Below are 52423 nucleotides of genomic sequence, written 5' to 3'. Positions count from 1 at the left end.
AAGGTATGCCCCACCAGCTCTGACCAGTGCCAGACTTTAAATGGTGCAATTATTGACGACTTTAATTCCATATGTGTTATATTTCGAAACTTTACCAGCTCCATCTTGAGCAATTTCACATTTTAATGGTTAGCGTTGAAGTCATTCTGGTTTTGTCCTCAGGCTTAGATTTTGTAGCTGCATGACACTCACTTTAAAAGTGTCTCACAACTCTGCCGTTTCCAAGGCAGAATGAAAATCGAGGTGGACGACAGTTCAAGGTGATGACATTAGACCAGGGCGTCGTTAATAGGATTGAATGTGAGATTATGTTTGCAGTTTCAGAGCCTGTGATATGCGATTAACAAGTGAAGCCCAAGATCCACTCACGGGTGCACTCTCTTCAAAGTGCAAACGCAGACGGATCTTTCACATGGAGAATATAATACAAAAATGGGATGCCTTGTGTGGGTATAGGAAAAGTAGTGTTACTTCTGCAATTCTAATTACTTATACAAAGTAAATGAACTCACACCAGTGTGTAATTGTTTTAGCCAAGAGCTGAGTCAACAAGAATGGAAACTATGTGGAGAAAATACATAATTGTTTTTGTATTGGCTAAAATTGTATGCAAGAATGAAACGTGACTGCAAAACAATGTAGATATTACAGGCGAACAGATAAGATGATGTGAGGGGAGGAAGTTAAGCTAGATACGCCTGTACAAACAGTAGGTATAAACATCTGTTTTCCACTTTTACAGAAACACAGGAACAAACCCCAGTTAAAAGGGTCATAAGGATCAGTATGGTAGGCAAAGGTACAGATGGAGGGAGTAGATAATGGTGAAGAAAGAATATGCCTAACAATGACCCACAGTGGGATGAGGTCAAACGGCCTTGTGAGGCCAGAAATAAACATTTTGTCACAGACAAGGCTGGATAAGGCAAGAGATAAACAGGAGTAATGGTCTTAGGGAAGTGGAAGATGTAAACAGGGGAGGAGCAATGAAAAAAAAAGAAACCAAATTATATAAATATCGTGTATTAATTGAATTTGGTGTGTGTGTCCCTTGCCTTGTAGACACTGGACATCACACCCTCTTGCAAGAGTAAAATAAAGGACACTACTGATTCAGATTTTGTCTCACGGACTGCAATTATTGAAGTGTGTGAGCTTTGTTTCTCACACTTGTCTTAATAGAAATGCAATGATTGCCAGCACCACCATCTAGATTGAACTGAAACTGACACCAGAAAATGGATTTACCTACAGCAGCTAGTAGGCTTCATTCATCAGACCATGTGGAATAAAACTATTTTACTTGTCTTGGATTCTGAGAAGGGTAGCTGCTGCTTCTCTCCTGCTGAAATGACAAATCACCTGCCTTGCCAATGCCAAATAGCAGATTCAATGTTCCAACTTAAGGCTCTAAAACAATGTTGTTCGTAATTTATTTGTTTTTTTCCTTCTATCCAGTTCTTATAATTCCAAAAATGGGCCAATTAAAGTCTGGCATTCAATTCCATCTACAGCATCTCACCACAATACCAATATTTTGGCACTGAATATTTACTTCAAGTGGAACCAGACATTCAAAGATTGAGCAAATTACTGTTCAGCCAGTGCAGCTCTCACTCAATATCTGCATATAGAGTCATAGAGATGTACAATATGGAAACAGACCCTTCAGTCTAACCCATCCATGCCGATCAGATATCCCAACCCAATCTAGTCCCACCTGCCAGCAACCGGCCCATATCCCTCCAAACCCTTCCTATTCATATACCCATCCAAATGCCTTTTAAATGTTGCAATTGTACCAGCCTCCACCACTTGTCCTGGCAGCTCATTCCATGCACGTACCACCCTCTGTGTGAAAATGTTGCCCCTTAGGTACCTTTTATATCTTTCCTCTCTCACCATAAACCTATGCCCTCCAGTTCTGGACTCCCTGACCCCAGGGAAAAGATTTTGTCTATTTATCCTATCCATGCCCCTCATAATTCTGTAAACCTCTATAAGGTCACCCCTCAGCCTCTGACGCTACAGGGAAAACATCCCCAGCCTGTTCAGCCTCTCCCTATAGCTCAAATCCTCCAACCCTGGCAACTTGTAAATCTTTTCTGAACCCTTTCAGGTTTCACAACATCTTTGCGATAGGAAGACCAGAATTGCATGCAATATTCCAACAGTGGCCCAACCAATGACCTCCCAAATCCGGTACTCAATACTCTGACCAATGAAAGAAAGCATACCAAGCGCCTTCTTCACTATCCTATCTACCTGCGACTCCGCTTTCAAGGAGGTATGAACCTGCACTCCAAGGTCTCTTTGTTCAGCAACACTCTCTTGGACCTTACCGTTAAGTGTATAAGTCCTGCTAAGATTTGCTTTCCCAAAATGCAGCACCTTGCGTTTAGTCTATATCTTCCATATCCTTTTCCACAGTAAATACTGATGCAAAATACTCGTTTAGTGTCTCCCCCATTTTCTGCGGCTCCACACAAAGGCTGCCTTGCTGATCTTTGAGGGGCCCTATTCTTTCCCTAGTTACACTTTTGTCCTTAATGTATTTGTAAAAGCTCTTTGGATTCTCCTTAATACTATTTGCCAAATCTACCTCATGTCCCCTTTTTGCCCTCCTGATTTCCCTCTTAAGTATACTTCTACTTCCTTTATACCCTTCGAAGGATTCACTCGATCTATCCTGTCTATATCTTACATAGGCTTCCTTTTTCTTACCCAAACCCTCAATTTGTTTGGTCATCCAGCATTCCCTATACCGACCAGCCTTTCCTTTCACCCTGACAGGAATATACTTTCTTTGGATTCTCGTTATCTCATTTCTGAAGGCTTCCCATTTTCCAGCTGTCCCTTTACCTGCGAACATCTGTCCCCAGTCAGCTTTTGAAAGTTCTTGCCTAATACCGTCAAAATTGGCCTTTCTCCAATTTAGAACTTCAACTTTCAGATCTGGTCTATCCTTTTCCATCACTATTTTAAATCTAATAGAATTATGGTCGCTGACCCCAAAGTGCTCCCCAACTGACACCTCAGTCACCTGTCCTGTCTTATTTCCCAAGATTAGGTCAAGTTTTGCACCTTCTTTAGTAGGTACAACCACATACCAAATCAGAACAAATTCCTCTCCATCGAAACCCTGAACAGTATGGCAGTCCCAGTCTATGTTTGGAAAGTTAAAATCCCCGACCATAATCACCCTATTATTCTTACAGATAGCTGAGATCTCCTGACAAGTTTGTTTCTCAATTTCCCTCTGACTGTTGGGGGGCCTATAATACAATCCCAATAAGGTGATCATCCCTTTCTTATTTCTCAGTTCCACCCAAATAACTTCCTTGGATGTATTTCCAGGAATATCCTCCCTCAGCACAGCTGTAATTCTATCCCTTATCAGAAACACCACTCCCCCTCCTCCATGCTGTACATCTCTATGACTCTCTGACTCTTGCCTTCCTTTCTATCCTTCTTGAAGCATTTGTATCCGGAACATCAAGCTGCCAGTCTTGCCCATCCCTGAGCCATGTTTCTGTAATTGCTATGATATCCCAGTCCCATGTTCCTAACCATGCCTTCCCTGTTAGGCCCCTTGCATTGAAATAAAAGTAGTTTAATTTATTAGTCCTACCTTGTATCTGCCTGCCCTGACTGTTTGACTCACTTCAGGACAATCACCTGATGAAGGAGCGTCGCTCCGAAAGCTCGTGTGCTTCCAATTTAACCTGTTGGACTATAACCTGGTGTTGTGTGATTTTTAACTTTGTACACCCCAGTCCAACACCGGCATCTCCGAATCAGTCTCAGATTGATCTCTTTCCTCACTATCTCTCTGGGTCCCACCGCCACCCCTCCCCCACCTTACTAGTTTAAATCCTCCCGAGCAGCTCTAGCACATCTCCCTGCCAATATATATAGGCCCCTTCCAATCTAGGTGCACACCGTCCTTCTTGTCCCTTTTGCCCCAAAAGAGATTCCAATAATTATTTGTTAAAATCAGTTTATGTACTTTTATAAGATTTATTTCACATCGTAAAACTGATAAACCAATGATTTTTTTCTTGCCTTTCTCATAGTCAAAATTTCAGTTCAGTGGCAACAATTGCTCTCTCAAGTACCCCAAATATCTTACTTTTACTTTCTTTTATTTGCTTGAAAATAGTATAATCCAAATGTATAAAAATGAAAGGTCACTGGACCTGAAACATTAACTCTGATTTTTCTCCACCAATGCTGCCAGACCTGCAGAGATTTTGTAGGAATTTCTGTTTTTGTTTTTGTATAAAAATGACATCCATTTTGTTACTTGAACAGAACACTGATGTTTTTCGATTATATAGTTCTTTCATCTTCGAAGGTAGTTCGAAGGTATATACATCACTTGGTGAGAGAAGGCCGGACGAAAATAGCTTTACTGTTTTAATTCATGGAAAACTGAACATATGGAACACCAGGTTTGATCCGACTCAGATAACTTGATCAGTACATCTTCGTATTGTGTAATAATGCAAAATAAAGAACATGCCATGCAAGATGATGCTAACTTCCAACAAAATCATCCTTTTGGGTTCATCAAAAAATCTTGTAACTATCTCTTTTAGAAACCTGTTTGACTTCAATCTCTGATTTTTAAAATCCCTTTGTTCATGGCAATCAAGGAATCAAAAGCTTTCTAAGATGTGTAGGCCTCACTTTACAACTGTCAAGTATGTGAAAATAAGATATTTACTATCTACAGGAAGCTTAAGATGTCATCCACTTGAACTTGTTCCAAAATTCAATTCAGTTATGTTAACATTATTGAAATGAAGAATACTACCAAATGCTAGAAATTTGAATAGAAACAAAAAATGCTTGCAATATTCAGCAAGGTTCAAATGCAAGTATTATACCCATGCCCATGCATACCCAGAAACTGGCTATGCATACCTATTTTTACTTCCATAACAAAAACAGCCCTGAATGTGGTGGGACATTCTCTCATTAGCACCATACCTGAGTGTTGTGTTGTTAGTACGATTGAGAGGTGCTGGTGTTGGGGTGGGCAAAGTTAAAAATCATACAACAACAGGTGTTAGTCCATCAGCTTATTTGGAAGTACTAGCTTTTGAAGCAGTGCCTCTTCAGGTTTTTCTTCAGGCCTCTTCTGCGATTTACAGAATCTTACGTGGATTTATGCAGTTTTTGAGCAAAATAAAGTGTAATTCTGCAAGAACAAATTCACACCACAAACCTACATGTGTTTGTGTGCAGGGGAGACTGAGTGAGTGTGCGCTTGTGGGAGTGTGTGTGTCTGTGAGAAAGTGTGAGTGTAATGGGGTATAAGTCTGTGAGAGGATGCGTGTGTGGGTGTGAGTATGGGGGGTATATGTGTGAGCATATGAAAGAGCTTGAGAGAGGGTCTACATGAGTGTGTGGGTCTATAGGAGTGCATATATGTGTGTGAGGTATGTGCATTTCTATGCTTGTGTGTGAGAGTGCAGTGGAGTCACCTGTAGTGTGACATGAACCCAAAGTCCCAGTTGAGGCTATTTCCATGGATACTGAACTTGGCGATCAGCCTCTGCTCAGCCACGTTGCGTTGTTGTCTGTCCCAAAGTCCACATTTGGCCTCAGACCTTTGGGTGACCATCCTCCTTCGGGACAGGCAACAATGCAAAGTGGCCGAGCAGAGGCTGATAGTCAAGTTTGGTACCCATGGGGATGGCCTGAATTGGGCCTTTGGGTTCATGTCACACTACAGGTGACCCCACTGCACTGTACGCTCTCACACAAGCAGACACATGCACTCACACTCAAGCAGACCTTTTCTCACACACAAACTCTCTCTCATATGTTCACACATATACCCCTCACACCCACACATGCACACTCTCATAGACTTATAACCTATTACACATACACACTCTCAGACACACTGACATGCACACTCACTCGGTCTCCCCTGCAGACACACACACACACATATGAGCTTGTGGGATGAATTTGTCCTTGCAGAATGAAAGTTTAATTTACTCAAAAACTGCATAAATACATGCAAGATTCTGTAGAGTCATAGAGATGTACAGCATGGAAACAGACCCTTCGGTCCAACCTGTCCATGCTGACCAGATATCCTAACCCAATCCAGTCCCACCTGCCAGCAACTAGCCCATATCCCTCCAAACCTTTCCTATTCATATACCCATCCAGATGCCTTTTAAATGTTGCAATTGTACTAGCCTCCACCACTTTCGCTGGCAGCTCATTCCATACATGCATCACCCTCTGCGTGAAAACGTTGCCTCTTAGGTCTCTTTTATATCTTACCCCTCTCACCATATACCTATGCCCTCTAGTTCTGGCCTCCCCCACCCCAGGGAAAAGACTTTGTCTATTTATCCTATCCATTCCCCTCATAATTTTGTAAACCTCTATAAGGTCACCCCTCAGCCTCCGACGCTACAGGGAAAATAGCCCTAGTCTGTTCAGCCTCTCCCTATAGCTCAAATCCTCCAACCCTGGCAACATCCTTGTAAATCTTTTCTGAACCCTTTCAAGTTTCACAACATCTTTCCGATAGGAAGAAGACAAGAATTGCATGCAATATTCCAACAGTGGCCTAACCAATGTCCTGTTCAGCCGCAACATGACCTCCCAACTCCTGTACTCAATATTCTGACTAATAAAGGAAAGCATACCAAATGCCTTCTTCACTAACTTATCTACCTGTGACTCCACTTTTAAGGAGCTATGAACCTACACTCCAAGGTCTCTTTGTTCAGCAACACTCCCTGTAAACCCCACTTTAGAAATAGAATCAGTCTGACCTAACATTGGGACACAGACAGACTTTAACCTCACACTTTAATGCATTAGCTGAGCTGAGATGGCATCTATTGTTAAAGCTGTCTTGAGAATGTAACTTTAAAAACGTTTTGAGATTTACATATGAAGGAACTGAAACTAACATGGTCATTCTAAAAGATGAAAGACTTAAGCTATATTTGTTTATTATTAAGTTCCATGACACTGCAATCCTGTTGCTATAAATTCTGTGTCTTATGATTCTGCTCCGCAACCACCTGATGAAGAATCAGTGCTTCGAAAGCTAGTGCTTCCAAATAAACCTGTTGGACTATAACCTGGTGTTGCGTGATTTTTTTTTACTTTGTGCTGATAATAGATTGACTCAGTATGCTTTGATCAGCTTTGCTTCTACACTTGCCATACCTGTTGCTAATAAAAGATTTTCTAATTTTTGTCAGTTGCATGCGTGAATTCTTGCAAGATGAGGAGCGATCGTCAAAGAGGCAATGCGTCTTCCACGAGCAAAAACACTGAGGGAAAGCTTACTGCTCCTATCCATTAGATTAGATTAGATTAGATTAGATTAGATTAGATTACAGTGTGGAAACAGGCCCTTCGGCCCAACAAGTCCACACCGACCCGCCGAAGCGAAACCCACCCCATACCCCTACATTTACCCCTTACCTAACACTATGGGCAATTTAGTATGGCCAATTCACCTGACCCTGCACATCTTTGGACTGTGGGAGGAAACCGGAGCACCTGGAGGAAACCCACGCAGACACGGGGAGAACGTGCAAACTCCACACAGTCAGTCGCCTGAGGTGGGAACTGAACCCGGGTCTCTGGCGCTGTGAAGCAGCAGTGCTAACCACTGTGACACCGTGCCGCCCATTAGTGCAAGCAGTGAGGTAAAAATTGTCCAACGGTAGAAGAAATGAATTCTGAAAACATGCACTTGACTATATCAATGAGGAGGAAAAGGAGGAATCCAAAATATGACAGCGTTGTTAGAATACTGGAAGAGCTTAGACTGACCCTCTAAGATGTGAGAGGAAGAAGTATTTACTGAAATGCAGTGGATAGAGAGCCTGCCAGCATTAACAAGAAAGGACTGTTGCTGGCATGTGGGAAACCCAGCTCTCCAATGTGTATTTCTATCAACAAGATGACTGTGGTATTTAATAAATTACCCATAAAGAATCAAGAAGTTATTTTTCCCCAGCACTGACATCTAATCTTAGCCTGCTGGACAAACTTTCCTCATTCCTGAAGAAGGGCTTATGCCCGAAACGTCGATTCTCCTGTTCCCTGGATGCTGCCTGACCTGCTGCGCTTTTCCAGCAACACATTTCCAGCTCTGATCTCCAGCATCTGCAGACCTCACTTTCTCCTCACTGACATCTAACACTCAAGTGAGAAAAATACAAAGTAAATATATTTTAAAAAGTATTTTAAAAATTGTATTTAATGTGCAAATAGCAATAAATATAAGTGCAACTGTTAAGTATATTACAAAAACATTTTAAAAACTTCACATTTTTCAATTTGGAAACAAAATGTAAAAAAGAGATTATTCACATTAGGTAAACAGTTGTAAAATTTTCTACGAACATTATATTTTGAAATAAGTGCCACAAAGGCAACTGTTTTATGAAATGTCTTTCAAAAAAATTTAAAAATCAGACAAGTTTGCATTAAAATCTAATGCAAATATATGCTGTTGTTGTTACAACTTATACTGTGCTCTCCTTGTCCAATGTATTTATTTGATCTTCAGTGATGCTGTTCATATATTGCTTCATTTGTTCCTCTGAATGTATTTGAATTGTGTAATGATTTGCAAAATTTGGCTCTGTATAGGGACAAAAACAAATAGTTTTAATTTCGAAATTGCAAAACTTAACTCACATTTAACAATTATGAAAATGTCAACACTCATCACTCTTATCAAGCATTTCTATGTAGACATTTGCAAGTTCCCAAATTTAGTGCGGTGCTTTTACCAAACATATTGAGAATATTGATACATATAAACAAAAACCTCTTAGAATCGTTCCAGTCCATCAATAATATTGATGAGAAAGTTGAGAAATTTATTTGAGATGACTAACAAAGAGCTTCCTGATGTAAAGAGCAAAATGTCCTATTTCCAAACAAGTGTTGAATAGTGAATGAGATTCTTGCAAGTGTGCAGTGAAAGGGCTATTTGCATGAATACTGTCGTGTGATGGTGCTGCACCTTTAACAAGATTATGTTGTCCATAGTCTTCTTTTCAGGAGGTCATAAAAACACAGGTTCTGAAGAGTCTGGGTTTCAGTGGGTTTTAGGGACAACTTGATTATAGCTAACAGATACTGCCTGAAACAAAAGGCTTTTCAGTTAAAAAAAAACACTTGTACAATGAAAGGGAAGTGGCCAGTTCTTCCAGCTCAGCTTTTCTCTGGTTTGATTTAGTTTTGGCTATTCACTGAAAGCAGTCAGGCAGTTAGATTAGATTAGATTCCCTACAGTGAGGAAACAGGCCCTTTGGCCCAATAGTCCACACCGACCCTCTGACTAATGCACCTAACACTAAAGGCAATTTAGCATGGCCAATTCACCTGACCTGCACATCTTTGGATTGTGGGATGAAACCAGAGCAGCCGAAGGAAACCCACGCAGACATGGGGAGAATGTGCAAACTCCACACAGACAGTCAACCAAGGCTGGAATCAACCCTGGGACCCTGGTGCTGTGAGGCAGCAGTTATGAAGTTGCTGGATTCAAAGAAGCAGATCCATGCCGATCCTCTCTCTGATTTCTTTCTAGTTACACCCTGTTTGATTTTACCTTTTGTGCCAAGGGGTATTTGGGGGGATTATTGCAAGTATTTGGAACAGCATAAATAAGTTGGTTTAATCTGTTGGGTTTCAGATAGGCTATTCTGTGTTCTGTTCTCTTTTGTTTGTATTTCATTCAGTAATCTTGTAAATAAATTCAGTTGTATTTAAAACTAAGTGGTTTGACCAGCTGCATCCTTCCTGGAATATTCGCTTTACACCAGTTTAAAACAACTAGCAAAGCTAGGGTCTGGGCTACTTTCTTGAAATGTTTTGAGGAGATCTGGCCTGGTCCATAACAGTAGAATCCTCATTACTGCATCATCACACCTTACTAGTGTGTAGTTTCCAATTCTCTCAACCACTAGAAAGAAACTCGGTGACAATTCCCAACATGAAAGAGCGGTAACCTGACAAGTCCAGTTGCACTTTTATTTAAATTGCTATTCTGGACCTCCTGTCAGTCACCTTCACCTCAGGGCACACCCATGGACAGCATCCATACACATCATCTGTTCACCAGGATCTACAGGTCTCTGTTGGGAAAGTGAGATATCAATATCCCCCTCTCTGCTATGTCTGGGGGAAATTGACAGGAACCAGCCAGGGCAATTTTAAACTACCAGCACTTGACCAGGTGCATATCTAGGTTTTAAACATTGCACTGGTTACAGGAATGTTTTGCAGTGACAAGTATTGCTGCCTTTGGCTAATAGGTGCACGGTGCCTAGATAATGAAACAAGTCTGGGAACATAGTGCAAAGAAAGTTATCAGAAGAGAAACCCTCCATGACGTTTGCCAAAATTTACAACGTGATAGATTCTGCTAAGATTCAGACCCTCAATTTAGGCCTTCAAGCTTTAATATTGTGGTACTCCTCATGATAATTTTAATTCAACATTTCAGCTTGGCTCCATTACTATCATTGTGCCAGTTCTCAAATTACTGCAATATTGCAAACTCAAGAAGCTGTCTTTGGAAACACACAATGTTTAAAACTGCAATGTTTGACAAATCCACCAATCAGTTTTGTTGACAAACTGTTCAGCACAAAACAGAGAAATAGTAATAGTTGAAAAAATTCAAACTGAAATGCTTTCCTGTGAAAGTTGGTGACTTGAACAAATAGAACATAGAACAGCACAGCACAGGAATAGAAGTCCTTTCATTTAAAGGTTGTAGGGAATAAGGCTTTGAAATTTCACTTGTGTCCCAACGCCATTAGTAAAGATAATTACAAATACAAAATTGTATTTGGAGAAACACAAGTGAAATTTCTATAAGTTGAGAAGGAATCTGGATGTGGATGAGAAATTTATTACAAGCTGGGAAATAATTGTCTAGAGGAATGACAATTGTAATCTGTTCATTTACACCACAAATACAGTTGTGATTAGTCTTGCAAAAGTAATTCATAAAGATGGGAAGCACCACTTCTGAAATTACTTTTTAGATGGAAGTACTCAAAGTAACAAATAACTAATACCATTTACAACTTTCATTGTCTATCAATTTTGAAGATTTGTTTTTAATCAAACTGGTTAAGAGATGTTATTCCACAGCTCTGGAACAGTTGGGAACCTTGATCTTCTGGCTCAGAGGTAGGGTCACTACAAATTGACTTCAGTTTTCCTCAATACAAATAAAGCTGATTCTGACTTAGTTCAGGATTTGAAATTTATGGAAATTTTCTTAATTGTGTGTGCATGTTATGTTCCAGTATTTACATACTGAAATATATTGACTGTATCAGGTGACTAGAAACCCTCAAAGATGATAAGTCTCGCTCTTATTTCCTTTCCCTTGCTATCTCTCCTTATTGTCTACTAACCAATGTTATATTTGCTGAAATTCAGGCCTTGGCTTTCATCTCTTCATCATCAAGTCACTGTTCCTTGTCTTTGCTTTTTAATACCTTTCAAATCTTGGTGATGTTTCATACTATAGGCTTTGATTTTCTTCCTATTCCATCAATTTAAAAATAATTAAATGTGAATTAAACAAATCTAAGCTTTTTTTATTACTAATTTCTGAAGAATTTCAAAGCATCATGATTCAGAACAAGAGAGTTCATTCATAGTATTTATGTAATAAATTCCAAATTGTATTACATTTGAAATGCTATCAAAATTCTCAGGCGATAATTTTACTAACTTACCTCGATTATTATTTTCAGTTCGTACATTTTCTTCATTACTTGATCTATTTGATTTGTTACTTTCCACTGTCAAATCAGAGTCATCTTTTTCTGAAAAAAAGTGAAAAAAGTTGTAATCAGTGACAGTCTTTAGTGTTATTTTTGTATCACCATGCATTAGTCCTGAAAGAGTAAATTCATCTGTACTCTGATTGGGGATCACATTTGAAAAAGAAGAGGGAGTAAAAGCTGCAGAAGTGCAGAATTTTAGGCCCTTTGAATATGATTCCCTACTATCAGTGCAGGATCTGTAAATCTGTTCATATAAATTATATTTAGCTTTGACAGTGAACTCAGCAGTTGGAGAGTTTGCCATCCTCATTGTCAAAGTTCACACCTGCATAATCAGAGCCTGCCTGAGGAATTAGAGGCAACTGAAGGTTGATTTGTTTTTCAGTAAGTAAGTCAGTACTTTTGAGAGTGGGGACCAACAATAAACTTAAAAGATTAAACATTTATAAAAAGCATACTTACGTTTCCTCCACTTTAAGTGCTCCTTTCTTATTTTTAGCACAAATAGTTGGAACACAATGAGTAAACCACAGATCAGGAAAGCTATGAGTATCAGTAATAGGGCACTACTCTGTTTCATTCGTAGCTTCTCTGGCTTTTCATTATTTTCTACTGTAATGGATACAAACAAGATATAAGTTAACAATGTCTAGTTGCAAGTAGAAGATGTACAGACATCTATTTTGCCTGATGTTTTGGCTATGAACATTACAGTAAAGGATTCAATAATCCAACATAGGGCTATTTTATCCTTTTGTGAGCATAAAGGCAATAGATTTGTATTCAGGCAGCTGTATGAAATTATTTTTAAAACAATTCAGACACTATATTACCAAAAAAAATTAGATTAAAAATTCTGTTTTGTTTGCACAGTTGGATTTCATTTAGAACTATACTTGATTCATTTGGCAAATAGTTACAAGCATGTTCTTGTACAGAGCAAAACACATAATAGTTGAGAAAAAGCAAGGTATCCAGCTGATCTAGCAACATTAACCATTTTCTTTTCAAACTTTGCCACGAATTTCTTTTAACTTTCAGTTTGGTGAGGATTTTCCCGGAAGCATTTACCTAAGTTTTATTAGTGCTCATGACCCTGTATTTTTCAGCATTGTTGACAAAAAATGAAATTTAATTGTGGTGGACAAGACTCCCACAAATGTTCTTTCTCTGATTGATCAAGGATGTTCTCCATGAAAGACTGCAAGACTTTTTTTTCACACAGAATGTAATCAACGTGAGAAAGGGAATTCTAAACAAAGTAGGCCAGACCAAAAATATACTGTTTTATATATTGCATTCATCGTGGTAGATATGTTGCTGCTAACAACTAGCTGAGTCAGACAGTCATATTGGGATTGACAGACTTGGCACTTCCTTAAAATTAATGGAAAAGGAACTTCAGCTACAGTTGAACAGTGTGTTGTGAATATTTTATGTGTTTGTATTAAACAATTGTTCATTTTTGGAATTAATAATTAACTGGAAAATGTGATAAATGTAACTGAAAAAAAATCCTACTTAAAAATTTGGATTCATGTTGAGTAAAAAGGTTACTCATAATTATTTAACATGATCAGAAGAGATTTTTCTTGTTTGGGGGTTAGAGCTAAATTAGCTTAAAAGCATTTAGTGAACTCTGAAATGCAGTTAAATTCAATAGCTCAGAGGTGACACTGTCATTCAGAGAGCTGAATCTTCATCAGGTTCTTTGTTTCAGTGGATCCGTGAGTTTGTTTGGACAAATTGATTGCAGCTTGAAGCTGGCAGAATACTGCTTTTCGCAGCCACCAGACAATTAGGGCAGAAGATACTGGATGCTATTGATAGTTCAGTGTAGCTGACAATGGGGTGCAGGAAGCCCATAAGCAGTATTTGCTTGATGAAGCTGAGAAAGAATAGAGCTTAGAGAAATTAAATGGCATCTTAATGAAAGTTGGTTTTTGCTAAAAACTGAAATTGCACTATTTCTAGTCCTTGGGAGCACTCAGTCTTGGGAGAAGAGGCTGAATTACCAAGCCATCACCAGTTGTTGAGACAGTTTATGTTGACAGGCTAAGATGGCTAGATCTTTATTTTTCTTCAGAATTTAAATGAGATATGGTGACTACCAGTGTCACTAATGTTTGGATGGGATATGTCTTGACCACACTGACCACTTAAAATGCAGTCCCTGGGGTGCTAACCATAGTTTAAATGTAGCTCGTACTTATGCTAACCCTGAATGTTAGAATATAAATTTTATGTAGTAGATTGTTTCACTTTTAATCTTTGTATAATAAAGTTTAATTTGTTTGTTGAATATTGTGGCAGCTTGTGTCTTTTCTGTCAGTAAGTACATGGGATCTCAAATGTTGTCTATTCAAAAAGGTTATGGGCACTACTAGACTGGAACATAGATTTTGTGGTCTTCTCCAGAGTCGTAATATCTGTTGTGAGAAGATTTTTTCGGATGGAAAAGTTAAGATGTGCTGAAAAGCTTTACTTCCCAAATCCATCCAGTGAACTAGTGAATCCAGGCTTTGCCTTGGAGACTTTGTGAGCTGTGCTGAAAGTCAAGACTGAATGAGGACAAAGTTAGTCATGGATGGTAGCAAGTAAACAGTATGTTTATATCTCAATTTTGTTAAAGTCAATGGAAAAGAAAATTGCACCGGCTGTAAAACAGATGGCTGACAATATGTTGTGCATTTTGTGCTATCAACTAAATCCAATGCAACACTCAGTATTACTTGAGGATACTACTGTAACTTTAAACTCCTTAGAAAATAGAATTCCTATCTGTTTGTAGAGACAATGTACTGTTCCAAGTATTATTCATTGTAATTAATAGTTCTTTATTGATTATTTCTTACTTGCAGTACGGCTTTGCCAATTTCACACTCAGGATTGGACATTTTATAATTATTTTTAAAAATAGTTTGCAGATTGACTTACTGATTTGATTATTTTCACATTTTACTGTGGCATTTGGATTTTCTTGTTCTAATGATGAATTTGTTGTTAAATTCCACACAGTCGTAGAGTTGATGGCCCATTCTGAAAAATAAATGCAGCATATACTTTTCATTAATAAAGACAACAAAATAAGAGAACTATTGAATGAAAGGTAATTAGAATAGTTATGGAGGGACTCTGCTGAGTCAGAAGTATTCATGTTATATGCAATCATGATCTGGTATGCAAGATTAAACTATCACTCCAGAAAGGTTTCCATAAATACAACTTTTAAAAATTTCTTTTATGCTACAGTCTCTATTAGTTAATTTAGTGTTCTTTGGTTTTGTCAGTTATCCATAAGTTTGAATGATTTTGAATTTATAAACCAGCACAGGAGGCACATTTGCAAAATTTTGGTTTGGGTAAAAGATTTTTTAATTAAAGAAATTCAAGTTTTACGAGTAAAATTAAATGTGTTACATCAAATTGTCAGGCAATTTTTATATAACATGCAACAGCCAATATATGATTCTTGCAAATGTGACTTCTTACTCTCGATTTCCTGATGGTTAGCAGTTAATTATCAGTAAATTTCAGTAGATAAAGTTAAGAATTTTTCTGAAACAAACTGAAACTCTTAAAATTTTATCGCTGATTATTTAAGGAATCAGTCTGTTCAAAGCCAGATACAATAAAACCTTATGTAATAGTTTTCAAAGTTTTGTGTGTGTAAGATTCCGTGAAAATTTGACACACTATTAATCTGTGCAAGATAATATCAGCTACTCAAAGAAAGACAGTAAAATCTTTGCAGAAAAGGTACCAATCTCGGACCAGAAGTTGGAATACAAGGACGACTTGCACATTCATCTTGATCCCGAAGCAATTCATAATGGTGTAATCAGAGAAAAATGTTTGCAGAAACAAAGATTGGGAGAAGCTGGCCAAAGAAGTGAGTTTTTGAAAGGTATTTAACCTTTACCTCTTTGGTTCCTTTGAAGGAAGGGAATTATAGAACATAGGACTTAATTGATTGAACATTTGTCAGTGATGGAGCTGAAAGAGTGAGTAATTTAGTACACAAGGGTTCAGTCAGAGAACAAGCAGATTTATAAGAGAGGCAAGACATGATAGAATAAAGCTTTAGATTGTAATAGGGTGAGGAAGGAGTGAATGGATAACCATGTTGGTCATTCACTGACAGGGATGGTGAATGTATGGATTGTTGTGTGAGATCAACAAAAGCAGCAGAGTGGAAAATGAAAATTTGACAAGGAAAACTGTAAAATAATTGAATTTGCTTCTGCCTTCAACAGAAAGATCCATCTAGCTGAGGGGGTGTTGCACTGGGCACAAGAGCATCTGGGCTTTTCCCAGAAGATCTGGAGGAAGCAGATTGGATGCTGATTTTCTGTGAAAATTCTGAAATAAGACTAGAAGAATTCTGTAGAATTTCAAAACCAACATACACATTTTAGTTTCCTTTGTTAATCCATATGGCTGTTAATTTTCACCTTGATTATTGTTTTAAAAATCTTCCCGACCATTAACATTAAACTGGGTTGGCCTATGTTTGCCAGTTTAGATTTCTTCAGTTTTTTAAAACATTGTATGTAAAATTTGCAGCTCCTCAGTCTCTGATATGACCCTTGTATCTAAGGAGGATTGAAGATTGTGGTCTGCGCTTCTGCAATTTCTACCACATCTTTCAGTAACCTAGTGCAGATGCTATCCAGCCGGGGTGACTTAACCAATTCATGAACTGGAAGCTGTTTTAATGCTTTTTTTCATCTAATATTATTATTACCCCAATCTCCTCATTTGTCAAACTCCTCTTCCTTGAATACAAAGTTCTCATCTAGTACCTCAATCTGCTGCAGCCAAGCTCGAATATGGTGCACAGTCCTGACATTGCACTTTAGGAACAATTTGAAGGTTTTGGAGAGGATACAGAAGAAATTTATTACAGTGGTTCCAGGGATAAAGGTTGAAAGACAAATGAAAGTTGGAAATGAGTTTGACAGCTTTCCTTCAAGCAGAGAAGTAAGGCTAAAAGGAGTTTTCATACATTTGCATATAAGCATGAAGGGTTTATATACTATAGATAAGGATGCATTGATTCTGATGATTGAAAAGTCAGCATAGAGAGGGCACAGTTTGAAGCAACAGCTTGAAATGTTATCATGCCTAGGTGGGAATGTGGAATTGAGGTTACAACCAAATCCACCATGATCCTATTGAATAGCAGAGGAGACCTTTTGAGAGGCTGAATGGCTGACTGAGGCTCTTCATTCACATGGTCACATATTAGATGTTTAAAAGGCAATTAAGTTTAGAGTCATGTAACATTCAAAATTAGATTGAGGTACTTATTCACAGCTATGAACATAGACAAAATATATTTTAACAACATACCATTTGCCTCTGTGTTGTTTTCACTTGAATTGTAGGGGTTGCTGTAACTTGCTGAAAAATGTGAAAATTCAATTAAGCTATGATCATAAAATTATACATTTAACAATTTTTCTATATAAACAGATAACGTACAATTGAATAAGTCTACTTTATCTTGGGAGATGTTCTGTTCACTCTCCGTGACAGATAATTCCATGCTGGGTGTTGTGGTCAGGCTTGATTCTATCTCACTTACTGCTGGTGGGGGAAATGAAAAAACAAGGTTCATTTCAAAAAGAAGTAGGACATATCATTTTTAATAAATCATTCAGAGAATAAGTGTTGTAGATTCACACCTGATATCAGGTTTTAGCTCATATAACTCATGTAACATCCTCTGGGGTGTTAAACCTAATATTTGTCTGATAAGATTGACTTAAGAGGTCCTATTGCACTTTTCCAAAAAAGAGTATGACTCCTTCTTGTAGGCCATCTAATACTAAGCCCTAAGTCAACGCTAAGAACAGATTGTTTGCCATTCATTTAATTTATTATGTGTTAACTGGATTTTGACTAAACAACAGCATCTACATTTCAAATGTCATTAATTGTCCATTGGACTATTCTGGGTCTCTTAAAGATTAGATTACATTACAGTGTGGAAACAGGCCCTTCGGCCCAACAAGTCCACACTGACCCGCTGAAGCACAACCCACCCATTCCCCTACATTTATCCCTTTACCTAACACTACGGGCAATTTAGCATGGCCAATTCACCTGACCTACACATTTTTGGACTGTGGGAGGAAACCGGAGCACCCGAAGGAAACCCACACAGGCACGGGGAGAATGTGCAAACTCCACACAGTCAGTCGCCTGAGGCGGGAATTGAACCCGGGTCTCCGGCGCTGTGAGGCAGCAGTGCTAACCACTGTGCCACCGTGCCGCCCATAATATGCGATACTATATAAATGCGAACATTTCTTGCCCATATTTTTGTTGATTCTTCAATGCATTGCTGAGGAAATATTGCAATGTTGGAACTACTGTCCTTTGGACCAGATAACCATTATTCTGGAAATTCTGGGTGGGGGCTGTTAAGATCTCATTTTCTCTTCAAAACTATGCATACTATTTTTACAGCATTCATCCTTCAACCAACAGCACCAAAAAAAACAGATATATTTGAGTTTTTCTCATTAATATTCATGAACCATCCTTGTGCAAAATGGCCTACATAATAAGAATTGTCATATTCCAAAAGGGTTTGAATGTGCAAAATGACTTGAGGTGTTTAAGTAGAAATGTAAACATTATTATTGTGTAACAATATTAAATTGTTTTTGTTCCAGCGACAATCCAATACAATGAAAAGAGGCATTCCATGATACTGCTAACTGGAACACTACATCACTAATTCATTACTTTGACAGAAGAAGTGCATTGAATGGATAAATACAACACTGAACAGCTACAAGCAAATACAAACTAAGATGATTATCACCGAAGAAATAAACAGCTAGACATCTCCTTCTAACCTCAAACAAATCTCCTACTTCACAACTAGTAAATTCCTGGAATAATTGAAAGAAAAAGCAGTTTTTTTTACAACAGGGAATGAAATGGTCGTTGTGTTTCTTTCATGGAGATAACATGAAGAAATATGTTATTCTGCATTTAAGATTTAAGCTTTCTGTGTAGGTCATTATAACTTGGACATTCCTAGAGTTTGCAAATGATACAAATTGTACCATATGCTGGCTGACATGAACTCCAGCTTAGACATGAAGACTGTAATCAAACAGGAACAAATAAATTACAGTCTCTGCACTTCGAATGTCATATGTATTTCAATATGTCTAGGAGTATTGTAGCATAGTGATTATGTTACAGTGCTAGTAAACTGGAAGATTGGACTAACTAACTAGAGACATAAATTTAAACCACTCAAGCTGGGCAGTTTAAATCCAGTTAATTAAATCTGGAATAAAAACCATTAATAGTTAATAATAAATTGAAAGTACTGAATAGCTATTGTCTTTGTAAGTTGGAAACCTGCTACCTTACCATCAGAAATGTGGCTGATTCTTAATTGCCTTTTGAAAAAGTCTAGCAAGTCACTGAGTCGTAACAAACTATTGCTAAAGAAAGCTTCTTGCAATGAATCATGATGGTAGCTCACCATCACCTTCTTGAAAGAAATTAAGTGACACACACAAGACTGAATAAAACGTTTAATTCATTCTGTATTTTATAACTTGTTACTAATTAAATGGTAATTTAACGAAAATCAATGTAAAAACACTTTCATTCTGGAACCTGAATGAGAATTATTCTACAGAAATAAATCTTGTTCTTCTTTTAATTGTTTTACATACGAGATAAAATGACACATCTGGTATTGATACTGACACATCTGATATTGATATTGGTTTGATTTATGTATGACTGATGTCACAGCTTTCTTGATTCAGTCAGAATCATTTGATAGCTGTATCACTTTAAGTGAATTTTCCACTCTAAGTATAATTCAATCCACACATACACTTTATCATTAATGAGAGTTTAGGAATCAATTTCGGATTATCAGAACTGTTTTAAAATGATCAGAAGATGGTACAATGCCACATTGCAATGAGGCATGGTGTGTACCCTTATCTTTTTTCACATAGTAATTCACTTGCTGTCAGGAAGAGGCAGTATGAAAAATTCAGTAGCCTTTGCAAATAGCAATAATGGAAGGGTAGTCACTACTCATGCACCACCTAGTGGTAAGTTGTTGAGTAGAACTTTTGTAACGGGTTGACTCTTTCTGCCAATGGAATGGGTCAGAAAATAAACAAAACAAGCATTAAAGGGACACTGGCAGCAATGATACAAAATTAGCTAAGAGAAAGCAGAGAGCTTTCTTATCAGTACTTATCAGACCAGATGCCCTTAGCGGCACTATTTATGGCCACTGCTATTTATGATCTACACTATCAAGCAAAAAACTTCAAAGTTTGTGGATAACTCAAACCTGGAAATTTAGTAAATAATGAGGAGAATTGTAGTAGACTTCCTCAGACATATAGAAAATTGTCAAATGGGCAGACATGTGACAAACAACTTTAACACAAGAAATGATACACTTTGGAAGTGAAAATATAGGAGAGACAATATCAATTAGATGGTGCAATTTTAAAAGGCTCTTTAAATAGAGGTACATTGCAGTACAAAGTACAAAAAACAAGGAATTTATGGAGAGAAAAATAGTTAGGTATGAGAGATTAACGGTTTTGGAGAGCATGAAGTTTGGGATTGTTATTTGAGTCCAGAAAATAGGGGGATGATTTAAAAGAGATGCTCTAAAGTCTGATATGCCTTGACAAAGTAGACAAGGAGAAACTGTTGTAAAATAACTGGTTAAATTTTGTGTGCAAAGACATTGAGTTTATTTTACAATCTGGAATGTGCTGCCTGAAAGGGTAGTGGAAACAGATTCAGTTATAACTTACAAAAAGAATTTGACATATGCTTGAAAATGAGAAGTTTACAGGGCTGCATCGTGAAAGAACTGGCACAGGCAGGTGAGCTGAATAGCCACTATCTGCTGCATTGTTTCAGAAATTCATTAAACTCTAATGGAACATCAATTGTGAGCATTTCCTCTACTCAATTTTAAATCTGTGATTCATGTTTCTCACAAATACTCAAGAGAATAATAAATTTATTGAATATACATTCTAATAATAAAACTTTAGTAAATATGTTTTTGGAATATTTCTACAGATCTTGATTACATAGTTTCAGGCAAATGTATCTATTTCTGGACAATGTCAACTGAGTTTGGATTGATCCATTTTCTTTGAGTCTATTCAAGTATTGGTCTTTATCTTGACAAGAGTAGGCTCCCCACTGAATACATCAGTTAGTGTTTTCTTTTATCGTGTTGCATTTCAGAGATATTTGCATTATTGATTTCTGATCAGTGTCACAGAGTTGCTGGTGTCACCTCTACTGGTTCACTTACAGTTGGTTTAGTTCATGCCAATGTAGGAGTAGCAGAGTTAATGGAAAACCAGTGGGAGATGTAGTGCAGGTTATTTACAGTTCAAGTCACTGTCTTTTATAGTTGCTTTTTATAACCTGCACACAGTGTGTATATGTGTTCCACAGTAATAACAAATACATTAATAACAGAATCTGATGCAGACTACTCCAACCACAAGGGATGAACTCGGATTTCACCAGTTTCCTCATTTCCCCTCCCCCCACCTTGTCTCAGTCAAATCCATCGAATTCAGCACCGCCTTCCTAACCTGCAATCTTCTTCCTGACCTCTCCGCCCCCACCCCAGTCTGACCTATCACCCTCACCTTGACATCCTCTCCGCCCCTCCCCCAAGTCCCTCCTCCCTACCTTTTATCTTAGCCTGCTGGACAAACTTTCCTCATTCCTGAAGAAGGGCTTGTGCCCGAAACGTCGATTCTCCTGTTCCCTGGATGCTGCCTGACCTGCTGCGCTTTTCCAGCAACACATTTTCAGCTACTATTGAATAACACCAACTAAGAACAGAGTGGATAAAGATATGACTTTCCATGTATAAAATCTATTTTATGTGATACTTCTGTTTTACTAAGATTTTTCAGATGTCAGGAAAGCAATGCACTCACCTCTGAGCTCAAGGAAAACTGCCCATAAAAATCTAGCAATCTACGTGTTTAATCTTTCCCAAGGTTTATTTTGTTCTGATATAGGGGATTTCTTGTATCTGGCAACTGTGATGCTATCAAGCATGTTAAACAGGCAATATTAGTCAAGAATTCTCACAATCAGCAAGCCAAGACATTAAAATATGCTGATTGGCTTTCAGTTTTTAAATTATTTGACAGACAATGAAGAAAAGATTACAACAAACACATGGAATTAAAGAAGAAGGTAACAGATAAACAAACTTTAAAGTAAAATTGAAAACCAAGGGCATTCTTTTACATTATAGAATATAAACTTAGTTTTTCAGGACCTGGGTAGATTTACAGCAGTAATAAAGTTATTAATATGCTGTTAATGTTCAATAATAGTCTGTGTTTGTTATTATTGTGAAGCACATATACACAATGTGTGCAGGTTATATAAAGCATCTATTGAAGACAATGGTTTGAACTATAAATAACCTGCACTAAATCTACTGGTTTTCCATTAACTCTGCCACTCTTACATTGGCATGGACAGCATCAATTTTAAGTAGAGATGACAGCTGTGACTGATCAGAGTGACACCTTATTCAACAAGGCATAGCTTCTTTAAGGATTTTCAGTGAATGAAGTTCACATCAAGCCATGTGATTTCAGAAGGCTTCCATTTGCATGACTTCTAAAATGCACCTTGCAGAGAAGCAGAGAACAACTGACAACAACTGATGGATTTCTGCATTTAACTGAGGTGCAGATTTGGGAAATTGCTGTCAGTTTCATAATTTTAATGATAGTGAATGTAGACAAGGTATAGTTTCACCATTATTGCAATGACAACATGTGGGCTAATGTTTTCCAAAGGAGAACTGGAGTTCTGTTTTCCTTGATAGTACGGTTAGGAGATTTTTATATAATGAGTTCATGTGCTTTAAGATATGCAAGTTTCATTTAATCATACAAAGGCACCCTACAATCAGTATTGGGAGTCTAGAGATGTGTCATTACAGTGAGCTTGCTAATTCTTTGAATTGTCATTGATATAATGGGTAAGCTCTTACATTGCAGAGGAATCCATTATGACCCAAATCTGTGTATTAAAAATAAGAGGACAAGAGAAACACAAAGAGGCCATATTTTTTCCAGATAGAATAACTCATGCTAAATAAAAGCAAAAAGATGTAACAGTCTTAGATGAATACAAATGCTAAAGCAACAGCTCAATAGAAATGGGTGAACATAATGGTTATTTCTATAAATAATATATTTAACAGGTACACATTTAAGTGGAGATGACTGACTAAGTAGATGTTAAATTTTCTGTTACCAAGATGCTAAAACCTAAGAACATGTTACTTAGATTGTGTTAGATTCAGCAGCCTTTCCAAAACAAAAATGCTTTGCCTTGTTAAAAAGAACAGGAGAGCATGTTTTGTTAACATGAAGATCCAAGGAATGACATAACATCTCATTCTCTATGGTACTTTCAATCCAATTGTGGGGATTGATTTTATCAAAGATGTTTTTAAAAATCAGAACAAGGTGACATCAGAGTATTGAACCAATTGTATTTGTGCAAACTCCACACAGTCAGTCGCCTGAGGTGGGAATTGAACCCAGGTCTCTGGTGCTGTGAGGCAGCAGTGCTAACCACTGTGCCACTGTGCCATCAATCCCCACAATTGGTACTTTCAATCCAATTGTGGGGATTGATTTTATCAAAGATGTTTTTAAAAATCAGAATAAGGTGACATCAGAGTATTGAACCAATTGTATTTCTTCCCAAACAAAATATTTTTTACTTACAAGTAGATGACTCTTCTTTAATCTGGAAAGTGCTTTGTCCTGTCGTTGTTATTAGTATTTCTGTGCTGGATGTTGAATTTAGACTGGACTCTGTTCCTGTTGATGGAAAAAAATTCGGTGTTAGAAGTCAATTAAAAGAAACTTACATTCTTTTAACAAATAATAACCTTATTTTGTACAAACATCTTATCTAGTCGCTTGGCTTAGTTGCTAGCTCTCATAACTCTTGATCTGAAAGTTGCAGTTTGATGCTTGGTTTCTAGTCTAACAGTCCTTTGCTGGAATCAGTCAGTCCTTCATTGTCAGAGGAATTAATTTTCAAATGAACTATGAAAGTGAGGTCCTGCCTTTTAGTTCAGATAAATGCTAAATACTGATTGGCATGGTTTGAAAAGCAGCAGCGTTTTCAAGCAGCAAACCTTTGTTCCTTTAATTAAAGATTTCAATCAGTCTAAACTGTTACTTCATCTAAACTGTTAGGAAACAGGATGAAAGGATATTCATCTCTGCCAGTTTGTGTAATTTTGCAAGAGCTGAGTTATTTTATCAATTTATGCAGTATGTTGAGTCATTTGACATAATAAGATTGGATATAAATACAGTTGTTGGGCCAGACCTTCTGAGGAGTGACATTTCCATGCAGATTGACCCCCTGGTCATTCTTAGTTATGAAAGGAGAGAGCGCTCCACATTTCTGAATCAGGTCACCTTCAGAAATACTGAATTGCACCTGCATTCTGACAGTTTCTTCAGAATACAGAACTGTTACGGGAAGGCAAACATTATTCCTTTCCCACAGCTGCCTTATTTTGAAATGTAAAGGTTGCAAAGGCCCTTTAAACAACTGCTGTCACATGGTGTGTACACATGATAAGTGTGATTTTGGGGTTCCAGGAGGGTAGTGTACCAGATAGATAGGGTGCCCAATAATTAGGGCATCAGGTGAGTGGAGTGCCAGTTGAGTAGGGATAGGATGCCTACAGTGGGTACAGTGCAAAGTGACAAATGGACTTTGTAAGTGATGAAGTGTTTGTGGTAGATCAAGGTTGAAATCAGGTTCTGGAGGAGTTTAGGTGCGGGTTGAGGAAAGCTGGTGTTGGGTCTGAGTAGTGCAAATGCAGAGTCCAGTGATACGAGAAAAGGGTATCAGGTCCCTTGGCTGGGTCAGGTTATGGGGACCGTGTGGTGGTCTGAATGAGTTGGAGTTGGGAGTGTGTGTGAATTGAAGATTGTGTCAGTTGAATAGTTACTCAGGAGTGAGGACTTGCATTTAATAGTATAACTCTTCCTGAACAATTAATTAATTAATTAAAAAAATTTCCTCTGCATTCTCCAATTTAAATGAATACTTTTGGAGCATTCCAATGATATGGAGGAATTGTCCAATGGAATCTTTAATTTGCTGTGCAACTCCCTCCAAGCCTGCAACAATGGGGATTCTGCAATCACCCCAGTGCAACTCCTGTCTATGCTGGAATAATAACCACTTGGCCACTGGAAAATCTGGCCAACTGTCCATAATCAAACAGAAAAGAAAATAGTTAATAATTTGCAAGATAAACTAATTTTCAAAAAATCCCTTTGATCAAATAAGGTTTATATAAACAAAGAAATATTAAGATCAATTTAAATTCCATTTTACAATAATTCCATTTTATGAAATAGGTTTGTAAAATTATATTTGCAGAACTCATAGGATGAAACAATTTTTTATAAGTGATTTTTTTTGCAATTTTTTTTGCATTTAACTTAAATGTACACCATACTTTAGACTGAATATTAAGTTCAGACCAAAAGCAAATTAATATAATTTATACTGAATTTCAGCATTTTAGGAAGATGGCACACCAGCACTTTCTCAAAGGCAATTAGGGTTGAATAATGGACAATTTCAGTGATGCTCACATCCCTTGAAGATATTAGAGAGAAAATACCATATTATAATATTAAAACAGAGAGGTTATTTTCACAGAATATTTAGAATGATATAAATGTCGTGAAAATTCTGAAACTGTCCATGTTCAAATGCAACAAGATCTGGACAATATCCAGACTTTGGCTGACAAGTGATGAGTAACATTTGTGCCACACAAATGCCAGGTAATGACCAACTCCAAAAACAGTCAACCTAACTACTGCCCCTTAACATTCAGTGGTGTTACCATCACTATCCCCCACTATCAACACCTTTGGGATTACCATTAACTAGAATTGGCACATTAACACAACGGCTACAAGAGCAGGTCAGTTCTAAGAATACTGCAGCAAGTAACTCACCTCCTGGCTCCCCAGAGCATGTCCACAATCTACAAGGTACAAGTCAGGAGTGTGATTGAATACTCCCCATTTGCCTGATGGGCGCAGCTCCAATAACACTCAAATAGTATGACTATCCAGGCCAAACCAGCCCCCTTGAGTGGCATCAATCCACAGTACCTACTCCCTCCACCACCGATGCTCAGTAGCAGTAGTATGTACTATCTATGAGATGTAGAAATTCTCCAAAGCTCATTAGACAAACCTTCCAAACTCATGAGCACTTCATCTTAAAAGGACAAGGACAGCAGATATCTAGAGACACCACTACCTGCAGGTTCCCCTTCAGGCCACTCACCATCCTGATTTGGAAACATATTGCCAACCCTCACTGTCGCTGGGTCAAAATGCTGGAATTCTATCCCCAAGTGCATTGTGGGTCAACCTACAGCATGTAGACTGCACCTGTTCAAGGAGGCAGCTCACCACTGCCTTCTCAATGACAGCTAAGGATGAGTAATAAATGCTGGACAGCCAGCGAACCCACATCCCACAGGTGAATAAGAAATAATTAAATGAATGTTTTGATAGAAATGGTTTTTATTTAATTATGTTAGTTATAAAGCATCTTTTGGACTTAACATTCACTTCTAAGTCAAATTTAGGATTGTATAATTTAGAATAAGTTCAGACAAAAATAAGCCCACTAAAAATTGAATCATGTTTCTCATGATTTTAGAAGACTTGTTGAATAAAAATAGTTTCTGACACCATGAACAATTAGCTGCCATGTTGTGGGCTACCATTCAATGAGATCAAGGATGATCTGTGACCTCACTCCACCAGGCAACATTTTACATTGCTGGTTTGGATCTGAGGCCATACAAGCTAATCCCTCTTTAGTGTGGAAAGAATAAATAATCAAGATAAATACAGGCACTGAAGTAACTTTCCCAGGCTTCTTTGACAAAAGTCTCCAAACCCTTGGCCTCTATCACCTTGAAGAAGCCCGAGGACACAAGGGAATGACACCGTATGTTTCCATCCAAGTCACAAACAAAACTATCCCACGCAGAAATGTATTGCTGTTACTTAATTATTGCTGGGTCAAAATCTCAAAACTCCTAACTTAATAGTGGTGTACATACAGTACAAGAGCTGCAATGGTTCAAGAAGACAGTTCATCAGCACCTCCTGAAGGGCAGTAAGGGGTGAGCTAAACCTTGCTGGTGATGCTTATATTCTATGAAAGAAAGAAATATTCTTAACTGGAAATATTTTTAAAAATTTTCCATACACAATGACTACTAACTGCTTAAACTTAAAAAAATTACCATTTGTAAACAGCATTGAATCATCTGTTGATGTGAGGAAATCATCTGTTAAATTAAAGAAAATAAATTAATAAGCTCACATAGTTCTTCAACAAATGTCTATTTCTGCTTAAATTTTGTATTACATATTAGACATGCACTTTATGCTTCCTTTTACAAGCAAGTCGTGAAATTTATATATTTCACATTTATTCATGTGTGTATTCCTTTTCGGATTGTATAATTGTTGTTACTCTTGCCCTGACCATGATCCCGTTATCAATGAACTGATTTCAAATAATTTGACTTGTCAAAGTACATAAATGTTAAATGCACTTGTGTGACAAAAGGAAAAATTTACAGTGAATCAAATCTGCTTTTGTGAATTATGTTCAAGCCTCAAGAACAGAATTCTTGAACTTGCCGACACTCAAACAACATATTCATAAAATTATTTATACATACATACAGTGGCACACTGCTTAAAACGGGTGTTAGCAAATTTTTTCCATTTTTTTCTATATACAGGTAAACCAGTTGCTAAATGATTTCCATTTAGTAACTGCCTTTCCAAGTTGTTAGTAGTTACAATCTCATGTCCAAGATAGTCATAATATAAAGAGGTGCAAATAGCTAATACTGGTCAGAGGCTTATTAAACCTGAAATTAACAGAGCTTTTCAAATTATTAAATATAAGTAAGTATGTTTTCAATTGGTCCAAATAATTTAATGTGCTCAATACATAAAATTACATCAAATTGTCTGGAACTGTCATTTGTCCATTGGGTCCATGAAAATGCTCCTCACAACCTTCCATCATTTCATTCTTTCTCAACTCATCAGCAAATCATACTTCTGCTTCATGTACCAATCTCACACCTGTTAAAAGCATTTTCATGTGATCACACATTGTTCATCCATGTCGACGCTATGGTCAAGAAAGCATACCAAAGCCTCTACGTGGCATGACAACAAAGACTTTTAGCAATTTTTATTGACGCACCATAGAAAGCATCTTTAGGTTGTAACTTTGCTTGCTGAGCTGGTAGTTTGTTCTGAGATGTTTTGTCACTGTGCTAGGTGAGTCTCCATTGAAGCGCTGGTGTTCAGTCCTGCTGTCCATTTATGTGTCTTGGTCTGTTAAGATAGGTGATATAATTTCTGGTTCTTTTTCTCAGAGGTTGGTAATTGGGGTCCAAATCAATGTGTTTATTGATGGAGTTCTGGTTTGAATGCCAGGCCTTTGGAAATTCCTGTGCATGTCTCTGTTTAGCCTGTCCTAGGATGGATGTGTTGTCCCAGTCAAAGTGATATCCTTCTTCGTCTAAATGTAAGGATACTAGGGATAGCTAGTCATGTTTTTGGTGACTACTTGGTGCTTATGTAGTCCTGGCGGCTAGTTTTCTGCCTGTCTGTCTGATATAGTGTTTGTTACAGTCCTTGCATGGTATTTTGTAAATTACATTCATTTTGCTGGTTGTTGGTTCAGGGTCCTTTATGTTCATCAGTAGCTGTTTCAGTGTGTTGGTAGGTTTATGGGCTACCACGATGCCAAGGGATCAGAGTAGTCTGGTAGTCATCTCTGAGATGTCTTTGATGTATGGTAGTGTGGCTGGAGTCTCTGGGCTTGTTGCATCTCTTGTTTGGGTTTGTTATTTAAGAATCAGTGGACTGTGTTTATCAGGTACCTGTTGTTATTGAATACACTGTATATGTATTTATCTTCTGCTGCTCATAGTTCCTGGTTGCTGTAGTGTGTTGTGGCCTGTTTAAATAATGTTTTGATGTAGCGCCGTTTTTGGGTGTTGGGATGATTGCTCCTGTAGTTGAGTATCTCGTCTGTGTGTTGTTGCTTTCCTGTAGGCGCTGGTCTGCAGTTCTCCATTGACTGATCGTTCAACACGCTGCAGCACCCAGTTGCCTGATAAACACAGTCCGCTGATTCTTAGACAATGGCTTGGCAATGAATGGGCAGGAAGTTGATGGTTCTTTCTTGTCATAACTGTCATGATGGTGCTTAAATCAGTTTGACCACTAGGTGGAGCACCTTAGGAGCAGCATTGACTTCAGTTCAGGTAAATGTAGTTTTGGTGGGTGAGAACGAAACTTCATTTCCTGTGGGTGTAGGACATCTTGTTTTACCTACGTCACTCTTGCAAACAGTAAGAAGTCCAGAGTGGGATGTGTGCTATAGAAATGAGAATACAGGACCCATTAACTCTGTACCCAAGGAATGGCCAGGGCGACTTGCAATGCAGCCACATTGACACAATGGAAAATATGTGCTTTTTTAAAAAAAAGTGATATTAGTCATTCAGTCAGTCCAAGGAAATACTTTGCAGCGGAAGTGTCATAATTTTGTTTAATGATAATCATGTAACTATATTCACAACTAAACCAGTGACGTTTTCAACCACCTGCTCGTTTATAAAGAAATACAAATGTCTGAAGGAAAAGGTGATGATATCAAATTGCACATCGAAACAGATTGAATCTGATCTCCCATTGCTTTTAGCAAGCATCAGATGGTACCAAATTTTTCATGCCTCAGCCGTGAGGTGGAATATGTGAGGCAAATGTCTCAACTCAAAATGTGACAACGGTAGCTAAGCAACTGTGTGTTTATTTATGCTGAGACTCGGAGCAGGCTTTGCCATTCTCTCATTTTCTGAGCAGAAAGGATGATAATCACTAGGTTGCTGCCATGATAGAATATTTTTGCAAAGATGAGATACAGTATTGTTTTCTGCACTATTTCTGATACTGGCTTTGGTAGCAATGGACTAAATTGTATTGCTAGATAGCTGGATTTACAGATTAGTTCTCTTTCTATTTTAATACAGTATGCAGAAAAGCTGTCAGTCCATGTTCATTAACAAGTTTCAAATGAGACAATGAAATAATATGGCAATTGTAAAATCAAAAGCAAGACAGTAATACTTGCATCAACATTTTTAAAAAGAAGAATGTCTGTCCCTTTTACTACTTTTTGTGAATTTTATATTCAAAGTGACACCAGTAACCTGGGACAATTTCCACTTTGTTATCATGCATCAGTTTTAAGCATGTCATAGAGTCATACAGCATAGAAGGGCTGACCTATCTACACAAATCAAGCTTTCCTGCTCTTGGCCATAGTCTTGAATTTTATGATACTTCATCTACACCCTTTTAAAACGGTTATAAGGTTTCCCACCTCTACTAACCTTCCAGGCACTGCATGCCAATTTATTCCATCATCTCTGGGTGATCTTTTTCCCCTTAAAACCTCTCTAAACCTCCTGCCATTCAGCTTAAAATTATGTCCCTGCTTTGTTGTTCCTTCAACTAAGGGGAATAGCTATTTCTATCCATCCTGCCCATGGCCCTCATAAACTTGTACACCGTATGCAGAAAGGTCAGATGGAAGTAAACGTCTCTGAGTGAGGTTGCCATTGATGCCAAGTAAGGTATAAGACCATAAGACACAGGACCAGAAATTAGGCCATTCAACCCATTGAGTCTGCTTTGCCATTCTATCATGGCTGAAAAGTTTCTTAACCCCATTCTCCCACTTTCTCCCCGTAAACCTTGATCGCCTTTACAATCAAGAACTATCCACCTCTGTCTTAGATATACTCAATGACCTGGCCTGTACAGCCTTCTGTGGCACTGAATTCCATAGATTCACCACTCTCTGACTGAAGACGTTTCTCCTGGTGCCATATCCATTGGGAACTCAAGTCAAACTATCCACTCTAAATTTGCTTTTACAAAACTGGGAACTCACAGTTAACTGTAGAAATATTTTCTGTGCTGTTTTCCAGAGTGACTGATTCAAACAATTCACTGGTGGTTGCTGATTCTGTTGTGGAGGTTGGGTTAATTTCTGATCACAAAAGCAAAATGGAAAGAGAAGAAATTAATGTAAAGATTTCCATCACGAAAGTTAAGTGTAACCAGAAAGTAAAACCTGGAGAAACAAAATACACCAACATAATATTCTATTCCTTTAACTTAACTGATGAACATAATAGCTAAACTGTTGGAATTATATATTTTATGAAACATTTTGCCATCTTTATTGCAAAAGAATAAACAAAATAAGTGTAAACTACATGACCATACTTTTTAAATTTATGCTGAAGATATATTGTGCTTAGATTTAGTACTTCTTGATTCCTGTCAGGTCTGGCATAGTTTGTTTTGAGCTGAATAAAATATAGCACATTGTTACGATTTCATACTCATTATCATTAAATCACTTAGATACCTCTTAAGTGTTAGTCTTAAGTAGTTATCCTAAATTTCTCCTTCCTCTACCACCACCAGTGATGGGTCCAAAATACTATAGTTTAAAAGGACATGGATCTACATATTCCACTGGCCTTTGAAGTACACAACAGAAAGGCAGCATATTTGCACTTTGATAGAAGGAAAGTAGAGTAGATGCTGAAAATGTGAAATAAAAACAGAAAATGTTGGAGAAACCCAGCAGGCCCTGCAACATCTGTGCAGACAGAAATAGAACAGACGTTTGGAATCATCACATTGGACTTGAAAAGCTAACTCTATTTCTCTCTCCATGCTTGTTGCTGGGTTGGATCTGGGATAAAGTGGGTGGCCGCCTCCACCGCCAAATCCAAGCCACCCAACAACTGGAGGAAGAGCACCTTATCTTCCACCTTGAGACCCTCCACACGGAATCAATGTTGATTTCACCATTTACCTTCTCTCCCCTCCCCCCACCTTATCCCAGATCCAACCCTCCAACTCGATACCACCCTCTTGAACTGTCTACCTGTCCGTCTTCCTCCCTACCTATCTGCTCCACCTACACTCCAACCTATCAACATCACCCCCCAACTTCATCTACCTGTCACATTCCTAGCTTTGTCCCAGCCCCACCCCGCTCCCATTTATCTGTCAGCCCTCTTGGGCACCCACCCCCACATTCCTGATGAAGGGCTTATGCCTGAAACGTTGACTCTCCTGCTCCTCGGATGCTGCCTGACCAGTTGTGCTTTTCCAGCGCCACACTTTTGACTAACAAGTTTGACTTTAGTCCTGTACTACATTGTATTATCTTTCATCTCTTTCATCTCTTTCATCCATGGGATAACACATTTCTTCTGTTGCTTTAAACACATTAGCTTGACTCTTATCAACCAAGAAACCTCGCTATATGGGATGTGGGGTGAGGTGAATCATCACCATGCCAGTCCCATTCTATGCCTTTATACTGCTGAATATCAGCACAGTTTTCAAAGATCAAGCATTTCATTTTCATTGATTTCCCTTTTGGGAATAGTTTTGAAATCATAACCTCCTGAAGTGGAATGCTACGAATTTCACATGCTTCCACAATGTGATTTATTCAGTCCCCTAAGGGTGACTAGGGATTGGCAATAGGCCAGTGCTGCCCATAACCAAGGAACAAATTGGGGGAAAACTGGTGCCGGTAGGACAAGCTGAGTGAAGTAACTAAGATACTTGGAACACAACAGAAACTGAAGCACATGCAATGTCATTAAGTAGGCTTAAGTGCTTAGATTCGTGGTGCTGGAAGAGCATAGCAGTTCAGGCAGCATCCAAGGAGCAGCAAAATCAACGTTTCGGGCAAAAGCCCTTCATCAGGAATAAAGGCAGTAAGCCTGAAGTGTGGAGAGATAAGCTAGAGGAGGGTGGCTTATCTCTCCACGCTTCAGGCTTACTGCCTTTATTCCTGATGAAGGGCTTTTGCCCGAAACGTTGATTTCGCTGCTCCTTGGATGCTGCCTGAACTGCTGTGCTCTTCCAGCACCACTAATCCAGAATCTGGTTTCCAGCAACTGCAGTCATTGTTCTTACTTCTTAAGTGCTTAGATGTTCTTTAGTGCAAATTAAATCCAGAAGATCTGGAGAATTCAGGTTATATTGCAAATTGTGTCCCAGTTTTCCCTGCTGTCAGATTTTCTGTTCCAAGAATTATATTCATATGCTTCATGCTAGCACAATCAAAATTTAACAATACAGAAACAATACAAAAAATCACCTATTCCTCTCTCAAACAGATGTACCTTTTTTTTAAGATTAGATTACTTACATTGTGGAAACAGACCCTTCGGCCCAACAAGTCCACACCAACCCACCGAAGCGTAACCCATCCAGCCCCATTCTCCTACATTTACCCCTTCACCTAACACTACAGGCAATTTAGCATGGCCAATTCACCTAACCTGCACATTTTTGGATTGTGGGAGGAAACCGGAGCACCCGGAGGAAACCCACGCAGACACAGGGAGAATGTGCAAACTCCACACAGAGTGTCGCCTCAGGCGGGAATTGAACCCGGGTCTCTGGCGCTGTGAGGCAGCAGTGCTAACCACTGTGCCACCGTGCCGCCCACAAATAGTGGGAATAGAGCGACAGATGAGAATGGTCCCAAAGTTAAAGAGAGCAACTTAATTAGAAAAGGCAGGCAGGAGCAAGTCAGAGAACGAAGTAACTGAAGAATTAAATTGCATTTATTTCATTGCAAGGGGTCTTACAGGAAAGGTGAATGAACTCAGTGCATGTATGAAAACATGGGGCTGGGACATCATAGCTATTACAGAAATTTGGCTGAGGGAGGGACAGGTCTGGCAGCTCAATATTGTGGGGTTCAGATGCTAAAGGAACAATAGAAAGGGAGGCAAAAGAGGACGGACAGTGGCATTTTTGATTACGAAAACCTTATTGCTGTACTTAGAAAGGGTATTGTTGAGGGATTGTCCAGTGAAGCTATATGGGTGAAACTCAGAGATAAGAAGGGGATGATCACCTTGACAGGATTGTCATGTAGGCCCCCCCCCCCCCAATAATCAGCAGGAAACTGAGGAGATAATATATAGAGAAATCTCAGATACATGTAAGAATAATAGGGTTGTTAATAATAGGAGATTTTAACTTTCCAAACATAGACTGGGCCTGCCATAGTATTAAGGGCTTAGATGATGAGGAATTTCTTAAATGTGTTCAAGAAAATTTTCTTTATCAATATGCATATATACCTACTAGAGAGGAGCAAAATTTGACATTCTCTCAGGAAATAAGGCAAACATTACAAAAGATGATGTGCTGTCAGTCTTAAAAAACATAAAGGTGGATAAATCTCCAGGACCTGATCAAGTGCATCCCAGGACGTTGTGGGAAGTTAGGGGTGAAATTGTACATTCCCTACCAGAGATATTTGTATCATCTATAGCCATGGGTCAGGTGCCAGAGGATTGGAGCATGGCTAATGTTGTGCCTTTATTTAGGAAAGGCTGCAAGGAGAAACCTGGAACTACCCATCAGTGTGTCTGACATAAGTGGTGTGTAAATTGTTGGAGTGTATTCTGAGAGATAGGATTTACATGCATTTGTAGAAGCAAGGATTAGGGATAGTCAGCATGGTTATGTATATGGGTCATCATGTCTGACAAATTTGATTGCGTTTTCTGAGGATGTAACCAAAATGATTGATGTGGGGAGAGGAGTAGACGTTGTCTATGTAGACTTTAGTTCAGCCTTTGACAATGTTCTGCATGGCAGACTGATTACTTAAGTTAGATTCCATGGGATTCAGAGAGAGTTTCTCAACTGGAATCAAAATTGGTTTGATGTTAGGAGTCAGAGGATAATGATGGAGGGTTTTCTTCAAGCTGAAGGCCTGTGACCAGAAGTATTCTGCAAGAATCAGTGCGGGGTCCACTGTTGTTTGTCATTGATATAAATTATTTGAATGAGAATTTTGGAGAAATGGTTCATAAATGTGCAGATGACACCAAAATTGTTGGTATGATTGCCAGTGAGGAAGGTTATCTAAGATTATCAAGGAATCTTGATCAATTGGGCCAATGGGCTGAGAAGTAGCAGATGAAGTTTAATTTGGATCATTGCATTTTGGTAAACAAGGGCAGGGCTTATACAGTTAACAATGGGGCCATGAGTAGTGTTGTTGAACAGAGAGACATAGGGGTTCAGGAACATAGATCTTTGAAGTCATATCACAGGTAGACAGAGTGGTTAAGAAGGCATTTAGCACGCTTGCCTTCATTACTCAGACCATTGGGTATAGGAGTTGGGATGTCATGTTGAGGTTGTACAGGACGTTGGTGACATGACTTTTGGTGCATTGTGTGTCGTTCGAGTTGCCCTGCTATGGGGAGGATATTATTAAATTGGAGAGGGTTCGGAAAAGATTTATTGGGATATCGCCAGGAATAGAGGGTTTGAGTTATAAGGAGAGTTTGGATAGGCTAGGGCGTTTTTTTCACTGGTAGGAGATTGAGGGGTGACCTTATAAACATTTATAAAATCATGAACGGATCATAGATAAAGTGAATATCAAGGGTCTTTTCCTGAGGGTGAGGGAGTTCGAAACTATGGGGCATAGGTTTAATGTGAGAGGAGAAAGACATGAGGGGCAACTTTTCACAAGAGGGTGGTGAGTTTATGGAAATGATCTGCCAGAAGAAGTGTTAGATGCAGGTTACAGTTACAGCATTTAAAAGACATTTGGATAGGTACATGAATAAGAAAGGTTTGGAGGTATATGGGCCAAATGTAGGTAGTACATGGCAGTAGTTTTGGTTTGGGAAATTTGGTCAGTATGGACAAATTGGATTGAAGAGTCTGCTTCCATGCCAAATGACTCTATGACGTGACATCTCTATGACTCTGATGAAGCTTATTTCATTGAAATTCTTTCCTTATTCTGATTTCAATCTTGGCTTTTTCAAAAACGGTTATTCAAATTATTTTTAAAAATGTGTTATGGATTCTGGTTTGAGGACTAATGGGCCATTTTATATTTAACAACACAGCTGTAGAAATTCTCAAATTTTTCTTTTTACGGTCATAATCTTAAATTTACACTTTTCACTTATTCATTCACAGACCAGCAAAAATAGTTTTCCTCATTGAACTTTCGAAAACCCTTTTCTCTTTGTCTCCACATCCACCATTCTGACATATTTTTTGCTCTTATTGCAGATCTCCTTCCTTCTCTGATTATTTCCCCTTCTTTCTTTTCTTCTTATGTTTTTCTCTGTCTCCTGTCCTGTCCACATCTCCATTCTCCTGCCCCTCAAACTTTCTCCAAATCTCTTCCATTTACCCCTCCCATCATGTCTGGGTCCAGATAACTTTGGTTTGTCCTGAAATGCACTTGGTCTTTATCAAGGGATTACCTAGTATTTGAAAATAAAACATCTTCAGCCTTCAGCGAGTGTTTGAACTTGTTTCGAAGTTGATGTGGGTTTTGGAAGGATTGCAATTGTCTCAATCAACATTTCCCCTGCGTCATCCTTGCAGTCTGTGCCTCTAAGCAAATGAGCTCAGAGTTGGCTGGATGCAGTCAGACGGTGTGCAGACATGTATCTTCAATCTGCACCCACATTACCACAGGTGGTGGAGGAGGAGATGTGTAAATTGCTCACATTGACATGAGTGGGGGATGGTGGTGGAGAAAGTCTTTGTGCTATAGAACTTGAAGCAAAAACTCACCATTTGTAGTTTGACTGTATATTTCAGTTAGTCCAAGAGAATTATCTGTTATAAAACAAAATATTGATTATATATAGGTTATGGAGATTCAAAGGCTCGATGATCTTTTGAATTATGTATTTGGTGAATATTTAAGTCACGACATGGAGCTGATGTTTTCTTTGGTGTTGATCTCTTTAACTATTGAAAACAGTTTCTTGAGTCTCACAATACTTCTGCAAATTGCTCCCAGTTCAGGATATTGGTATATGTTGCTGTCAGAGATAAGGTTTAAACATGGCCTACAACAGTACAAGGAGTGAATCTACTCCCTCACTAGTTGCTGCATTTACTTGCATCAGTTGGTAAGATCATCTACTTTTATGTGTTAATAAATATAAATCTAAGCACTGTTAATATAATGATTGTGAAGATTCTGCTCACAGTGATTGTCAAATCTGTAGGTCACCCGAAGAATCTTGTTCATTAGGCTTTCATGCCGAACCAAACAGTCAACTCTGGATTCTTGATCATGTGCTTTTATATTCAACATACTTATTGTTGTAAACTTTGTCCCTTTATTTTCTGGATTATATTCTGTGTGTCCTGCGTATTTAAAAAAAAGGTTTAGTGAATTCTGAGAAATTTCAATACTGCATTTTAGATTCTTTTGTAGCATTTATGCCGGACCTGTAGCACCACCTGGTGTTGTATTTTTTTATATATTTGTTTCTGTTATGAACAAGAATTTGTGGTTTGCATCAGTTGGAAAAAGAAATTTTCATGCAGGGATATAAAATAGCAGCTGCTTTTAAAGTGCATACCACATTTGTGAGCAGTCAAAACATGGCCAAACAAAAATGATATCTCTGAAATTATTTGAAAACATGCTTTTTGAATTACTCTAATAACTGGGTTTGAGATCACTGGGATCAGTGACAACGTTCAATTCTCTGAGTCAGAAGGAGCTGTCAGGGAATATGGAGCACTCCAGGGCCCTCTTATGTGGATAATAAAAGAATAAGAAGAAATTGAGTCAGAGTCTTTCAAATTGTGAAATTTGGTGGGGGGCGGTGTGGATGTGAAAAGTCTGCTGGAACCTGTGGATGTATCTTCTTACATATGCTGACCATATTTTAACTCTTTATTTTCTATTTTTAGTTCAGATTTCCTGTACATGCAGTTCTGAAACAAAATTGACTCAATTCAAATAAGTTGAATTGCTACTTAAACCGTGTCGTTAAGATTAAGACAGAGAATGTATAGCTGTGATGGAGGCTGCCACATCACTACAACTGCTGATGACAGGATGGTCTTTCTGTAAGAATGTTGGGATTGAAGAAAAGGGAAATCAGGGAAATAAAAGCAAATATACACTGAAAGGAAACTAAAAACTTCCTTACCACGCAATTCCAGTCTGTTGTTTAAGAGCCAGGTTATTTGAGGTTTTGGCTTGCTTCCAGTGGTAATGCAGCTAACCACCTTCTCCTCTCTTCCCTTCAGTAAACGAGTAGTAATGTTCAGTACAGGAGGAGATGGGGGTGCTGGGGAGGGAAATAACATGCACAATTAGTTGTGAAATGTTTCCATATAAACTAGACGTCATGCAAAGTGAAAAACTAATTAGCTTCCTCAACACTGGCTTTTATTTTTTTCAATCAAATAATTAAACAATACTATCAAAGGTCTTATTGCTAAAATGTACATACCTAAAACAGTCAGATACACTTCTTTGGATATCACCGGATGGCTATAATATAAACAGGTATACACTCCATCATCTTCCACTGTTGTATTCACCAGTGTGATAAACAATTTTGCTTTTGAGTAATGCACTAAATTATATCTTCTGTCCCTTATGCCTGTTGGAAAAATAATTTCTTCATCATAATTATTGTTATTAACATTCAAACAATCATGCATATATCCAAAAATGAGAACAACCTGCCCTCATTGAAAGTTGAAACTTGAAGATTGTAAAGAGGAAGAAATGTATTTCTGTTAAACATTTTATTGCTTTTGTGTGAAATCTATTCATCTTTCTCCTTATCCACAGGAACTCACTATCTTGCCATGTGATCTGGCCTATACCTGAATCTAGACTCTCAGCAATTAGTTGACTCTTAACTGTCCCAGTAATAACATGCTGTAGTAAGCCACTTGGTTCAAGGACAATAAGGGCTGGACAATAAATCCAGACCCAGCCATTGATGCCCACATCCCATAAATAAATAAATAAAATCCACATTTAAATAAATGGTGGTAATCTAGTTTTCTAAAAGTGTAACTTTGTACCATATTGATATACACTCTTAGTTGTAGTCTACTCTTACTTCAACATCAATTCGTATAAGTTTTATTATTGATATTTTCATTAGGCATTACCAGCAAGGCAATCCTAAATGCTCCTCAAAGCGGGTTACTGCTCAACCACTTCAGAGGTCAGTTAAGATTCAATTACATTGAGGTCACATGTCGGCCAAACCAGGTAAGGTCAGCAAAATTCTTTTCTCAGAAAGAATAAATGCACTGGACGTTTTATTTTACCATAAATGTTGATTGTTGTCATAGTCACCAGAATTCGTAATTGAAGTTTAAAATCTACCAAATGCATTGTCAGGATTTGAACTTATGTCCAGAGAATTCATCTGGGCTTCTTGAATTGTGATCTCGTCACTCTGCCACCTTCTTCATCATTCTATGACTACCAGCTAGCTGCCTGATAACTTAGAAATGGTGCTAGATTTAGGTTTGTCTGTAACATTATGAGACACAACAACAGAAAGATTTAAATCATGTATTTTTGATTTGTGAAAACCAGCAACTATTATTTTTGCAACATGATTCCTGTATAACTTGAAGAACAATTGTTGTTGAAATGATAAAACAAATCTGGAATTCTGAAGAAAATCATAAATGCTGAAAACACTCAGCAGCTTAGTCAGCATCAGTAGAGGGAAAAGTCAAGCTGTGACATTTCAGATCAACAGCCTTTTTCTGAACAATGAAGGGTCAACAGCTGAAATTAACCTTGTCCATTTCCTTGAAAAGTATTGGATGACCTGTTCAGTTATTTCTAGCATTTTCTGTTTTTTCCATAGTATATTTATTCTAGACATCTTAATAGACATCTAGACATCTAGACCTTATTCTAGACATCTTTATTCTAGATATCTTCTAGACATCTAGACAAAATATTGGCATCTTGTCAATATTTTGAACATTATGAATTATATTTCATAAAAAAATCAAATCGATGTAATGTAATTAATTATGATATACATTTCTATAATGATGCTTTAAAGACAAAAAAACCTTTATTACTGACTGTGCACTATGTAATATTAGTAAGTAAGTGACTTCTAAATCGTCTGACTTGGTCAGTTTTTTTATTGTAGCAATGTGAATTCAAGCTGCCACTTTATTTTACTGGATCAAAACTGAGATAAATAAATAAACATTGAGAGAAGAATAATTCAGAAATCAGGTGAAGCCTATGTTGGTCTCAACGATCTAGGTTCACATCAGTGTTGATTCATAAAATTATCAATTTAAATGTTTGTAAGTTTTAAACATAAAAAGAACTCAATATCAGGTTTATATTCATGCCTCTTGTTAAACACAAACTTTCTAGCTAAAATTTCCTTGCCATTAGTATGTAATATAAAGGAGAAGACATGAGTGATTTGAGTGTAAAGGGTTAAGTAGATGCTCATTTAACTATGTTGAGAAAAACTAGATTGTGTCAGACCGCAACCGTGTCTGTACAGTTCAGGCATTTGTTTCACAGACTGTCGGACAGAAAAAGCTTAACCAAACCATTGCATTCACTGTATCTATGCAAAGTAAAATCTTGGTTGCACCAAAAAAAATCTAATGTAACTTGAGAAACATTTCCAAGTGATCTTGACCTTAAACCCTACATCTTTTGTCAAATAAATGGCCACCAGTCCTAATACATCTCAAATATGGTTTGGTGTTGACTTGTATCTGTTAATGCTTCTGTCTTGTGACGCTTGGTTGTGCTGAAGATGCAATTTAAATGCTGATATTTACTGTTGGGTAATTTGATTAATAAATTCAACACAGAACAAGGACTGAACCCAGAAATTTCTTACTTTCTATATATTTCATTCCCAAGACTGTTTCTGTTCAGTAGTTTCATGTTCTAATAATCTTCTGTGTTAAAATCAAACTCCAAATAACTTCCTTCATTGTTTTGCCTTTGACTTTTATTTACAAGCGAAGGAATTTTTCCCCATTTGCTTAATCAAAATCCTTTACAATCTTGAACACTTCTACCTCTGCTCTGTTGAAAGGAGCTTCTAGTTTTCCAATTTCTCTTCTTTCATGGAGAGTCTTTGTAAATCTCTCAGGGAAACACAGAACTACTAATTTGACTGTAATAAAGAGTAAAATGCTCAGACAGATCACTAGACATGCTATTCATGATAAACTAGTCAGAGAAGTAATCAGCTGGACAACCAACATGCTTCTTGGAAAATAAAGATTTTATCGCATAAGTTTGATAGAATGTTGAGAGTGAACAGATAATGATAATCCAGTACAGTCATTGTCAACCTGGACTTTGAGAAAGCCTTTGATAAGATGTTTCATAACAGATTGCTCTACAGTATAGAGCCTTGTGAAAATTATCCCCAAAAGGCTGCAATTGTTTGGTCTATTGAAATTTTCAAGACAAAAGCCGATGGATTTTTGAAAGGCAAGGAATTCAAAGGATAGGTATAGATGCTGTTAAATAGTGGAATAGCTCAAGGGACTGAAGAGTCTTCTCATGTCTTTCTGAATAATTACATTTTAATTTACCTCGGATATTATTGAAGTATAGAACGTGCCGCTTTGGATTTGTCCACTCAATAGATGAATTTTTAATTCTATCCATTGTACAATTGAGAACTACAGATTCCCCCTCCAGTACTGTGATGTTCTCTCTTTTCAGGGTGGCTGAGCCTGCTGAAAGAGTAATAAATTATATTTCAAACAAGTACTTGAGATCCATGCATTTCACTAGAAATGTAATGTCTTAAAATCCCAACTTACTATTCCAACATCCTTTATCTGACTTGTGAGCCAGAGAACTAATCAAAATATTGTAATTGTGAATAGACATGTTCTTTGAAGATTCTTCAAAAATATTGAGTTCAATAAAAATGCAAATCAAGTGAGGTTTTTTAATGAACAGTTGATTTAATACAGTATTGTGCATTTTAAATAGTTTAATGTACATTGTGAAAAGATAACATTCCTGTATAATAAATTCTGCCAAAACATGAAATTCCATCTCTGTATAAGTCGTTGACTCACTAAACTATTTCGAATTAATCGTGATTTCAAGAACTTCTGGTTACAACCATAAATCACAGTCGGTAATATCCCTTTAACAATAGTCCCAAGTGGTTTTTGATTTTACCATATGTACTGAACATAATAGCTCTATTTTCCCCTGTGCATTCTAACCATGAAACTTCCATCAATAGTCAGCGAATCCTCACATTATGAAGGATTGCAAAATATGCTCAATTTTTTTTTCCCTGAAGTACTTGAGGAAGTTCCAAACATTTGTGAAAATCATGTTTGGTCACTTTCCATGTTCCAAGGAGATTATGATAGACATACTTTACTATTCTTTAACTGGAAATGAAACATGGAAACACCATTGCCATCAGGGTAATGATGGTTGGGACCGGGCAAAAATTTCAAGGCAGCCTATTCAATAACTTTATACTATGTGGAGTTGCAGGGTAACATGCAGATACACGCTACATTTACATGACTATGGTTTTTCAACTTTTAATCAATGTTTTTCTGTCCTCTCTTGAACTCACAGTGCCACATGTTTCCCAAGTGGCCATTCTACATGAGTGACATTGATTAATTTTACAGATAAAGCTCACCATAGGGAGATGGTCGAATAATGGTAATGTCACTGGGCTTATAATCAAGAAATCTAGACTGACATAATGGGGGCATCAACTCCAATTTATTTTAATAAAATGTGGGATCAGAAGTTACTTTCAGTAATGCTAACCCTGATAGTTGCCATAATTGTTATAAAAACCCTATCTACTGACTTTACCTGATTCTCCCTATGTGTAACTCCAGACCCACTGCCCTCTGATGTGATTGAACAACCCACTGAGTCCAACGACAAAAAGAAAAGATGCCTTTGTCCCATGAAAGAATGAAGGAAAAATGAATTAATCCCCTGGAAACAGGTAATTGAATCTAGAACCCTTTCCTATCTAAACAGCTAAACAGGGAATTGAACTTCAGAATCTTCCTTACCAATACAACTAAACCATTGGGAAAATAACACAACTATTATATCTGCGATTAGTTGCATTGTTTTCAGGAAAGAAAGGAGTTGCACATTTTGCTTGAAAAATCAATATTTTTGGTAAACCCATGCAATCTGTTTCCATGTGAGAAACAATTAAGTCAAAGACTCTTATTGGATATTTTGAAGATCTCAAATTGTGCTTTCCCGGGTTTATGTGAAGCATTAAAATTCTGTGAAAGCAGAAGAGCACAGAACTTACAATTTCACAACTGAAATACAAACTGTGGAGCATAATGAAAGGAAGTGAGAGCAAAGGTTGCCTGTTATGGTCATGCAAGTACAGCAGAGGTCACGTGTGTGGAAAGTTTGCAAAATGACAATTAAGAAGAACTTTGGCTTGTAAAGTCTGAATTAATATGACAAAACATGGAAAGAAGAAGAAATGTTAAATAATTTGAAGATTCCGATATCTAAACTTTGGTACTTTCTAAACTAAAGTTAGTATAATGTTCCCTCCCCCAACCTGACCTTACCATCCTGCGCCGCTGACCACAGTGGCCTTTCTCGTGTAAAGGCAACTACAACAAGATGTGAGTCATTGCTAACACTTAAAAAGCCCCCTCTGGAAAGTTATTTAGATGTTACTCTTTGAGCTTGTAAAGCTATGTCATCTGCAACACTTTGGTTATTCACTTTTCTATATTAAACACATCAGGAGGCAGACTATTTTCATTTTGCAATGATTCATGCTGAGTTAAAGACAACTATGTCAATTATGTAGGTTTAACCACAAGCCATACTGTAACTTCATGTAGTGAACAACTGGTATGCAAAGCTCAAGTTACAAATTCCCAATTTCACTGAAGCAATATTTGTTACTCTAAACGTATTAGTGGTTATATCAGCTAACCACATGTTATCCCAAATGGTGGTTTTATTGGCAGGAGCTGTATCCCCAATACATGGTCAAATAAAAACTTCTTGTTGACTTCCTCAAATGTTGGGAAATGGAAAAATAAAACCCTATAGAATCATGTTACTGTTCTTTATGGAACTTTGGAAACATTTACCAATCACTTAGAGACAGAACATGACATTAGCCATGATCGCTATTATCACAGGAGGAGACATAACCTTTGAACCCACAGAGGGCCAGCTCATATCCCTGAGTGTAATCACATGAAAATGATCCCAAGAACAACTTCATGAATTGAGAAATGGGAGGAAATTACTTAGAGTCACAGAGTATAGAGTCATACAGCATGGAAACAGACCCTTTGGTCTAACCAGTCCATGCTGACCATAGTCCTAAACTAAATAGTCCTACTTGCCTGCACTTGGCCCATATCCCTCCAAATATTTCTTATTCATGTTCTTTTCCAAATGGCTTTTAAGCATTGTAACTGTACCAGCATCCATCACTTCCTCTGGAAGTTCATTCCACACACAACTGTGTCAATTATGTAGGTTCAACCACAAACCATACTGTAACTTCATGTAGTGAACAACTGGTATGCAAAACTCAAGTTACAAATTCCCAATTTCACTGAAGCCATATTTATTACTCTAAACGCATTAGTGGTTATATCAGCTAACCACATGTTATCCCATCATAAAACTATACTCCCTAATGTTGAAATCCCCCACCTCAAGGAAAAGACACCTGTCATTCACCATATCTACACCTCTTATAATTTTATAAACCTCTGTAAGGTCACCCCTCAATCTCGTACACTCCAGTGAAAAAAGTCCAGCCTGTCCAGCCTCTCCTTACAAGTCAAACCCTCCATTCCTAGCAACATCTTGGTAAATCTTTTCTGAACACTCTCCAGCTTAATAAACCTTCCTATAACAGGGTGACCAGAACTGAACACAATACTCCAGAAGAGGTGTCACGCATGTTCTCTACAACCTCAACATAAGGTACCAATTCTATACTCCAAGGCCTGGCCAATGAAGGCAAGAGTGTTAAATGCTTTCTTAACCACCATGTCTACATGTGACGCATACTTCAAAGAATTATGTATTTGAACTCCTAGGTGTCTCCGTTCTACAATATTACCCAGGGCCCTACTTTTAATTGTACAAGTCCTGCCCTTGTTTATTTTACTAAAATGCAATACCCAGTTGTCTATATGTAACATATGATGCTCTTTTATTCTTGACTAGAACCTCAATACATTTATTCATCCATTGTTCTACCAGTCTTACTCTTCACTTTAACAGGAACATAGTGCCTCTGAACTCTTGTTGTGATACTTTTGAAAGCCTCCCTCTTAACAGTCATCCTTTTACCTGCAAAAAGTCTACTCCAATCAACTTCTTTTGAAAGTTCTAGTTTCATACCATTAAAATTTGCATTACACCAATTAAAAACTTTAACTTTTATGAAAGGCTTATCCTTTTCCATAACTATTTTAAAACAAATACAATTATGATCACTAGTCCCAAAGTGTTCCCCTACTATCACTTCAGTCATCTTCCTGACCTTATTACCCTAAAGAAGGTCAAATTTTGCTCCTTCTGTAGTAGGAACATTTATGCATTGACAAAGAAAATTTTCTTGAACACATTTGACAAATTCTTCACCATCAAACCTTTAGTACTATGACAGTCCCAGTCAATGTTTGAAAAATTCAAAACCTACTCTTATACCTTATTATTCTTCCATGTATCTGTGATCTCGCTACATATTTGTTTCTTCATTTCTCTCTGACTATTGTAGGGATATAGTACAATCCCATCCCGGTGATCATTCCTTTCCTATTTCTAATTACAACACATATATTTTCAATGGATGATTTTTCAGAAATATCTTCTCCAGATGCAGCAGTAATGTTTTCCTTAATCAAAGACACCACTCCCCCTCCTCTTTTGCCTCCCTTTCTATTCTTCCTATAGCATCTGAAACCCGGAACATTGAGCTACCAGTCCTGTCCCTCCCTCAGCCAAGTTTCTGTAATAGCTATGACGTCCCAACCCCATGTTCCCAAACACATCCTGAGTTCATTGGCTTGCCACTAATTAGTTGAAAATGTTATCCAACATTATGACTTCTCAACATGACCCCATTTCTCAAATCCCTCAAAGCCAGATGCATGCTGGGGGATTTGAGTTGTTGAGTTTGTCCAAATTTTCTGAACGAATTCAACTGTAGGGAAATAGAATCGAGGCTCATACTTGAATTTGGACCAGGTGCTAAAAATTCACAGCAAAACCTTGACATTGTGAAGAAAATATAGATGGTTTTGGATGGAAATCTGAAGCTTTTTCTGCTAACGAACTGAGGACTGCCACCAACGTTGCCTCCTACTTTTCAGTTCAGTTTTATTAATCTACATGATACAACTGTTTGGAGTATATATTTGGTGTTTGTGGATTACAGTTGAGGTCCATTAACGCAAATGAAATTGCTGCTGTAGAATATTTCTATCAATTGATTACGGAATGTTTAGGGTATAGTTATTTTTCCATTTTGGTCTACTGGAAGGCAGACTTAAACTCATTTGATTTTAATACTGTGCAAATTATAACTGCATATTTTGAACTAGATTTAAAACTAACACCATCAAATACACATTAACCAGCAATATCATCTATTTCTGCTGTAGGAACGTGTGTGCAATTTGTTTGCCTGAACAGAAATTATATTTGGGAAATGCATGAGAGAATGTAGAGAGCTGGATGTAAGTGTGATCATCACAAAACTGATCATATTTTCTTTTCAAAAACTGACTGATTCACTTTCAAATTCAACACTAACTTCCCGTGAGGCAAGGATTTTACTCCTACACACATTAATAGATTGTTGCATTAGAATGCGCTTGAGTATGATATGTTAACCTTAAGGCAGGGGCTGTTCAAAATATTTGGAGATATGTTGTTTTTGTAAGGAAGGCTCTATCAAGATTGATAATTGAATAGGTGAGAGGCAGCAATTTAACAGGTGTGGTGAGATTACTTTCTGTTACTGGAAGGGAAGTAAAAACGCATGCTGTGTTCTCTCTTCCTGTTGTGCTTTGCTGCATTAATGTGAATAGACATAGAAAAACATGAATTGAGACAAGATAAGGATCAAAATCTAGATAGGAGAAATTCTACAATATGAAAACTTGAATTGACAATTTTTACTGTAATAGATAATATCTAGTTTGTCACAGTTTGATTCAAAATTGCAGTAAATGTCTAAGATTTAAATTACATTAGTAAATTATTGCAATTCATTTCAGCATCTATACTGTTTAATCATTTTAAAAGCTTTATGGCCACTATAACTATAGTAAATCAGCAGAGAAATGATGTACTGTCATAAATATGTTCACATTTTATGCTGTTCTTACATTAAAACTATAGCATTTAGCACAGTATCAATGGCATTGTAAATACTTATGTTTATAAGAATACGTGGGACATATTAAAGAGTTCTTTAGATTGCTATATGCTAGTGCATAAATTATGAATAATGCATTTTAAATGATTTATAACCATCAGTCATTTCCACAAAATCTTCAAATTTAATTTTAAGTTTACCATTTGCAAAGTAAAATAGCAAGGGAAAATGAGTGTTAAAAAGCTTTTCTGACCTGGGTGGCTTCACATTCAAATGTTTTTAGTTAATTCAGTGACGGAAATCAAAGTTAGGAGTTCAGTATGACCTGTCTATGCATTTCACTTTGGACACTGTCAGTTGAATGTCCAGGGAGTGGTGGTACACATTGTTGCTTCATGGAAACCAGACATGATTTATTTATATACTTTGGCCTGACGAACATGTTTAATTAAATAAATCATTGTTGATTCAAGTAGATTCTTCAATTTATATTTTTGGTAATTATAATTATATTCATGTAAATTGTACTGTTTATAAAAATTGCCACAATTGTGTATATAAACACACTGCACTGATACTTCTTTATTATTTATGCACCTTAAGTTCTTGTATTTATAGCAATAGTTCAGCAGATTAATATTAGTTCCTTATGTAGAGGCCTTTGCAGTGAAGTTCACCTTCAACTGTGCATTAACAGGAGAAAGCAATTTGAACATCTGTTATACAGTCTGACTGATTGTTTATTTTCTCAATTTGCTACCTTCCATTTTGCTATCCCCCTGAAGTTGGATTTCACCTGATAAGCGTTTTAATCTGCTAGTAAACCCAGTTGTGGAATCCATTTCTGCTTTGGAGAGAGAAGACTTTATTCCTTTGTTGTATTTCTTGACCCTCTGGATCAACAGAGGTGGTGTGTAGCACTCTCAGAACATTCTGAATTCAAAAACTTCAGAGATAATGGGTACCTAATCTGTGACTTCAATGCTGTACTGAATATTCTCAGGTGTACATATAAGATCTGAAGCCACAATTTGAAGAAGAGTAGTGGAATTCTTTCTGCTGTTCTGATAAATATTTATCCTTCAATCTACATTCACCAAAACAGATTACCCAGTTATTTATCTCATTATTTCCACACTGTAAGTAATCTAATCTACTGTTTCTGGAATCTTGCTGTGTACAAATTGGTTAACAGTACAAAAGTGACAACAAGTACTTTATTGGATATAAAATGTTTTGAGAAGTTTTATTGAGTCACAGCTTCACAACCACTGGTTCCATTCAGATATCAGGACCGTGACTCTTTCTCTTGCATGAGCTTTGACAATGAGTGCAACAGGCTGGTTAAATGTGAGGGGGCCTGACAGTTCACCCACAATTCCCATATTTCCTTAGCCATTGCAGAACATTAATTATGCATAAAAATTCTATTTGGTTCTTTTCAACAGGATTCAAAATTATTGAGCACAATTATAGTATATCTACCAATTAAGCTAATTTAACACAGACAAGAGAAGGCATTTGTATTGCATGTTCCTACCTTGAGGTCAGAAAATCAGGGTTCAAGTCCAAGTCGCAATTACCAATGAAGTGTGTCATAATAATTCTAACCAGATTGTTTTTTTAAAGACAAATTCTCTAGTAGGACCCAAGTATACACAGGAAAAACTTATGAGAGATAGCTGCATTAATGTTTTCAATGTACTGTTGATCTCTCACCGAAACTCAGTTGGAAGAATATGTTGGGGAAAATATGAGAAAGATACTGTGGTATGAGCAGGAATTGTAAAATATACTAGGTGTTTAATGTGGATTTCTCTTACATTATCTTTAAAAGTACAACAATTAAAATAATTGAGGTGGACCATGAATTATTACCGCAATTTAGAAAAAGTTGTAGTAAACTGAATGATTCTCCCTCACCCTCTCAGTTTTCTGAACTGGTTGGCAATAATAACAATATTTTCACAATACACACACAGGGTACATTTCAGATTGCTATCTATCATTAAAGATTTGTTTTATGAAAATACTAGTTGGAAAGAATGTCTCTGTGGTTAATAAAAATACCCACAAATTAAGGCCCTATCAAATGCTATGTGATGAGTAGTAATAAGATTTTAAACTCAACTATTCTTTCTAGTTTTTTCCCAAAGATGTCCATTCTTCCTGAGATGCTATTCCATGGATAGTTGGCTAGTTTGGAAACCTCACTCAAGAAACCAATATTGCAAGGTGATCCCTGATCCTGAGGGACGGTGGAAATCTTTTTCATGGGAGGGCCATATCTGAACCTGAGTTTGATTCTGTGCTCACCTGATGTGCATATGTGCAATAGGTTTTCATAGACTAGCAACAAAAACAAGAATTTCTGGAAAAGCTCAGCAGGTCTGGCAGTATCTGTGGCGAGAAATCAGAATTAGCATCTTCGGGTCGAGTGACCCTTCCTCAGACCTGCTGAGCTTTCCCAGTAATTTCTGTTTTTGTTTCTGGGATTTACAGAATCCACAGTTCTTTTGTTGTTTTATTTCATGGACTAGTAATTGGGACCAGCAATCATTGTTTGCTGATTTTTCTCAGCCCCAACTTGCGCATCACCAACAATTGCAACACCATTAATGCTGCTCCAGCTGATACTAACCGGCTCAGCACAGAATAAATACTGAACTTGCTTGTGCAGAAGGGTCAGTCATTGCAAGCTTACCATACTCTCTGAGAATATACGTAAGTAGTTTATATTTTTTCTTCTCTGGAGAATTTTTTTGACACATAAGATTATGTGAACACTTAGCCCATTGTTAATCAGAGTGAAACACGATTTTCAATTATCAGTAACTACCATAGATATAAGTATGCAACACATAAATTATTCATATTAGCCATCTAGCACTGAATTTAACCTTCTTTTATGACTAAAATGAAATATTGTTTTTATTGCAAAAAGCGTAAGCTTTCTACAAACAGGATGCTGGTTAACTACATTCACTCCTCAGCTTCGTTATGCGTGTTATGTTGTGGTTTTCCAGCATAGCTAAAAATAAAATTATTTTCATTTTACTTTTGAGAAGTAAAATAAATCTTTTGACTTACCTTGCAGACCTAAGAAGGCTAGTAAATATAACACTGCAGGAACGTCCATGGTACTCTTTCACCAAGTGTACACTGACTGGTCTTGTCCTCTGCTACTGTATTTAGTAAAATACCTCCGCCCCGTACAAAACACGACGTGGGTTCCTGTGACATCACAAAACCATATGTGGTAATGGACTTTCCACCCAGGGTCAAGTGCATGTATAGTGCAGAGATCTGTCTGAATAAACATTGAGTTTTGAAAGCAATTGTTTATTTGAAAAGAATGTGGCATTTTTCATTACCCAAATCTGATAGAAAAAGCTTTTAAAATTCCTTAAAATTCCTTAAATTCATGGAGCAAGCTCAGCAAAGTAAACCAATTCAAACATCCAGGAAATTTGGGTGTATGTAATTTAAATCCCTTCTTACACTATACCTCAGCTTCCTCCATCTTTGCTAAAACCTTGAATGCACCTCTCTCTGCTCTTACTGCCACAGGTATGCCCCAAGGCAATAGAGCAGAGAATGAATTTTCTTTGACCTGTATTTGTTTTGATTAGGAATTAAATGTATAGCTAAAATTATAGGTGCAGTCTAAATCATGTTTTTAATGTTTTAAGATGATCTTTCTAAAGGACTTTAAATTTTGTCTCAGTGAACCTGACACTTGCCATATTTCTGTTTGTGAAATTCTGTTTGGGGCAGCACGGTGGCTCAGTGGTTAGCACTGCTGCTTCCCATGGCCAGGGACCAGGGCTCAATTCCCACCTCGGGTAACTGTCTGTGTGGAGTTTGCACATTCTCCCCGTGTCTGCTCCGGTTTCCTCCCACAGTCCAAAGATGTTCAGGTTAGGTCATGCTAAATTGCCCATACTGTTAGGTGCATTAGTCAGGGGTGAATGTGGGGGAATAGGTCTGGGTAGGTTGCTCTTCGGAGGGTCGGTGTGGACTTGTTGGGCTGAAGGGCCTGTTTCCACACTGTAGGTAATCTAATATCTAACCTAAATTTGATTTCAGAATGAATTACATTAACAACTGGAAAAGCTTTCAGATGTTCTCTTAAAAAGAAAACATGCCTAGTTCGTGCAATTGCCTTGATACTTTGTTTTTCATTCATAAAGAGGGATTGAATGGGAAGTGATCGCCTGTTGGTGAGGGTAGTGCAGTGGATGTTGTCCAAATGGATTTTAGTAAGGCATTTGACCAGATCCCGCATGACAGACGCGTCAAAATGTAAAAGCTCAGAAGGCAGATCACCAACACCTTCTCAAAGAGTCAACTAAGGATGGGCAATAAATGCTGGACCTAGCCACTGATGCCAAAATCCACATGTGAATAAAAAATCCACATGGGAATGTGTTGAATGTGATCCAAAGTTGGCTTCGTGACAGGAAACAAAGAATAATGGTTGATGGCTATCCTTGAAATAGAAAGCTGTTTCAAGTGGTCTTCCACAGGGCTCAATGTTGTGACCCCCTGCTGTTTGTTTTATACATTAATGATTTGGAGTTGAGCATGGAGGGGTACAATTGGGAAATTTGCAGATGACACAAAAGTTGTCTGTCATTGCGGCACGGTGGCACAGTGGTTAGCACTGCTGCCTCACAGCGCCAGAGACCCGGGTTCAATCCACAGTCCAAAGATGTGCAGGTCAGGTGAATTGGCCATGCTAAATTGCCCGTAGTGTTAGGTAAGGGGTAAATGTAGGGGTATGGGTGGTTTGCGCTTCAACGGGTCGGTGTGGACTTATTGGGCCAAAGGGCCTGTTTCCACACTGTAATGTAATGTAATCTAATCTAATTGATGGGTTGATGGAATGGGCATGAAAATGGCAGATGGAGTTCAACTTTGATATGTGTGAGGTAAGGCATTTTTGGAGGTCAAACAGTAAATGTGAATAAACAATAAATCGGAATATATTGAGAGGGGTAGTTGAAATATGAGATTTTGGCATGCAGGTGCACAGGTTCCTAATACAGGTGGATATGGTCGTAAAGAAAACATATGGAATGCTTCCCTTCATTGGCAGAATTGAAAACATAAAAGT

At 37.7% G+C, this 52423-nt stretch overlaps 1 protein-coding gene across 5 annotated transcripts; it reads right to left on the bottom strand.

Annotated features, from left to right (window-relative positions):
* Window positions 1-8291: 8291 nt before the first annotated feature.
* LOC122540663 (cytotoxic and regulatory T-cell molecule) lies at window positions 8292-50508 on the bottom strand. Of its 5 annotated transcripts, XR_006309369.1 has the most exons (16): window positions 50395-50508; window positions 41501-41647; window positions 38383-38535; window positions 38077-38217; window positions 37118-37279; window positions 36695-36739; window positions 30975-31073; window positions 27226-27270; window positions 23636-23731; window positions 17310-17414; window positions 17178-17228; window positions 14760-14861; window positions 12285-12434; window positions 11772-11861; window positions 11445-11575; window positions 8566-8644 (listed from the first exon to the last, which is right to left on the bottom strand). XR_006309369.1 is itself a non-coding variant. In XM_043676692.1 (15 exons), the coding sequence occupies exons 1-15, from the start codon at window positions 50441-50443 to the stop codon at window positions 8526-8528; spliced, it is 1554 nt and encodes a 517-aa protein (XP_043532627.1). In that variant the 5' UTR covers window positions 50444-50508; the 3' UTR covers window positions 8292-8525. The 5 variants fall into 5 exon arrangements, 4 of the variants coding, with proteins under 4 accessions (XP_043532627.1, XP_043532629.1, XP_043532628.1 ...); XM_043676692.1 differs by lacking the exon at window positions 11445-11575 and having other exon boundaries at window positions 8292-8644; XM_043676694.1 differs by lacking the exon at window positions 11445-11575 and having other exon boundaries at window positions 8292-8644; window positions 17310-17411.
* Window positions 50509-52423: the final 1915 nt, after the last annotated feature.

The sequence above is a fragment of the Chiloscyllium plagiosum genome, chromosome 35, assembly GCF_004010195.1.
Source record: "Chiloscyllium plagiosum isolate BGI_BamShark_2017 chromosome 35, ASM401019v2, whole genome shotgun sequence".
Classification (NCBI taxonomy): Eukaryota; Metazoa; Chordata; class Chondrichthyes; order Orectolobiformes; family Hemiscylliidae; genus Chiloscyllium; species Chiloscyllium plagiosum.
Note: the sequence above shows the minus strand (reverse complement) of the source record. Positions and strands in the feature narration are given on the sequence as shown.

Excerpts from the sequence above, each read along its gene's own strand:
- LOC122540663 (XM_043676692.1), bottom strand. The coding sequence starts at position 50,443 with ATGGACGTTCCTGCAGTGTTATATTTACTAGCCTTCTTAGGTCTGCAA. Across the intron at positions 38,218-38,382 it reads AGTGTATCTGACTGTTTTAG|CACCCCCATCTCCTCCTGTA; the intron begins GTATGTACATTT and ends TTCCCTCCCCAG. Across the intron at positions 23,732-27,225 it reads TTCAATGCTGTTTACAAATG|GAACAGAGTCCAGTCTAAAT; the intron begins GTAATTTTTTTA and ends TTCCATCAACAG.